This window comes from Lipophrys pholis (assembly GCF_963383615.2).
Source record: "Lipophrys pholis genome assembly, chromosome: 17".
Lineage (NCBI taxonomy): Eukaryota > Metazoa > Chordata > Actinopteri > Blenniiformes > Blenniidae > Lipophrys > Lipophrys pholis.
The window spans coordinates 19,202,225-19,274,088 of record NC_137643.1 but is presented as its reverse complement, the minus strand read 5'-3'; the positions used below and the strand labels follow the sequence as shown (position 1 = coordinate 19,274,088).

Sequence of the window (71,864 nt, the reverse complement as noted above, 5' to 3'; positions counted from 1 at the left end):
CGTGCAATGACAAAATTATTTACTTCCCGACTAAGATGTACAATCTGCGGCAGAAATGCCTAAATCCATCGAAAACCTCAAATCATCTAAGATAAGGTCACGTTGCATTTCAACCCATACGTCAGACTTATGATCCGTTTCCATGATGTTTGAAGTGAAAGTGCATCGTTTTCGTGTTTTCCTTTCAGAAAAGTTTCACATGGACATGTTTTGAAAACGAGGTCCGTTTACACAGAAATAGCAGGAATACTGAAAACATTGTAGTTGCATGTCAGACCCTCAATTGGCGCCGTTGTTCGTTACCTTTGCCAACGAAAGTCGGGCGACCAACGAAGTTGACCGAAAAAGCCAACTTTCCTCTGCATGTATTTTTCTATTTGTTTCAGGGATGATTGGTCATCATTGAAGGACCAATCGATTACATTTTGGGACGTTAATGGCTAACCGTTTCCAAATAAACACCCAAAAAACTTACTCATACAAAGGGAATCAGAGAGGCACTTCATGGAAGAACGGAAGTAGGGCCGAGAAGGTTTTGTTTTTGGCTGCGTGTATTTAATTTGATTTGATTTGATTTGATTTGATTTGATTTGATTTGATTTGATTTGATTTGATTTGATTTGATTTGATTTGATTTGATTTGATCAGAGAGGCACGTCACAGGAGATCAAAGATCAGCGTCTGTTGCCATGGAGACACTCCCTGCTCAGTGATGTAGCTACCTGACCTACTTAGTTAGCATCGAGATGAGCTTACGGCGAACAGGCTAGCGATGCTAACTCGATTCCAAAAACAAATGTGGCGTTGACGAAGGTCAGCGCTCAACTGAGTGTAGCTCTAGTTTTAGTAATGAAACCACACACACATACAGCAGTCATGTGGAACCGTATCGCAGTGCTAGGTACCTCAACAGAGGAGTGAGCAAAAATGGTAACAGTTGGGTACGTTACTTTCAGTACTATCTACAACTTTTGTCAGTGGTAACACACGAAAACACGAACCAGACTGCACTGTGGGACTGAGGCATTAGAATCATATGAATAAATAAAACAACACACAACTACCTTGTCTTTCATCATTAGGGGAATTTTTTTATGAAATGCCAGCTAACTGACTCTGCGAATGCTAATAGCTATTTGTAAGGGAAATATTTTATCAAATTGTAAAGGAATCCAATGGCGAGTTTGTCATAAGCTATTTGACAGAACTGTGTTAGTATTGGTCAAATGCTACCAACTAAAATTGGATTTAGGCTTATTATCGCAATATTACAGCCATTAATTGAGTTTCAATTCCCACGTCTGAACGGTTCATCGGACGACTTTCAGAAGGTATGAGGCACTGTACCTGGCCCTGAATTTACATGCTCTAAGTTGAAGATCTGACGTTTCTTGCTTGACAATATATTCCATTGTACCAGTGGCACATAGGTACTTCTAAAGTACATTCAAGAAGATAAAAGCAAGCTATGATCAAAGCATTCGATCGGTAATTATTGTTCTGATTGTGGTGTATGGAAGTAATGTCTTTGTACTTGGGTTACTCTGCTTACACGACGTTGCATCATTTCTACCCACTGCTGCTGTGAAGAGACAACAAAAGACTGAAGACCCATGGATTTTTTTTTTTTAAACTCTCTGGGGGAGTAGTTACCACAAAAAAAAAAGACAGAAAAGGATTTTAAAGAAGTCAAAATTGCTTATGAGGCACTGCCAAAGGGTCGTCAGTCGTGGCATAGAATAATATGAGCAGAGCGTTGATGAAGCCTCTCAAGTTTCATTTTCTTAAAGGCTCAGACTCAATTCTTCACACTTCTACTCAAAGCTTATAATCAGTAGCCTCATGCTCTCCTGTTCAGACCCCGGTTCAGGTAGATCGTAGGTGGTAATATGGGACGAACAGCTCTGATATGATGGATCCTGGCTGTTAAGAGTGGACTCCCACCTTCGTGACCCTAACAAGGATGTAATAATCTTTCAGCCTTTATCAGTTATGGTTTTGAACCAGGTGGTTCTATGAGGGTTTTTCTTTTTTTTTTGTTATGGACTAACAAATCAATAGAAGAGTGATGAAGAGACAAAGCGGTTGTTAGTGAAATAGGTTTTGTTCAACACAAAGTTTTACGACAATACACAAGTGTCCTAAATCACAAGCGTGGATAGAGCGGCTGTGCCACAAGAGTAAAAATAATCTGACAAAACAAGGAGGAGCTTATCGACATTAAGAAAACGAAGCACAAAACCAAAAAATCCCCAACACATTTGTGATTTCAACAGAAGGAAACAAGCGAGTGCAAAATGTAAAGGGAACTCCAGACTTGCCCCAGCCCGTCTTGAGCTACTTTTCCAAGAAGCTGAACATTTTCCCAAGAAACTCCCCGACTCAGGATCCTCAGGTGCATGAAATGTATTTGGGTACTTAATTTGTGAATCTCAAAACAATACAAACCAAACACTGTTTTACTGTCTTAAGTCTTTAAGAAATTCGTAGTAATCAAAGATATTGCCTTTGTATGGGGGATGGCAACTAAAAGAGCTGGATTCAGGTTAAAAACACTTTTAACCTGAAAGTGGCTGCAAACATAGGCATCAGACACATGGCTCAGGCCTACTTCCGGTTTTGAGCCACCACTTCCGGGTTTTACAGGTCACTTCCGGGTTTAAACCAGTACTTCCGGTTTACGCAATCACTTCCTGTGGGGTGTGCGCACTTCAGATATAAACAAAATATAAACCTTGGTGAGAAAAAAACACACAGAAAACTTTTTGATAGAAATGTGGCGAAGAAGAACACAAAAGATTAGCCTCCTGGACATCTGCTGATATATGATTGGCTGGCTCCGATCGGTGATAACCAATAGGTAAAGCTTCCTGGGATCCTTGGAAAGAGTGAAAACACACCCACGTCTTATGGAACAGGATCAGTTTTGTATTTTCAAGAAAAGTTGAGGACAATATCCTTACAGTACACATACGATGGCAGTAAACTCTCTGCAATGTCCGTTAATCAGTTTTACAAGATGAATTCTACCCCATTGTGTGACCATCAATACTGTTTATCTGACAAAATCCAGTAAAAAAAACAACAACAAAAAAATAAAACATTTAAAAGAGGATTGATTGTTGGACGTGCAAATCACTTATTTTAGAGCCCTACATGTGGCTCCGCCCACTAAATCACTTGGACAGTTCGTTGGCATGAATGTGCTTTGGCAACATTTTCCGAGACGTTCGTGACTTGTGCTGCTCCAGACTTGAAGAGTTCTCTTGACATGCGCAGCGTCACTGAGCTACAGAAGAATTGGAGTTGGCTGCTGATGAATGAGTTGCATAATGGGTTTTGTTGTTGCAGGAGATGCGCTAATATTAGCGCGGGTCAAGTTTGAAACTTTAAGGGCGCCTGAACAAAGAGTGGCTGGCAGCGGGCCACTTCAAATATTCAACATTATTCAGATGTTGAGAGTCAGATGGAGACAGAGAGCGAGGGCGAGCGAGGCGAGGCGAGGGAGCAGAGGCTGCACATGTCAGGGGAAAAGTGCAGCGACAGGCCCGAAACAAAAACCAGTTCAGCTTCTGCATAGAGCCGAAGCGACAGCGACGCCGACATCAGCACTTGTCACAGCAGAACACTGATCGGGCGGCACGCTGCCTCAGCTACAAGCCCCCGGTCTCCCTGGCTGCTGGCTGGAGCCGACAGCCGTCCTGACAGCACCCGCCCTCTGGGGGGAGCCGTCGAGTCGGGTGGGAAGATGAGACGGAAGGGCGGGTGTCAGACGCGTCGGCTGTTTCTGAGTAAACCTGCTCAACCCGACGCCTGTTTGCGTTTAAATATAAATTTAAATGCGGAGCAGCGACGGGTTTTGGTCACAACTTTGTTTTGACTTTCTCTTTTCTGGAACCACCTTTATCGCCTTGGTTTTTTCAAGACACAAAAATGCCTGAAAATACATAAATAATTGGTAGGGATGCAATGATACCACTTTTTAAAGTACGAATGCTAACCTTTAGCGACTTGCTGATATGAGTACCTATTAAACACCATTAATCCATTGAATTTATTCTGCATTTGCTGCGAACCACCTCCACACAGCCCCTGCCTTAAAGCTACACTGCAGGTAATGGTATCGGCGCATCTGGAATAACTGGCCTGGAATAACTTTCATTTATTTTCTTTGTTGCCTAACTATTGTAAGAATTCATTACAAATGCCATTTGGGTCGCTCACTTGGTATTTGCATGAATGATGCACAATTCTAATTAAAGGTTCGCCAACATTTGAAAGATAAAATTTGCTATTTTTAGGGTCTGAGCACTGAAAGTGCAGGAGGACCCTATTGGATTTCCTCGTATTATTATTATTATTTATTTATTTTTCATTTCATAATAGAGCGAAATGGCTCAATGGCGCCACCTACAAAATTGAAAAAAGGTAGCCTCAGAATCCCGTTTCATTTGTATTCGCGATGTCTCAAGTTGTCCTGATTAGATTGGCAGAATCAAGCCCAAATTTTAGTCTTTTGTAAATGATTGGCTATGTTATGTTGACTATATTAATCTGAGGAGATCAGACGATTAATTTCATGACAGCTACAATAAACTGAGCAATAATCTCCGGTTTAAAAATAGTATTTAAAATTAAAAAAAATCAAGAACAGTCCAAAGATATATTATTTTTTTTTGTAATTTCAGCAATCCTGCTGTTTCAAGACGTGTTGTCATCAGATCTTCATTGATAAATCACATTTGACATTTTGATGTGGATCATTGTCGTGGTTTTGGGGGGAAATGTCAGAAAAATGACCGTTGTTTCGGGGGGAATTGATAGTGAAGCGTAAAGGCCAATATTTAGACATGAACTCCCCATAAGCCGTTTGTTACGGCGGCCCAGAGGATCAACACATCAGCAAACTGAGCTGTGGCCTTTGGACGTTCGTCAGATTGGTTTGATGCGTTGATGACTGAGTTTATTCAACCTCAGCTGATCAATTTGTCTTGTGCATCTTGTTAAAAAATAAATAAATAAAAAAAATCCAAGCGATATGTGAGGAAACTGCAAACCTCCCCAAATGTTTTCAAGATAATTTGCGAACTCCTCCGCGAGTTCTGCTGGAAATTTGTCGCGGCTCGGCGGGACATCCAGCTCCAGGCCACGCTGCCACGAGAGCAGACGGGTAAGAGGCGCGTCTGAGCGCTTTGAAAACTTCCACGTGAAAAGGATTCAAAATGTCAGATGCTCACCTCAATCATCGGCAGACGCAGGATTAAACAGCTTAAAAACCCTTCATCCCCGAGGAGACGGCTGACTTTCAGTCCTGCATGGGGCCCCGGCTGGGCTCGGCGGGAGGCGGCGAGGCGTCGAGGCGGCGGCCTTTTACCTGCACCTTCTTTACGTCCTCCTCCCCTTCCTGCGCCACCTCGGGTGTAAACGAGGTGGCTGCTCTCCTCAGCGCTCAGCAATTACACGTGCCCCCGAGGAGCGCCGATAAAAACACACGTCCAGAATGAAGTCGGCGGGAGGAAGGCGACGGCGGGTCCATGTTAAACAGCGGCTTGGCGGTGGGGGGGAAGGGGAGGGGTCCCGAGCAGCGGCACTGGATTTTGTCAGCGAGCGATTTCGGCGAGCCGGTAGCACGACTGAAATGATCAGTCCCTCGTGAAATGTGAGTGTGGAGGGAGGCCGCCATCTTGGAAAAACTTCTTCCTCTTCTCACCAGTAATAGAAACTCAGACGGAAACGGACACATTTGGACCGTCTGAATCACTGTGTGGCCGTTCTGAGACGTTTTTTCCAGTGTTTTTAGTGTCTTCTTGTACATTATCAGTGAGTTTCGGCTCATTTTATTTACAAAATGGAAAATGTGGCCCAGAGCTACTTAACAACGCCACTTTTCTTAAAGGTGGAACTTTTTAAAAACACGCCAACTCTGTCGGCGTAAACAAAACGTTGCCTTGTAACCGTGAAACTTTTCTGAAATGAAAACGCAAAAGTGATGTGTTTTCATTTCAAACCTTTCACACGAGGCCTCAGTGTCACCGTTCTGCCTTCGGCACCATGTGATCTCTTTTTATAGTCTTTCAACTCTTTCATCTATAACCTTTTGTTGTTTTCTGTCTTTTTCAATGCAGTTTATGTCTGTTTAATGAGAAAATGGAACATTTTGTAGTCGTTTCATGTCTCAGTGTTCCATCCTTTTGTGGTTATTGTGTGTCTTTGTTGTTATTTAAAGTCAAATCAATTCAGCCTGAATTTTAATCGGTGCAATGTGATCTGGGTGGCAGTGCTCAGACTGCCACCCCGGTGACCCGGAAAAGTATCAGCGGGAGAAAATGGATGGATGGATGGAATTCAGCCTGAGAAGGAAGTTACTTCTCGTTCTCTCTGTTTGCCTTCCGATAACTATCGTACTGATAACTATTCTACCGATAACGATCGTACTGATAACTATTCTACCGATAACTATCGTACCGATAACTATTCTACCGATAACTATCGTACCGATAACTATTCTACCGATAACTATTCTATCGATAACGATCGTACTGATAACTATTCTACTGATAACTATTCTACCGATAACTATCGTATCGATAACTATTCTACCGATAACTATCGTACCGATAACTATTCTACCGATAACTATCGTACCGATAACTATTCTACCGATAACGATCGTACTGATAACTATTCTACTGATAACTATTCTCCCGATAACTATCGTACTGATTACTATTCTACCGATAACTATCGTATTGATAACTATTCTACCAATAACTATCGTACCGATAACCATTCTACCGATAACGATCGTACTGATAACTATTCTACCAATAACTATCGTACCGATAAATATTCTACCGATAACTATTCTACCGATAACGATCGTACTGATAACTATTCTACCAATAACTATCGTACCGATAACTATTCTACCGATAACTATTCTACCGATAACTATTCTATCGATAACGATCGTACTGATAACTATTCTACTGATAACTATCGTACCGATGACTATTCTACCGATAACTATCGTACTGATAACTATTCTACCGATAACTATTCTACCGATAACGATCCTACAGATAAGTCTAATAATGATTTTCTTTTGCTGACAGCTAGATGAATACCCTACATCTCCTTGATTTCTCTCATTGTCAGTCTGTTTGTTTGTCCTGTGACCCTCCTGTCGTGTGCATGATGCCATATTGATGCGCCACTTCCAATGTAAACATGGCGCCGCCATCACCGGTGTGGGTATTGCGTCTTAAGAGGCGGTAAAAAAGTCCATTAAGTTTCCACATATCTTTGCCTTTATTTGCCTCAGGTGTGTATATAAAATATAAAAACTGTTATTGGTACTAAGTGATCAGTTATCGGTGGGGAACGGAAGCCTATTGATTATGATCGATTGGCACTAGTTCCTCAGTTCTGGTCGTCTGGGCTTTGAACTCTGCAGCGGGTAGTTAGAACTTTGTTTTAACTTTCAATCTGTGACATGTTGTGGGAGAAGAAAGTTCCTCCCGGCGAAAAACAAACCACCCAGGTTCCGCCAGATTAACATCGACTGGGTTTTTCTGAATCGGATCCAGCGGTGTGATCTACAGCCGTCAAAGGAGTCAGGTGATAAATCTTGTCTGTTCCACTTGCAAACGCCTCATCATCATTTCACACCTGTCCTCTTCGCCGAACAACCGTCGGGTTTTGATGAACGCAGCTGCTCTGTAACGTCTCGACATTTTCGGAAAACATGTTCCGGTGGAGGAACGTGAAACAGAAACAGTTTCTCCTAAAATCCCGAAAGACTCGAAGAGGAGAACAGATGCACTTTTTAAGAGGTTCTGGGGGGATTTTTGTCGTTCTTCACGATTCCGGGAACAATCCGACTCTGACCTTTAACTCCATCTTGAAGACTCAACGGGTTGAATTCATGAACAGGCTGGGATGAAAGAAGAAACGCCGGGGTTCCTGTTGAAAGGTTTTACATGAGAGAATCCTTCTTTTTCAAGACAGACACGGTGATAATCGATTCAGAAACAGGTTTCATCAAGCAACCTGGAGGGTGGCGTCATCTATTTTCCAAAACGTTTAACTTGTTTTTTTCATGTGTGGACTGTCTCTCCCTCAAACAACTAGAGATGCTCTGGGATTTATTCATTTTTTGCATAATGAAAATGATTATGAATGAATGAATGGTTTATTTTGGTTACAGTGCAAAAATTAGAATTTTGTGTATCCAGGGTATAGTGTTTAAAAGTTCACACACACATTATTTATTTATTTTTTTTTTTACAATCTCAGTAGCGGAAATGGTTCTCGGCTGAAGCCAAGGATTTATTTTGCCTTTCCCTTAAAAATCCATAAAGTTACCCTGAACACCAGTGATACAAGAGAAAAAACAAAACATAACAGAAGTAATGCTAAAGAGGAGAAAAACTAAAACTCAGTGGCGGCTGGTCAATAGAGGGCCCCCACTCCCGGTGGAAGCAAAAGGAATTTGAATTTTTTTTAAATACAGTATATAGAATATATGAATAAACTGTAATATTGTTGAAAAAACAATTTTGCCAACAAGCTAACACTGGGCCCTGAACTGTGTTTACTTCAGTTTCTGATTATTAACTCTGTCACATCTCTTCTAATTTACCAGTTTCAAAGAAGAAATTTGGCTGAAAAGCCGCAGGTTCAACTTTCTCCATCATAGTTATTTTTAAATGCACAACAAACAGAGATGGGTTCAGAATTTATCAAATGTGCCGAGGTTTGTTAATGCTTATAAATGTTTGGATATGCTCATATTTGTTAATGACTGAAAATGTAAGCGCTTAAAAAAGCACAGTTCATTTTGCAATTTTTTTTCTAAAATGCTAATTCCAAAATGCTTTGAAAGATGAATTGATGCGTTGTTTGAAAATAAACCTGATATTCATTTTGTTTTCCCTAAACTCAGACTGGCTGTCATTTCCAGTAAACCAGCCCCAAAACACATTCATTTTCTAAAAGAGACTAATGAAGCGTCTGTTAACATAGCATGTATTTTAATAAAAGTCTTAATAAGTGCTCTCTGGTCACTAGCTCTTATAATGTTTCACCACTAGGGGGCTCTGTCAATCTAAAAGAAGCAAGATTGATGTAATGTGGTTTATAAACTCACTGTATTTAAATTAAGTTAACATTGGCTGAAATCGAATACTAATGAAGAGCCCCACCTAAGACATGTATCCCCAGCCCCCACTGCTAAAACTTACTCTAAGTTAGTTTTTTTTCCTTTTCTTTTTTAAATTTGGTGGGTGTGGCTTATATTCCCTTTGCACTCATTAGTCCGGAAATTACGGTTCTTCAATTTTTAACGTTTATAGCGTATTGTTCCCCGCCGCATGTGTGTGTGGTGTCATTCCAAAAACAAACGACAGCGCCCACTAGTGGCCTTGGATGCTGGCATTTCTCTCTCTACACCTGGAACCTGTACGACTCGGTGCATCTGCAGCGCTTCAACTCCTGAAATACAGTATTCTGAACAATCCACTGCTTCTGGGGAGAATCAATATAGCTCCTCCTTACGCTTTTGAAAGAGAGGTCAAATTGATTTGTTTTTTGTTTCTTTTTGCTGAGGTTTAGTAGTTTTGGAGAAGACGACGCACAACGCGAGGCTGAAGTTTCTTTTTAAACGGCAGGCAGAATAACAGCGCCTGTAATCCGTCAGTGATTTGACGGCATGCTGTGTTTCTGTGCTCCGGCGGTTTTGTAAGGACTGAGCGGAGCTTGTTAAACACATAAACGCACACACACATGCACACACACACACACACACACACGCACACACGCACTCACACACAGTCATACAGGCAGAAATCAAGCTATTTAAAGCTCCTCTCTTCGAGGCCACAACAGCACAACTCTATAACTCTGCCTCCACACTCTTTGCTTGTCCTTTGCTTTCCATCTCCTGTATTCTCATCTTCGTGAAACCAACACTACACACACACACACACACACTACACGCACACACACACGCACACACACACGCAGTAACCTTTAGCTACCTGCCAATACCGAGTACCGATAGCAGTACTTAATAAATGCCTAAAACTAACTGCGGTTAATTAAAGTAGTTCATATCCATGCGGGTAGCTTTGGAAACTAAATCATTAACAGAAGAGCAAAACTTGATGAAAGTGGTGAATTTACCTGATGTTTTCTTCCAGCAGAGGGCGCCTGGGGTCAAATCTGTCATTAAAGCGAGAAGGCGCCGACCCCTTTGTTTCCTCCAGTTCTTCAGACGTCTTGAAAATGCCGTTTTTTTTTTTTTTTTGTTTATTTTATTTTTTTTTATCTTTTATTTAGTATTTTATCAGTTTCCACACTTCAGTGCTTCGCGGCGGCGTGTCAGGTCGGCTTCAGCTCGGATAGCTTGTGGAAGTTCAGGTGGGAGCAGGACGTTCGTCGACAGACAAGAACGGCGCAGTATTGGAAGGTGTGAAGGGAAAAGAAAAATAGTATGAAAGGCAACAATGGCGTGCGGGGGAGGGGTGGGGGTGGGAGGGGGGGTGATTTATGAGGGAGTGATGCTGCAGGTCTCTCTAGAGGCGTCGCCGCCGCCTCGCGGCGTGATAAGAGGAGGCAGATCGGCCGTTTCGCTGACAGACAAGGTGACAATCTGGCAACAGTGTGTGTAAACAAGAACGCCACTATCTCTGGAGGTGAGCGTCTCTGTCCGTCAGCCGGCGGCCGTCGTCACTCATGAGGTCCTCGAGCCCCTCCCACCCTGTCGACTTCACGGAGGAACGGACGTGTCGCCGTCTGCTGCGGGTGTGAAACATGGCGGGAAGGACAGCGAGCGAGAAAGTCAGAGGGTTTTTAAAGAGCCTTTCACTTTGGATAGTCCGGGACTCGGTTCACCAGGGAGGAGGCGGAGCCGAGAATTCTCACCCCTTCATTTGGTTTGGTGGCGTTCACATTCACTTTAGAGACCGGATCAAACGTCCTGGAAAATGTCGGGCAATTACAACAGCTGCTGGTTTTGGGGGCGCTGTGGCCTGAAACAAACACCGAGCAGAGAGGAAGTAAAGAAGAAGCACGGCTCATTGATTGGTCCGGACCAAAAGAGGAAGTCCCGCCCCTTTAGCCCGTGGTGGCTATGCTCGTTAGCTCATGGCTAATGGGTAGCTACAAACAATTCCCTGTCCTCTGATGTGACACGTGAATGACCACAAGTGAAATGAAAGTGAAAATCCCAAACTTGCACCAACCTGCATGGAGACTTCAACATAAATTAAATAAAAGGTTTAACTGATTGATGAAGTATACTTTTTTGGCAGCAACCTTTTGAAACAGACCTTTCAAAAAAAACAAAAAACTCTGAGAAACTTTACTCATCAGAGCTGTTTCATTATCATAAATTTCACTTTCCCATTCTTCACTTTCTTTGTAATGAATATTGATGATTCTACAGAATCCGAGAAACTACCCTTTAACATTTACCTTCAGAGCAACGAGTCGAAAAACCTCTCAGAACTGCAAATTCCACAGTTTGCTTTGTTCCCCCCATTGTTGAATGCAGAGTGGAAGCTACACTTGGTGCTCCCGGGGCCAGAGGCTCGCTGTCAAACTCTCGTTTCTCCACTCTGGAGGATCCAGAGACGCCTGCCGCTGCCTCCCCCTTCGGCTTGTGCGACCAGGAGAAAAGTCCTGTCAGGTTATTTTTAAGAATCTACTTGTTCCTTCTTAAAGACTCTCAGCAACAATGTAAGATTCCTGTTTTTCCCAACCGGAGACTCGTTTTCGTTAATTCTTCATATGGTGCTCGAAAACTCCCACTGGAGAAAAATGAATTGTGGTTAATTACATCAGGACAAATTAACAAGATGAAGTACTGGCAAAACTACCTGCACGGATTATTGATGGCGTTCTACCAATGGTCAGTCAAATACTGTGTCAGATGAATTATAGAGTCACACGTTGGTCGGCTGAAAAGTACTTGATTCATTGACTCGTTGACTTGTAATGTCTGGTGAGATAAATTTGCTGTGGTTTTAGGATGTTAATCATGTGATTGGCTGATTATGCAAAACAACACCGCTTCCAAATAAATGCCAAAAAGCTCCCCAAAGAATTTCCCATACAAAGCGGATGAGAAAGGTACCGAATGGAAGCAGGGCTGAATGAATGTTTATTTATTTTGTTATTTATTTGCTTGTTTGTTATGGCTTTGTAAATATGTAAAAACTATTAACTAACCAGAATTGCATGAAATCTTCAGGGATGATTTATCATCATCCAAGGACCAATCAAATAGATTTTGGTGACGTTAACGGCTAACCGTTGCTGGATAAATCCCATAAAACCGCGAAATATTTTCCCATACAAAGCGGACGAGAGAGGCATCTCAGGGAGGAGATCAGAGGAGATCAGCGTCTGTTGCCACGGAGACGCTCCCTGCTCAGTGTTTCACACAGGGATGTTGCTACCTGACAGGCGAGTTAGCATCGATAAGCGCTAACAGCGAACGTGCGAGCGATGCTACCTCACCTCGCCAACGTGTCATTGTCGAGGGTCTGCGCTCTACCGAGTGTAGCTCTAGCTGATCAATGACGTCATATCAATCTTAAACTGAATACTGCAACACTGGTTGATTAAATGACACCATTGGTCAGCTGGATGTCATTTACCTGTCAAACTAATCAATACCACTAATACAGAATAAACTCATCGGAATGTTGCGCCGGTTTTTACGCACCAAGATGGGACCCGATTCATTTCAGTGGATCAATCCCATGATGCTTTGCGGATTGTGCAAATATAATCAGATTGAAGTGTTTACATGGTGCAAATTTAATCGGGTCAGCATTTAATCGGATTTCGGTCAGCGTAACTACAACTACCGTTCGATGGGATTACACTACTGGTCAACTTAAGTTAAACCATTGGTCAACAGTGGCCAAAAGACAGAGAATTCTCATAATATTTATTTATTTTTGTTATTAGTTATATCGATCACTGTTGGAATCCCTTAAAGCAATAATAGTATATAATTTGTAAATAGAAACAAGACATTGGAAAAAGAAAAACAAAGTCATTGTTGTTCAGGCAGAAAAGAGGGAAGCAAGGCTGCTTTTTCAGCTTGTTCTGCTTCAATAAATACCTGAAAAGTAAATCAAAGCAGTCTAAACTCTATGGTTAATGATCAAAAGTGAGTAATGTTTGCCATTAAATAATTAATTACTTTCGAGGTTCTTCCAGAGGCATAAACTCATCATGGTGGAGTCCCGGAGAAAACAAGCCCTCCTTATAGTTCCACCACCCATGTGTGTTCAGTCTCCTGGAATATGATAATGGCGTTTATTTCTGAGTTTGTTGTTCTCCCCGTTAAGCTGCAGATGGATCCAAGACGCCTCCAGACTCCCACACGTCAGGCGCAGGATCTATTCCCGCCTCGACCCGCTGCAGCAGCGGAGGTGATGCCGACAACCCGCCGGCCGTGTCGGCCTCCTTTAACAGCCTCCCCGCCGGCCAGACGTTTCACACATGCTTTCTTTTGTTTTGTGCACAACATGAGAGGAAATCCAATCTGCAGGCTGTGGAACTGCAAATTGCGCCGGACATTGTGTCTTCTTCCTGTGGCTCACAAATAAGCTGCGTCGTTGTTTAAGCAGGAGGGTTCAAAGTGTGAAAAAAGTAGTGGCTTATAGTCTGGAAATTACGGTATATAACTTCTTGAAGGACCTCTAGTTTGGAATTGATCCAGTTTTGAGAATCTTTTACGACCTAAATTGTGAAGTATGATTTGGTTCAGCTGAGTTTTGACATATTTGGTTTTTGTGTGTGTTTCCATTTTCTTTTTATTTTATAAAGTCTGACAGTAACAATCACATATGGAGGTCACAGTAAGTATTGAAATATGATTCAAGTGTGGTCATATCCTGCTGTAGGCCAAGGGGTTGCAAACTTATTTTAGTTCAGGTTTTACATACAGATCGGTTCGGTAAAATAATGCCATAATAATATAGTTTTACAGCGGCCTGTTATGGTCCACTGAGTATATGTTTGGCACTCCCGCTGTAAGCTTCACCCTGTTGGATAAGGCCACTGCAGATCAGAGTCCTTGTTGTGTTTCTATAGCTTAAGTTACATTACAAGTTACTTTTAACTACTTTCTGCAACTGCTGACAACACCCCCCATTACATCTCAACATATAAATGACAACTGGTTTTGCCCCCCAAAAGGGGCGGGGCTTCCTGCCAATATAGCTTATTACTCAGAAAAATGATAAAAACAGTGTAACATCTCTGCAATTGTGTTTTTGTTGGAATGCTATGGTTTACTGGTGATGTTTGGTAGTTCAGATTCTTTTGTCACCTGAACGCACTGTGAGAACGAGTTGGACTGTGATTGGCTGAGAGTGGAGTAGGGGGCGGGTCAGGTGGGCATGGAGAGCCTGCCTGTGTGTGCATGTTTGTGTCCTGTTGGAGGAAGGAGCCACTTGATTCTGTTTAGTAATAAACAAAGAACTTACAATTGTAACGCACAGTGACATGGATAAGTAACTTTAAAGTGGCCATATGAGAGTGACGAGTTACTAATTAAAGTGTTACCAGCATCACTGGTGGCTACCAATTAGCCACGAGCTAACTAGCACGACAGAATGATAAGGGGGCGCAACAACGCAGCCGTCTGCTGATTGGTCAGTGACGGCCGTGATGATCGTCACTCCAGACAAGCAGCAATATTTAAATACCTCCTCGCCGTATGAACCCTCCCGTTGTTGGTTTGTGCTCACTGGTCCTTTAGTGAACTGGTTTATTGAACTGTGGGCGCTACACTGCCCCCTGGTGTTCTGGCGAGGTGCAGACTTCTCCTCTCAGTAACAGGAGCTTCAGCAGGAGCTGGACGCTGCTGTTCACATTGAGAAAATTTCCACTGTGTCAGAGAACGGAGGCTGTTGCGTAATGACATCACGTACCGACATTTTCACGTACTCTCTGTGGTGGGACTGTACCGCTCCGCGGGATCGACGCCAAACGTCCGCTGACCCCAACAACACATCTCGTCCCAGAGAACTGAAGCTCAACGGATCATTTCTCTCGACATGATTTTGTATGAAAATCCCCAGAGATCAACAATTTGTGAAATACGCCAAACAACTTACTACTCAGAACTGCAGCACATCTTCTTCATGAAAACACTGAGCCGCAGCCTTGTGATTGACTGTTTATATAGTAGATCAACAGGGAGCAAAGTGGCAGGTGAGTTTCTGAGTCCATCTCAGCCCCCGCCGTGTAAACACCGGGGTTTTGTTTTGTGCGTGTACATCTTCTGCCTCTCTGAGCATCAGGTTCCACAAGAAGAGATGAAATGTAATAAACCTGTGACTGTTTCCACCTTCTACTCATACAGCCTCTCTCTGCCAGGCCGTCGAGCAGCGAGCACACAGCGCCCTCCAGTGGAGAAACTACGCAACAACCATGCATGTTTTTATTTTTTCAAGTTTTAATCTGATATTAAAACACATTACAAAGTCAGTATACAAATACCCTCATCGGTTTAAATTAAATTACTGAAAAAGCACAAGTCTTCAACAGGTCGTTTGGAGCTGGAACCCCCCAAAAAAGCTTAAATTAATGTGTTTGCACCTGCAGCAGAGAAAACCTCTGCTTAAAAAAACTAATAAATAACAAGCTACTTTACAAATGTAAAATACAGGCAAGTTTTACATTAAGGATATATATATATTTGTTTTGTACACATCCTGACTTGAAATAGCCACCCAGTAGTTCATCATCGTCATCAGTGGCACAGAGAAATACAAAACAAAAAGTTTGCAATAAAAAGGCAAAATGGAGGAACAGCAGAGAGGAAGCATCAATGTTGGCGGACCTGCGAGGACGCCACACAGTGCAAAACAAAAAGCCACACGACCACACCACCAACAGTGCAATTCATCCCACCTCTGGTCAAAATACTGTTTCCTGGTAAAACGAGCCCGACGGATTCTCTTCCTGGGATTAGACGCTCAACCAATCAGCTGCACCCAAATCGCCCCACTGTTCAGTTATAGTAACACTGCCTTTGTCCTAGTCGGAGCGGTTTATGACATCGCTGCTGGTATTTCCTGTGTTTTGGTCATTATGTGGATCAGTGGAGGCCAAAACAAATTTGGGATGATTATTCCACAAATCAATTTTAACCAGAACTTCAACACATTGTGAAGTGACTCCCAACTGTTTCCCTGAAAGAATAAAGAACGCCGCAACAAAAAAACTAAACGGCTTTTCCGTGATTCAATATATTATGGGATTACTTTTTGGTGTATATATGAAGTGAACACGTGGAGAGACGTCCAAGGTGATTCTTGGGAACCGACGTTGTAAAAGACCCGCCGTTCCCTGACCTTTTGTTTCAGTAATAACCAACCAGCTAGTGGTGTTGCCTAAAACAGGTTTGTGACGAATGCTTTATGTCTCAGACTTTTAGAAACATGTCTTACAACATGCAGACTTAAATATCTGTCGAACTTCATTGTCATGTCTGCGTTCAGTTTCGCGTCATGATTCCTTGAGTCGGTCAGAAGCAGCAAGTTGTTTGGGAGGCTCACAGATTGGAGAGATTAGAGAGGTACCTGGCTGCTGCAGGTGGAGCTAATGGAAGAGTGTAGAAGTCGAAGAGGTGGAGATAAACTCGTTTCTCGACTAACCTGTGACCTTCCAACAGAGGCGCTTCGTCGTCGTCTCGTCAAAAAGGAAACACACTGCCAGGTGAAACTGCCAAACAGGGGCCGGAATAAGTTGGATTTTAATACTTGAGCATGAACTTGTGAGTGGATTCCTAAACCCTGGGGTTGCACAAGCAGACCCAGAGGTTCCAGGGTTCAGTTTGAAGGCAGCCTCACACTCAGGACCTCTGAAGGTGCCCCGTCGTATCTGAGATCAAAGTGGTCGTGGATCGGACCTGTTCCAGCAGATCCCTTCGTTTCTTCTCCAGCAACCAAACTGTCTGGTGACACTTGTCCTTCGGGGGATTTTGCAACAGCATATCTAAAATAACCAACGTTCTACCTCAAGGAATCCGTCTCTGGTTTTTTTTCCCCAAATGAATTCTGACCAACCTGATGGTCTGCTATTCAGAGTCAGTTTGCTTCCAAGTTGACCTCAATGGAGTTTGACTGGAGTCTAAAGTCGAAGGTTATTGCTTTCTCAGGGTTCTTCATTTGGAGAAGTCAGAAAACGGTCTTCCAGCATCAGGCAAACAAACCAAGACCTTCCATCAGGAGAGGTCGGATTACTTCCAAACCAACTTTAACCATTTAGACTTTAGTCGAGCTGAAAAAGGGTTTAATGTGACTGGGTTGTGTCGTACCGGACACCAGAATGCGTTAGTCTCTGTTGAAACAGTGTGAATGTTGTTGTGTCCTGTGTGAAGCTGCTGTGACTTAAACTCCATCAATTCTAATTAGAAAGAACAGAAAACTATTTCAGGTTCGAGAAACAGAAAACTTGCATGCGGGTCAATAACAGTTTGTAAACTGTGATGGATGTTTGGGTTTGTGTCCCTGGCAGGTTTGTTTACGAGTCTCTGCTGTGATCTTTTTTCATCCATGTCACTTTGTCCCTGGGTTTAAGGCTTCAACAGAAATAATGACCAAAACAATAAATAAATACAAAGTTGTCATAAACCAGCTATAACCAAGACACACTGGACTTTTCCACGCTTCTTTTTGATTCCCTGTCAATGAACCTGTGAACAGAAGCATGTACACACACACTCCAGGTTTGGACTTAGGCCCAAGCGATTTGGAAATTCTGTGTATTTACACTTTGACAAGTCCGTGATGGCCGGATCGGCGCGTCCATACCTGCCGCGCCTCATTTGACCTCGCCATGTTCCTGAGTACTGTCCTCGATCACCACTATCTGCACGTTGGACAGCTGACCGTTGGCGTCCAGCTGCAGCCCCTGAACCCCCTCGGTCTGCACCTCCTGTACGTGGCACTGCGTCTCCTCCGTCACCTCCATCCCGCCCTCCGTCACCATGCCGTCCCTGTCTGAGTCCCTGGTCAGCTGCAGCTCCATCATCCCCAGCGCCTGCTCCACCGGCGCCGGGTTGATCTCGATGACCGTGTGCTCCTGGCCGCCCTCCACCTCACCCTGCAGCACCTCCTGCTGCACCAGCATGGTGCCGTCCACCATGTGGCCCTCGATGGGGACCATCTCGGCGGTGCCGGCCTGCTGGCTCAGGTGCACCAGCTCCACGGGGCTCATCACCGCCCCCAGCTGGCTGGAGTCCTGCATGGCGGCCGTGCCCACGAGCGTGAGGCCCGACGACGGGTGCAGTGTGATGGTGTCTGCCTTCCCGTCGCCGGTCACCATGTAGCGGGTGAAGAGCTGCGATCCGGCCGGCAGCAGCGTGACCGTGTTGGACGACTGCGCCAGCGAGGCGATGGGCAGGCCGGCCACCGTGAACGGCTGCCCCACGGAGGAGAGCGAGATGGGCGAGAGGACGGTGAACTGCTGCGGCTGCAGCGCCGCCTGCTGGCTGACGGGCGAGGCGAGGAGCGTGGTGGTGGAGGCAGGCCTCTGCAGACGCGGCCGTTTGGTGGGACGCTTGGTGGGGGTCTTGCTCTTGGCCGGCTGCGGGCAGGAGAGGAAGGCTCGAACCTGCTGCTGCTTCTTCTGCTCCTCCAGCTGCACCTCCAGATCTACAGAGACAAAATCACGGCCCGGCCAATCAGCAAACCATCACCCAGCAGCACACGCTCTTTTTACTCCGGGCCAGATCGGAGTCTGCGCGGCTGATATCGATCTCTTCCTGTCAATATTCATCAGACCCAGTGGGTGCGACGGAGCCGGCAAATGTCAAACCCAATACCACAACATAAACACCGACTCAATAAAAAATGTCATCCGTCTTTTAAATATTTAGTATTCAAACGCTGCGGCCACGCGATGAATTTGCAAGCGTAAACACATTGATTCACATTCTTGATTCTTAAGTTTGGAACTGGAATCCATTACAGGATGAAAAGTACAAAAGTCACAAGAAAATGAGCAAAAGCTAATTTATCATTGGGTAGTCTTCTGGGAAAAACAAACTTGTTTGACTGAATCTCTTGATGTCGTGTGACAGTTTCAAGTTAAAAGCCCTAGTATGATATTAAAGGACACCTCCAGTTTCACCAGAATGAATCGTTTGCTCTTTTTGGGTTGGCATATAAAATAAATCATTATTTTACTTTCACACTATTTAGACTCCAAAAAAATTTTATGTTCGAGATCCCAACACTCAAATTCATGTCCAAATGAGAGAGAGAGAGAGAGAGAGAGAGAGAGAGAGAGAGAGAGAGAGAGAGAGAGAGAGAGAGAGAGAGAGAGAGAGAGAGAGAGAGAGAGAGAGAGAGAAAGCGAGCAAGTAAATTACAGCAAAAATACACAAACAGAGGGTTTTATCTCTGTTGATATAGTATTAAAGTATTTTATCGAATATTTGATGATTGTGATTCTCAGGAGGACGATTGGTCGGCCAGCAGGTCGGAGTTAAGTGATGCACCTGAACTCATCACCCGGGGGGCCATTTACACAGGAAGCGCAGAACGACTGATCTGAGGAATTCAGTGTGAGTGTTTGATTTACCGGTAATTGAAGCGAACAAATGAAAAACAATTTCATTGGTCTGATGTGACGAGGCCAAAAGTATCGGCGGTATGAAGCCCGTTAACCCGTGAAAATCCATAAATTAGTCACGTCATTGATTAAGCAGCAGGGTTCAAAGCGTGTGAAGAAAGCAGCTGATTATAGTCTGGAAATGATGGTTAAAATGAATTTTTTGCTATTTTCCACCAAAAAAAACGAAACTAAAATATTGACTATTTGCCCTTGCTCGGTAAACTGCGTCCCCAATAAATGTAAATTTATTTTCCAACATTGACTTGCAACACTTCAGTGACCAAATGAGCTGATCTGAGAACACAATCCCAATCTGCCCGTGGTGTATTTTACTGTACAGACGAGTTTCTGTCAATTTCTGTGTAAAAACACAATGACCCCGGGACTGACCGGGGTCATTGTGTTTTTACACAATGACCCCGGGACTGACTGGGGTCAAGAACACTTTGGAAGTTAGAAAAGTTTTGTTGGATAATAAACATCCCGAAAACCTCCAGAGCCTCAGGAAATGTCGAGAGTGAGGAAAAGGTCTTAACGGGGGGAAACTAAGCTGATGCATGACCGGTAGGAGATTCGGCTCCATTTAAGAAAGAAGCATTTAAGGTGATTCATTCCAGGGAACTGAAGCAGAGCCTCAACTTAGAAAAACAGGAGTTTGGGGGCCGTCGTGAAAAACAACCTGTGGTCACGTTTCGCCGACGCATCACTCCTCCTCTGGAATGCAAACAGTGAAACTGAGGCGGGTTGTTGAGGCGTTGCGGCTCCGCCATTGATTCTCCATCAGTGTTTGGCGTAAACAAACTTTCCATTTGCCTTCACGCTGGGTTAAATAAGAGCTGCGAGGTTAATCGGAATACGATTCTTGTCACCGCGCAGACCTCCGAGCGGTTTTGATTTTTATGCGACTTTGATTCTTTGACGAGTTTATGAAGGTAGTAGAAATCCAAAGTCATCCGGAGCACAGTGAAGGGAGGGAACATGAATACTCTGTCTGCACAGACGTCAAGCTCGGATCAATCAGGATCACATGACACTGTGTTCTGTTTGTTACTCAGCAATAAGCTTCAGTTTTATCCACTGTGTGCATGAAACACTTTAGTTTCTTCTGTGTGAAAGATAAATTCTCTTGACGCGAGTTGCACTACTTTGGTTTGAAGTGTTTGTGGCGCCGGAGCTGAAGTTAAACTCTTCACTTGCTCCTTTTTACTTTATTATTCCAGATCATGTCAAAAGCAACCATTTCTGAGCGCTATTCTTTATAGCGGGGTGTAACTGGCGTGATTGTGAGGACCACTAAAGTTTCAGACTGTCAGAGGGCCACATTATGCCTCAGCATGTTTTCTAGAAGGACGAACGTGAATTCTGGCTTCGCTGCTTTACTCACTTGAATAGAGACGAGAATGTTTTTGAACAATTTTGAATTTCAACCAAAAATCAATCTATTCTATCTGTTTCTCCAACTGAATTTGAGTGACGAGTCTGAGCCAGAGGAACAATTTTACACCAACGTTGCTTCCATTTGAAGCATCAGTAAATAATTCAAGTCAATTTTACTCCCTTTGCAGAATGAAATCATACTGTTTCCACTCTTGTTTGTTCCGATTTTTCTTACTCGCAGGCGAACAAAAGCCAGAGTGTTAATTCCTGCTGTTTCTATTCCAGCCGTGCGTCACGCCCATGTGGTAACGGCTCCCCAAGTAACAATTAAAATGACCAACTGTGAACAGAAGGAGCTCCATTCTCTGGATCTTCCGTTGCGATGAGTTTTATCGCAGCGCCGGGTGGAATTAAAAACTACGCGAGGAGTTTTGCTGTCGGGAGGCGAGAAGCTGTACTCACTGCTGAGCGCGCTGAGGACGTGCTCCTGGCTGGGATCCGTCTCCTGCCGCCGCCGCTGCACGATCTTCTTGACCGAGTCGAGCAGGCCGAAGACTTGGGCGAGGTTACTGAGCACCGCCACCTCTACCAGACAGGAATCTGGGATCAGTGCGGCAATCGATCAAAAGGGTCACTCAGGTCAGTCAGAAAGGGAGGAACAAATTCGGCTGTCGTGCACAGGAAGTCCCTCCCTTGCCGCCGCGACGCAAGCCGGCGGCTGAGTTTGTTCTTTCTTTCCCTAGCTCTCGCATGGGTTGTGCGTACCTGAGTCTTGCAGCGCGGCGGGATCCCGGCGCTGCTGCACGCCGTTCAGCAGCTGCAGCAGCTCCGTGTTGATATTGGTCACGACCTCGCCCAGTAAGCCCACGTCAGCGATGCCTTTCCAGAAGTTCAGCGTGTCCTCTGGGGGGAGGAGTCAGAGTCACGATCTGCTCGTGATCCGTGTGTGTGTGTGTGTGTGTGTGTGTGTGTGATCTCGCTCACCAGAGATCTCACTGGAGCTCTTCTTGTCTGCAGCCTCCAGTGAGTTCGAGCTCCAGTCCGTCTTCACGCTCAGGGCCTCGGCTTTGTCCTCGCCGGCTGCCCCGCCGTTACCCAGAACCACCTGGGCTGAAATGGAAACCACAAATTATGGCATGTAACTTGCAGCCTGAATGTAATGTACAAGTTGTGTAGTATGGAATAGTATACTAGGTCAGTAGAATCAAAACCTGTGTTGCTGAGCTAACTAATGCCACCATTCTCTAGGTATATCTCTTCATCCCCCTCTAGTGGCTGGTAATAGAATAAGTTAGAGATGTTGAATTAAATTAATTAAATTATTTAACTTTTATTTAACTTATTTGCCTTTATTTTCAGTATATTCCCTGTGATTGTTCGTCCACTTTATTTCCATAACTATTAATTCCTGTGTTGTCAGATCAGTTGCTTGTTTTATATCTTTCAGTATATTTCAAGTATTAGTTTATCAGTTCCTTATTTTAACGTTAAGCCACTGGATTACTATGGAATCACAGGAGTGCCGAAATTAATAGGAAATATAAAGAGAATCAATAATACAAAAAATATACAAAGGTAGTCATAGTCTTTTACTATCCTGTCTTTGCTTATTCCATTTTGTCAATGCTTCTCCTGTTTTGTCTTTGTCTTTTCCATTTGCTTTTTGTCATTGCATTTACTGGATGAGTCAAGCCGTCGTACTACTGGAACGAAATATATTTACTCTGAAAGATTCTGAATTTTGACTGTTAAATTTCCTTTTCACTTTGTTGTTGATCCTGTTTAAAAATGAACACACACACAAAAAAAAAAGTAAATACTGTACCATGATTATTATGATAGTAGCAGTTTTTTCCTGAAACAATACTTATCAGGAATTCTTTAAATATGCAAGGAGAGGCAACTGGGAAATTTTTGAAAACGCTCACAACTCCGTATCCACGGAAACGGGGGAAAACACGCGTAAACGGGGCCTCGGTGTGTGACCGTCCGTCTTGGTATGATTTCGGTCCATTAAAAGCCTGGACACTTGTGTATCCTATATTCTCTCTCACCTTGGGAGGATGTGGGCGTGGTCAGCCCGCTGCCGTCCGGAGGGAAGCGCGTGTTGCTGATGAGAAGGTCGAACTTGGTGCTGCGACACGTGTTGGTGCACAGCGTGCTGTGCTGGTAGAAGTCCAGCTGCCCAGAATCCATCATTTTTCTGCAGAAACAAGCAGGAGACACAATTTATTTTTTTTTTTTAAATCCTTTTTTATTCTCCTGATGCCGGCTGACGTGTTTTGATTCGTGACTTTCTGCAAGTCTGAGGTGGGAAGTGCGACTTCAGTTCGCTTCTCCTGCTTGTTTGGGAGTCGTAATGCGTGAAGCGTAACGGCTGATTCATGCCCCAAATATCTGGAGCAGTGCAGCGGCTGCAGGAAAATGTCGGTATGTTTTCGAAATCTGGACGTGTTTGCTGTTTGCTGATGAGCCAAAAGAGGCCAAAAAAAGTAAAAACAAACCTCTTCGGAGGCGAAGGGATCTTTGGAAAGTCCAATTTTCCACCACAAGAAGCATCCCGCGGAATACGTTGTCATTTCATACACTTTTAATAGTGACGGCTGGAGCTATCCTCATAGAGGAATCTATTTCCAGCCATCGAGGAGATGGAAAGTTTAAAACAGGAGCTATTATAAAGTCACTTAAAGCTCAGTAGGGAGGGAGGAGCCTGTGGAGTGCGGTTCACCTCCTCACCTGAGCATGACTCCTCCCATCCGGATGGCTCTCTTCCAGTCCTTCAGGGTGGCCTTTCCAGAGATGTGCACAAACTGCTTGGGGCTGATCAGCTGGTCTTCATACTGGGGAGGAAGAGAGAGCAGGTGAGGTGTAACGGCAGGAAACGCTTCCATCCTTCAATCGGTTTCTGTTGCATTTCTATCGAGAGGTCACTTTTTGTTCTGCCCTATATTCAAAAACATCTCTTGTTTAAGAAAAGTCACTACTGTTTCTCATTTATTTAAACTGGATCGCACCGGTTGAGCGACAAAATCAGATCCAACAATAAGGCCTCCTTTACGTGAGGTTTGTTTGACCATTTTTTAGCCCCTTTTCTTTGAGAAATTCTAGTCATTTCAGGGTTTTAAAGCAGTTTTAGCTATTTTCCCCCATTTTAGCACTTTTAGTTGTGCGTTTTAATAAAAGCCCTTTTTAGCCAAGAATTAAACATCGTTTTGAAAATTTGTGTGCAGAAATAATAAATACAAATAAATAAATACATATAAATTCTTTTATAAAAAATTTAATAAAATAATAAATAAAATAAATAAAAATACTCATGTGGCTCCAGAGCATTGGGCTGCTGACCCCTGCTACAGATTGTAGCCTGTAGATCGTGGGAATTAAATTTGAGCCCATAAACATGCTTCCATGCTGTTCTTCCATCAAAACACGTCACGGGTTTGTTGTGAACAACTACTTGCCACAAAGAGCATATGAACAAACTAAAGGCACAATGAACTCAACTCAACAGCACAAACCTTCACACACTTCACGTTGATTCCCGGACACACAAACTTCTTCAGCAGCAGCATGGCTTTACTGTCGCCGCATGTGATGGGACATCCGATTTCCACGTCTTCTCCTTCCATTTGTTCTGCCGGGACGAAGAGACGATGATCCGTTGACACTTTCCGAAGCGATTTTGTACAAAATAACAAAACAAAAGAAACCAGCGTGTCTCAAACGTGTCGTACCTGGATGGTGTTCGACAGCCATGACGGCGGCGTTCGTCTCGGCAGATTCGTCTCTGGAACAAAGAACACGGTCAAACACGTAGTCGATGTCAAGAGACGGAGGGCAGCGGCCTCGTTTCGGGACGTACCCTGTGGCGATCTGCTGGAGCTGGAGGATGACCTGAGTCTTGCTGGTGTTGTTGGGGTCTCCGTCGTCTTCGTCCTCGGCCTTCACCATCACCACCTCGCCCATGGACACGGTGACCTCTTCGGCGGTCGCCATCACACTCACGAGAGGAGACTAGAGCAACAGCGGTCCTGGGCTTTGTTCATCTAGAAGGCGAATGAGATTTAATGGTGACGTGAATATCTGCAACTTCTCTCCTCATCCAGTGGTACTATTTGTTCGGGCTGATATTCTTTTAATGGATCGTTACTTTTCAGGATTATGACTGCAATACGTCCACATTGCGGGCAAATTAGAGAAATCAGTTTGTTTTGTCAAATAGGGAGTTACTTTCATCTTCATATGGATCTTTAAATTGAAATATTAATTCACGACTGTGTCGTCTTAAAGCTATCAGCCATTTGGAAAACAGTAAAGAATGGATGCGTGTGAACAATGACGATGATGGTCAATGGGATGATCTGGAAAAGTGTGAAAATAACAAAGTAAGGTTTACTTTATTAGTCCCGAACAGAGCCAACACTTTGTTGTTGTGATTTTTTTTCTTCCCCCCATCAATATTTAATTCCCAGAAATTTCCCCAAGTAATTTTACGATTGCTTGTTGAGCAATTTAACTAGGCATTAAACAGCATGTTGAATAAACCCCAAGAAACCTACATGAATGTGAGTCTTTGGTTATAAAGTTTTGTTTAATTAAAAAAACAAAAACTATATATATATATATATATATATATATATATATATATATATAGATATAGATATAGATATAGATAGATATATAGATATATACACACAGAATAGGTCAACATTGAATATATTAATATTATTAAACTTAAAAGTATCAGTCAAGTACTTTGAAGCTGGAAATCAAAATATGACCAACCTACTAATGTTTTTTATGTTTTGATTTAGTTTTTGATGTATTTTACACCAGGAAGCGTACTTAAAAATGACATAATGATGAAATGCTTGTTGAGGTTTCGTGAAAAGAAATCAAACTAAATGTAAACCTTTTCATAATGTGTTCATACTTTTTTTTTTAATGATTGTTATTAATTCATTCCAGGCATTTGATATTTCAATCTTATGAGCAATCACATGTGTACACCAACGTAGCTATATCAATACATTATATACACACACACACACACACACACACACACACACACACACACACACACACACATGCATATATATTTCCAAATATAAAACCCCTGATTAGAATAGGAATAAAAACATTTAAATCATTTTAAAACATTTGTAGTTGTCGGAAATGTTATTCATGCTACTATTTTGCAACTTAGAATCAAAATGCGCAACTTCTTAAAACGTCATGTTCATTTTGTCGGGGGACGACTTTTGGGAGTGATTGGTGGCATTTTTCTATTTCTTATCTATTAGTCCTTCTTAATCTGTTTGTAGAGGTTTTGTGACAAGATATCAAACAAAAACTAAACTTTTTTATAATGTATACTAAATATATTAATAAATATGATTTGCAGTAAAACAGTTAACATTTGGAGTTGTCCCAGCAAATGTAATTTATGGAACTATTTTGCTGATTCGGCTGACTGTCGAATTGTCGGTCAAATTGGGCAACTGTCCATTTTTCATGTCCTTTTCATGACATTTTTAGAGTTATTTGGTGCATTTAAAAGAAGTATCCATTGTTGTTGTACTTTGATTTTCAATCAAAAAGATGCTATATTTCCATCATCATTTCTTTACCTATGGATTTTCAGGTTTGTTTTTAAACCAGTGATTCTTTGAGTGTTGTTTTAAAGATATTTAGGTATAAAAATCATATTCTTTCAATTAATACAGCAAGACTTCAAAAGGAGAATTAATATTTTGTGAATTGTACTTTGATTTTCGATTGAAAATATGCTATACTTTATTCCTAGAGAGTTTTAGGTTTTTCTTTTATACCTGATGAAAGCTTATTTCAGGCATTTCTGAGTCATTTAATGTTGTTTTAGAGAAATTTAGTAATAAATAATGATCTTTATATTCATAGAGGAGGCACGGTTGGAAAATATGAGTATTTTAATACTAAATTACATGTTTTGTGTACTTTTAAATGTATTTTGCAGCTGGTAACAGCATAAATATGACATTTTAAAATCATCACGCTAAATGTTTATTAATTTATGATGTGTGGCCCAGTGACGTTACAGAAGTTTAACTTCTTGAGTGGAACAATATTAACTTAGCATTAAAGTTAGCAGGGTTAAACTAAACACGAGACAAGATGTATAGACTGTTTTAAGTCCATTTTTGTTTTATTGGTGAAAATTTGAGCCAACATGGCACTTTAGAATGGTTTAAGTTGTTTCACAATGTTATTTATTCGACAATTCTCCTGTTTCAGCCCACTTAAGATCAAATTGGGCAATTGTATCCATTTTTCCATGTCCTGTAATGGAAAAGTTTAAGGTTATTTGGGGGCATTTTTCCTTCCATTACACTTCTGAGAATGAAAAAGAGAACAAATATTTTGTTGTTAAATTTTTATCATTATTTCTTTCCTAGGGATTTGTAGATCTTTGAGTGTAGGTTTTGAGATATTTAGTTATAAAATCATATTCTGTCAATTAGTACAGCAAGACTTCAAAAGAGATTTCATATATTGTAAATTGTACTTTCATTTTCTATTGAAAAAATGCTATATTTCTATGATTATTTAATTCCTAAATAATTTTAGATTTGTCTTTTATACCACAGATCGCTGACAAAAGCTTATTTGATCATATTTGTGTCATTTAATGTTGTTATAGAGATATTTAGTCATAAAATAAAGAGGAATAGTTGAAAAATATCTGGATTTTTTAAACATATTAATGCTAAATGATCTGTTCTATGGATTTTTAAATTGTATTTTGCAGCTGATAACAGTATAAATGACATATTTTAAACACATCAGGCCAAATGTGAAGTTATTTATGGTAGGTCCAGTGACTTTATAGAAGTTTAACTTCCTGAGTCGAACAAAATTAACTTAGCATTAAAGTTAGCAGGGTTAAACTAAACACGAGACAGGATGTATGGGCTGCTAACAGGGTAGATACCGTTTTATTTCTGTTTTATTGGCGGTAACTTGAGCCAACAAGGCGCTTTAAAACGGGCAAAGTTGTTTTAAACAGTCAGGTTTGGGCGCAGATGCTAACGCTACACGAGCCGCGCTTTATTTTACGTCAATTTGACGCTAAACATCCCGATGCTAACGTGTTTAGCTCAACATCCGCCCCCCCCGCCTTTCAGCCAAGTTCCCCCGCTTTTTGACGACTTTCCAGCGGCTCGTCTTCAAGCCGCAGTCGGCGGCTCGGACTCGGCAGCCATTAAAAGCTAACCAGGGCGTAACTTGTCGCGTGGCTGCGCGGTTGTAAACGTTTTCGGGCGCGAGGGAGGAAAAACGCGGGGATACGCGGTGCGGGACGGTCGTTGCGGCGGCGGCGGCGACGTGCCGCTCGTCTGTGAACCGTACGTCCCTTCGTAACTGCATTTTAACTCTCCGCTCCCCCTCAAAATGACGTCTCCCTGTGCGGCGGCACGTACGGCAAACAACGGCACGGCGGCGGCGGCGGCGTTGCCCCTCCATTCGGTGCGAGCCCTCCCTCCTCTTCCCCTCCGCTCCTCCGCCGCCCTGGTGCGGCCGCCAAACCCGCCTCGGAACGTCGTGCGAGCCGCGGCGGCCGGCCGCCGTTCGGCTACGTTTATTAAAGCGAGATGGTGAATAAAGTAAGGATGTCCTTACCGTTTTATGAAGACATCGATAGATACTAGTGGGGAGCCGGCGCGCATGCGCACTGCGCCCATGCAAGATGGACTTCCTGCAGAACAGCGCTTCTGCTGTTTTCACGCTCCTGTAAACTCCGAAAAAAGCAGGGAAAAACTTCACTGCGGCCGCTCCGCACACTCAAACTAACTGCACCAAACCCTCAATAACTGCCTTAGATACTTAGTGACTGCACCAAACACTCTCTAACTGCACCAAATACTTAATAACCACACCAAACACTTAATAACCGCACCAAACTGTCTAACTGCACTAAATACTCACCCGCTGCACCAAATACATAATAAATGCACCAAATACTTAATACCTGCACCAGATACTTTATAACTGCACTAAATACTTAATAACTGCACCAAACTCTCTCTAACTGCACCAAATACTTAATACCTGCACCAGATACTTTATAACTGCACCAAATACTTAATACCTGCACCAGACACTTAATACCTGCACCAAATTCCTAATAAATGCACCAAATACTTAATACCTGCACCAGATACTTTATAACTGCACTAAATACTTAATAACTGCACCAAACTCTCTCTAACTGCACCAAATACTTAATACTTGCACCAGCTACTTAATAACTTCACCAAATACTTAATACATCCAGCAAATACTTAATAGCTGCACCCCAATACTTAATAACTGCACCAAACTTTCTCTAACTGCACAAAACACACACACACACACACACACTCACACCTTGGAGCAATTTGGTGTCACCAATTCATGGAGAACATACTAACGCCACACTGAAAGGCCTCGCCCAGTAATTGAACCTGCAATTTTCTTGATGTGTTCCTAATTGTAATTATTGAAATTTAAAAAAGGAACAAAAAGCACACTTTCTGTAAATAAAGCAAAAATAACAGAATGGGCTTACTAGTAAACGATGAGTTCCAGGCAATTTTGTTTTGCGGAAAGTTTTTCGGAGAAAAAAAATGCAAATTAGTCATAAAGATGTCCGATCTCTGGCTCTGGACAGATTTCACATTCGGCAGAAGGGGGCATATTGTCGGCCATCTTAAATGCCACATCGGCATCTCTTGCAAATCTGTTGGAACATGTGTAACAGTAACCTATCCCAACAACCATACGTAGAACAGTAGAGAGAAATAAGAATCGTCAGTAATGTGAGGGGAAGGAGGAGCACACTTGTTTCTAAAGTCACAGATATTGTAGTTTGCATCAAACAACTCTTGAATTTAAAGCGACAAACAAATCACCTCCAACCTGCCAATTCATACTACGTCAGAGTGAAGTTCAAGCAACTGACTCAAAACTACTGTGGACAATTCATTTTCACAGCTGAAGCTGTGATTGCCGACTCCTGGGTTCCAGGAGGGTCAAAAGATGAGAAACTTCTGCGTTCCTTCAGACTTTGTATCTATGTTTTGGGGGGTCAAATTGATAGGAGTATCGCTTTTTGAACTTGTCAGCACTCTGTTTCATGTTGACTACATAAAGTCTGATGACAAAAAGCCACTAACTTTACACATTTATTAATATTATCAGTGAACACAGGCTAAAGAACGGACTCAAGCTGAGTCTAAAAAGCCAACTTGAAGAAGAATTTATTGTAAGGAAAGCCCCTTGAGATGCAACATCTCGTTTACAAGGCGGACCTAAGGAACACAGAACATGCAGACACAGAACATAAAACAGTTGACATGCAGTTTCACTAGCCAGCACAATACATAATAAGAGTAACTCTGGACAACAATAAGACAGACATAAAACACCGGACAATCTCGCTCACACAACCCACTCCCTCAATCATATCAGTGAACCTTTATATACAGTCAGTAAGAATAAAAATACCGCAAATTACATGTCACATGGAATCAAAAAATAGATAAATAAATGAATAAATAATAATAATAATAATAATAATAATAATAATAATAGTAATAAAAATCAATCAATCAATCAATCAATAAAAATAAATTTTAAAAATAGCAAAACAAAACTTGCTTAACTTAGCTGAGATGAAAGAACCAACTTGTTTTAGTGGGTCAAACCATAATAACTAGTGGTGGGCAGATCCATCCAAATATCAATACATACATTGGTATCGATATTGAACGATACCAGTGCAATGAGATCAATATTTAGTTTAGTTTCTATTCAGCATTGCTCCATGCTGCTCCAGCCTGAACTCTGCCTGAGATGTTTGCTTCTTATTCATTGCAGTGATAGTTTTGTACACTTTATTCAAGAAAAGAATTCCAGATATCGCAATGTATGGGAGAACATTGTTTTATTATTGTTGGAACAAACGTTTTTATTATGATAAAAAAAAAAAAAAATTTCTGTTTATCTATAAACTATTCCCAAATTCTGTTTTAGGTCTCAACTAATTAATAAACCAAATGAAAAATCATAAAACACACAATTCATCCAGCTTTGCAATTTTACGGTGGCTCAGAAGGGCCAACAGCACAATACACAACACGACAACAAAAAGTCACAACACAACAGCAAAAGCCACAACACAGCAGCAAAAAGACACAACACGACAACAAAAAAGTCACAACACAACAGCAAAAAGACACAACACAACAAAAAGTCACAACACAGCAGCAAAAAGCCACAACACGACAACAAAAACTCACAACACAAAAGCCAAAAGACACAACACAACTAAAAGACACAATACAACTACAAAAAGTCACAACACAACAGCAGACAGTCACAACAAAAAGACACAACACAAATGCAAAAAATCACAACACAACAAAAATCCAAAAAGTATCCCTGATGCAAGCCTGTAATTACTTGATATTGCTCTGTGGGTGTCACACCACTAAATACTGATACTCTGTTGTTACTGACCAGAGACCAAACAAGTCTTGCTTTCCTCACATAAGTATGTCTAGTTATTATGATCAACTCACATTTTGTAATATATTCCTCTTTAAGTTCTGAAGTCATGGGAAGCTTTTATTCAACATTGATAGATGGGGCGCCGGGACAAAAGATCACCAGCTTCCCCGTTTTTAAAAATTGTGCTTCCGAAATCTCTTGATAGCGATTCCGCAGCAGCGATGGACAACCCCACCGCTCCTGTGCCAAGCATGGCAGAAGCCCTTTTTAACGGTACCATTGAACGCCCCACTATATGTTTAGAAGTGACGTGTATCACACTCACGGGTGAATCAATTCATAAAACTACCGTAATATGCACCTAAACGATAGTATAAAGAATATCAACTATGGCTCATTATATTTATCTGTACAATTTGAAGGTTTTAGCTGACTATTTTACCATTTTGTGTGCACAGTCGTTTACCGAACTGCATGACGGGTATTAAAAAAGGCGGGACATTGAAACGTTCGTGGCTGTGATTGGCTGTTCCGGCGCGGTGCTGCGTTCATGTCAAATCGGGTCAAATCTCCTCATATCTGCATTAATAACCACATATTACATATAAAAAAGCATTTTAAATAAATCAGAGAACTGAATCTATCTTGTTTAGCATAATCTAAAGTGTTTATTTTTTGTTCTATTGTTTTGGTAACTAGATAAACTGCGAGACCGGCCATTCTTGTAGCTTGTCCGTCCTTTATTATTCTTCCCTGAACACCCCCGTATATAGTTCCTACCACAGGTAGTGAGCTACCGCTACATTTTTGACTCGTGTGTATCATAACAAGAATAATAACAAGAAACACATAATTTCCTCACTATCTTGCTGTGCATTCACTATAATTAGTTCATGCTTTTCGTCAATCTTCCAGAAGAGGACGCCAAAAAACAAAAAAAAAAACATCCAGACGCAACAATTTTAATTCAACATCTATTTATTTATTTCCTTAATCAATCAGTGAAATCACATCAAATAAAAGGCAAATTCTTTATACATAATATATATATATAAAATAAATAACATTTATTTAATCAATAGGGTGGCATGTGACCAATTGCTGGACTCCTTTGTATGATCCTTGAAGGCATCAAGACCACACTCATGATTTGTATTTATTGATCGTCAACAAAGGGAAACACAGGTTGACAGTTTGAAGTCACTCAAGAATTCTTTCTTTCAATCAGAGCAACAATTCAACAACATAATGAAACTTGTACCGTTGCAAGTCACGCAATTGAATGTTGTTCAGTGAAAGCTTGGTGGAAGGTTAAGAATTCACATAGGGCATGTTGAGTTTTGGATAATACTATATTTGTCATAAATTCGAAGGATGGCGTTCGCATACAAGGATCTTGGGTTTTTATAAAACAATAACTTTGAGCAGTTTGCCTGCTGTACATACAGTAACAAGCTGCAATCAGATTGTATAAACCAGGAGTGTCAAACTCATTTTGATTGGGTTGGAGCATTAAAATTGAGCATAATTCCAAAGTTTTACTGTTTGTATGTAATAAAGGTCTACATTTATTACACAATGTTTTTGACAATTTTGACAAAACAGAGTGAATAGCCCCCCCCCAAAAAAACATGTCCTTCAATTTTGCAGCCTTTTTCAATCACATTGTTTTTACAGTTTGTTTACAATGCTAATGATTCTTCTCGATGAATACGGCAGCTTTCTCTTATTCAAAATTTCTTGTAACAGTATCCCAGTGAGTACATTTTAAAGAGTGGTTACTTTTTGGGGGAAAAAATAGATTTATTGTTTTTTTTGTTGTTGTAATATTTACACTTTGCGATGTCTTGAACGTTGGACACTCGTGGTTCACACATTATGACAAACACAAACACAAGCTTTTTGTAGTTTCCCCGCCCTGACTTCACAGCACATTTACAAAATAATCTGGAAGAAAGAGCAGTAAATAACAAGCTAGCTGTTTCTCTGGATTGCCCAGCCTTATGCTAAGCTAGGCTAATCGCTGCCAGGCGCTAATTCCGGTTCCTGCCAGGAGTGAGGCGTCGATCTTCTCGTCTCGGGCTTGGAAGGATTGTTTCAACAAATGCTTGTCTCGTGAGAACACGGTTTTGTCGTCGTTACTCAGAATGCACACACCTAATGTATCTCAGAAGAAAATATTGTCTCCTACATATTTAGCTATTTTTCACAGATGGATATAGAGTTGTTATTTTCTCCTCATCCCGTTGCTTCAGTCTTTTCAGAATTGTACTTTTTCCTTCACGTCTTTCCGGCGTTTGTCCATTTTGAGAAACCCTCTTGTCTCCATGTGCACTTCTGAAGAAAGGGAGTCATCCTGACTGGAGAACTAACAGCAATGTATTAACATACGATATTATACAATTCAACCCTGTTTTAGATGAGAGGTAAAAGTGAGGAAGGTCGTCCCACATGGACATGGACTTTTTGTCAGATGGTGGTTTCATTCAGTGAACAGCAGGATTTCAAAGCAAAGCATCCCGACGATGACGTTCTCTCTGAGATCATGAAGTCATCTGATTGCCAGACGAAAAACAACAACAACAAAAACACAGAGAGTACAGTGCAGATGAATCCAGATAATAGACTGGTGCCAATGCATGTGAATACATTCCTGAACCGAAGGCTGAAACCACAATAGCCGGATCCCGCAAAAGACTCCCACAAAGTCAGGTCAGCCACATGACCGCAGCGTAAAAACCGTAGAATGGAGGGTTTGTGGTGAGATGCGGGTGAAAGGTGAGCGAGTGTGTGTGTGTGTGTGTGTGTGTGTGTGCGTGGGGGTGCGTGGGGGTGGGGGTCTATCTGGGCTCATGAGCAGCAGATTATTTCAGCTGTGAAGTTTAAAGCCTCTGCAGACCTCAAAGAATGCTTGATCCTCTGCTGAAGGTAGTCGCCGCTTTAGTGTGCCCAGACGTCGCTCACATTGACAAAATAAACCAACCGAGAACAAGCTAGGAAAACATTAACTACTCTTAGAAAGGTAAAAACAAAACACAACCAAAAAAAAATCATCAAAAGTGCCACTTCACACTTCAGGATTAACATTTTCCCTTAAACGTCATCTTTTGGGCTAAGTTTTAATAAAAAGTTTGCTCTTTTGTGAAACGAAGAAAGATACGCGTACGAAGTGTAAGAGCAAAGCTTCTTGCTTAGCTTAGCTTAGCATAAAGACTGAACGGACGGCGGAATTATTAGCCTAGCTAACGTAGCGGTATCGGTAAGAGTTACGGCAAAAGTCAGTGACAGCAGGTCAAACATAAATCTTTGAATACACTGATAAACTGCCTTGTAACCATTACTTTCTAATTTGTTGTGAAATTCAAGTGTGAGAAGAATTCGTTGGAAGTTGAAAAGGAATACATGTTCATGCTAGGCTACACAATTTAGTTAGCCTGGGAAAGCTAGGTAGGCAATGACTTGCTAAAAATGGCCTTTCAGCGGTTTTCGTACAGCGGACGCAACGACCCATATTGGGACATTAGACAGTCTGATTTATTAAATACTAAAGCTCTGTGAACTGTTGTGGGCCTTAATGCTAAGCTAAGCTAAGCTAAGCTAAACTAAGCTAAAAGTATCCTGATTCGCGTCTTCATATTTTACAAACAAGATGTAACGATGTCAAACAACCCGTTCTCACAACGTGTGATCAAAGTCTGACCATGTCTAGAATCTCTACAAAAAATTATATGGAAATTGAAATTCTACGGGCGAAATACAATTTGAGTTTCACAAAATGATGGAATTAGCGACTAAATATGCCGAAAGTAATCGCAGCTGCGTGGATGATGAATCAGCGTGGCAAACATTTTCCAAAGCTGAATCCAAAATTCTGATTCCTGAAAATTAAAATTAAAATGAAAAATGACAATAACAATAAAACGGAATCATTCTTCCATGTTTCTATTAAAGGTCTGATGATTTTGAGATCAACCACTGGATGCCTCGCTGCTATCAATACCTCAATGAGCTCGCCTACCTTAATCACAATGATCTATCGTTTATGTATACACCTGAACTACAAATAATCTCTTATCTTTTTACAAAAACGTCACTCGCCTAGTCACAGGATGACGAAAAGGTTTAAATCAGTTTGGCGTGAGTGCACACAGCTTACAGTAGCAGGAGGAGCACATTGATTTAATAAGGTGACACTGAATACAGAGTGCGTTGTGTCCGTGGAATAGCTCTTCGGTGACCGTTTAGCGCTCGTCCCTATAGATATCACTATTATTTACAATGGCACAGTCACAACAGATCGCAGGCAAAAGCATTGCACAAACTTGGACTGGTAGAAACCCACAATAGTGCCGTATGGAATGGAAGGTGAAGCCAGACCAATAAGAGTCCGTCGGTTCTTTCTCACACTTGGGTAGTCCATCAACTCCCTTTTCAATAAAAAAGGACTGGCGACCCGAATAGCCCCGACTCATGCTACACCATGGATTTTAACAAACGACTCGCCTAAAAGATAAACATGGGAACGTACACAAGCCCCCTCGGGTTAGGAAACATGCCCCGTTTTCTACAGAACTCGACATAGAGGAGGTGCATGAAGGTGAGGAAGTGGCAGATGGAGGAACCACGTGGTGCCGAGGCCTGACTGAGCTTCGATGGACGGCTGTGAGACGAGGTGAGCGTCTTGGCGTGGTGTTTTTTTTTTTTGGGGGGGGGGGGGGGGGGGGGGGGGGGGCGTTTCCGAGTCAGCAGTGGCAGCCCTTCTCAGCAGACGCCGTGGCCAGCTCCTCCTCGTCGTCGGCTGGGTAGAGGACCTTGGCGGTGAGGCCGCTCTTCACGCCGTCCCAGCCGTCGCGGGTGACGATCTCCCCCATCTTCATCAGCTCGTAGATGTCCTTGGTCAGCAGCTCGAAGGCCCGGTCCACGTTGCTGTTGCACTTGGCGGACGTCTCCACGTAGCGGATGCCCAGCTCTGCCGCCAGCTGCTCGGCCTCGTCCCGGGTCACCTTGCGGTCCTTGTTGAGGTCGCTCTTGTGGCCGATGAGGATGTAGACCATGTGGTGAGGCAGGATGTGCTCACTCACCTCCTTGTGCCACTCTCTCACATGCTCGAAGGTCTTGCGGTTGGTGAGGTCGAAGACCAGCAGGCCTCCGACGGAGTTGCGGTAATAAGATGTTGTGATGGACCTGGTGAACGGAAACATTGACTGTACGTTAGTGATGGACAGCGGAAATATTTAAAAGCCTCACTTCATAACACCCAGATGGATGGATGGAGGGAGGGAGGGAGGGAGGGAGGGAGGGATGAGTCTATGCACGTCCCAAGTCAGTTCTCAAGACCTAACAAAGGGTGTATCATCAAGTAATTCACAATAATCTTGTTTCTAGTAAATCATCCTTGAAACCAAATCTCAGGCCTTTATTATGAAAGAAAGTGTTGGTTTTCCATTTCCTTTAAAGGGGTCATATTATCCAGCTTTTCAACACTTTCACATGGGTCTCATTGGTCCAAAATCATTTTATTCATAGTTTATTGCCCCAAATCCAGATTTTCATCCATTTGAATATTGGATCATAGGAGCTGCATTCAGAATCTGCTGTGTCATGTGTGAGCTGAACTGGCTCCGCCCACACATGACCATCTTGGGAAGAGGAGGAAGTACTTCCTCTCGTGGTGCCATGTGCCAGAGCAGAGCTGCCTATTTGTGGGAGGAGTCAAAGGGAGGGCCTACCTTGATTGTGATTGGCTAAACCCCCGATGACACTATATAGGGTTTGATTTCTGATTGGCTGGTTGGAGCAACACACTTTTTAAAAAATGAAACAAGCCAGAGAGAGAGAGGACAGACTTTCTTCACTTCTGGGGCGTCAGTTCAGGTGTGGGGACGATTATTACTGTTGGAAAAAAACCATTAGAAAGTCAATTTTGCATAATATGACTACTTTAACTGGGACGTTAAGAGTCATGATTTTGTATTGTCCTTTAAAGTCAACATCCAGTAAAGCTATAATGTGAGAAAGTGAAGAAATTCAGTATTCAATTCCCCAGCTGTCACTTGGTGTGAGACCTGGTGTTTGAACTGGGCAATTTGAGGACCCCTGCATTCATTTATACTGTGATAATATCCAGTTCTGGTCCAAGTTCCCAGTTCACAGCGTCCTGCATTACTACTGTCTCCAGGTTGAAGTCGATATGGAAGCTTCCAGTTGGACCACATTCAGACGCACCTTTCCAACTTCCCAGCCTGTGTATTAACGTAGAGAGGCACAAATCAGCCGTGCAACCAAATTCAGGCCAAGTCATTTAAAAAAAAAAAAATTTTTTTAAACCGATTATCAATTTACACATCAGGTCAGTTCACGCAAGCTTGAATCCACACTCGCGTCTTATGAAAACAAGTCTGGGAAAGTCACAAGGTTCCATATGCAACTCGCCAGTAAATCTGCAAGTCGTTAAGCTTTCTGAAAGCCAGCCGCTAATACAACACTCCGAGTTGAACCATTTCTCTTCAGAGCTCTGTGGATTCTGTTTAACTGTGACATTACTGAAAAAAAAAAAAAACAACGTAGATCCCCCTCCCATTCAGATGAAATTAATGAAAAACATACTGGAACGGCACTTTTAGGACTGCAATACTGATAAGATACCGATACGGTAGTGAGTTGATATTAGGATGTTACTGATAGGATACTGATATGATAATGATACTGTAATAAACTAGATATCGACATAATACCAATACTTTGTAATTAAAAAAAAAAAAAAATGAGGGTAACCCTGCACTTATGTGTTAAATGTGTTTTCAAAGCAGATTGTATATTTTTCCTATTTCTATCCCAGCTTCAGACAAAACACTGCAGTCGGCTGTCACCTGGACACAGCTGAGCTTCTGACTTGAGGCTCCAGCATCTGTGGGGGGATTTTTATAAAACTCTATCAGCATCATTAAAGTCATGTGGAAGATGAATTATCCTTATTGTTATAATGGTACCGGTAACCAGTTCAAAGTAGAAGGTAGATGGTGTAACACCTTACGACTTTAATGAAAAAAGACACGTTTACCCAATAATAATAACTAAATGTAAAGGTTGATATTTTAACATGAGAATCGTTAAAAATAAATATATATATTTACACGGTGTGGGAAGTATTGTTGTAGGTTGAATGTGTGCGTTTCTTCCTTGACACAATTTTAATAAATCCATAGGCTATGCCTTTTCGCTATTATGAAATGTTGAAATAATTGAGTGAAAAATAAGTAAAATATCAAGACAATCTAATTCAGTGGGTCTTCTTTTGATTGGTCCAACATGTTGACTTGCAGAGCATTAATCCATCTTGCATGAACACTTAACATTTATTGCACAGCATGTTTTAGCTGATAGCACCCCCACCGCTACATTTTGTTGTTTGGCGACATTCTATATGATGTGATTGATATTTTATTTGACAAACTACTGACTCATCCTTTAATTTAATAGTCGGCGTTAGATGATAGCAATATTATAATCCAATTTAAAAAAAAAAAAAGAAGGTTATTGGTCACCTTGGGCTGCAGGATATTTGCATTAAAAACAAAGGGGGTCCCAGACAGGGACCCTGCAGAATTCCTTTCAAAATGCAAGTGTGTCTGGGAGGTTCTTAAAAACCAGCTGTCTAGTTTTCCTCAAACAACGAATCTCTCTCTCTCTCTCTCTCTCAGGGAGGAAAACACCCTCTGAAGCCTGAGCTTCAAACAGGGGAAGGCAGATCTGAGGAGCACAGAAGTGCTTGAAAAAGGAGACGATTCTCCGTGACAGCAGGAGAAAGCACAGCAAACACAAAGCAAACGGTCTGATGAATGAAGGGAAAACACCAGTGAAAGGATGGAGGTTTGAGATTGTGAGGGACCCAGACCAGGGCCTTCGGTCTGAGCAGCAGAATAAAAATGGTCGAGGCTGAATGATGCAACTCCGTGTTATTTCAGAGGATCGGGGCATCGTTTTGCCCCCCCCCCCCCCCCCCCCAAACACACTTCATTTCGCCCCAAACAGACAGTAAGCAGCCCTGATTTTAACTGGATGGATGGAGCCTCGACACAAGGCCTCTCGTTTTTTTTAAATTTAATTAAATTTTTTATTTTTAACCCCCTTAAGCTTCGATACTCGATGTAACGTTGATCTGGGGGTTGGTTTTCTTTCTCGTCTTTTCCCCCCTGCCGGTACACGTCGTACCTGAACCGCTCCTGTCCCGCCGTGTCCCACAGCTGCAGCTTGATCTTCACCCCGGGCTCGATGTCCAGGGAGCGGGCGTAGAAATCCACGCCGACCGTCGGGTCCGCCACGTCGCTGTAGATTCCGTCCGTGAAGCGCTTCAGCAGCGACGACTTGCCGACCGTGGAGTCCCCGAGCAGGATGATTCGGAACTGGTATTGCCAGAGAATATCCATGGCATGACTCTTGGAGGAGAGAGGAGGAAGAGGAGCAGAGCACCGCGAGAGCCGTGCGCGTGAGACAAAAGCCCGGTGCGCGGCGCCGCGAGCACGGAGACTCCCGCTACCGAGCCGCTGCAACAATCATGTGATGGACTCACCTATCGCCCCCTATGAACCTGCGGGAACCAGCTGACTGCGTTATTGCCTCTCACGGGGTTTTAAAAGGCTCCAGTTGCCCTCCACATTTCCCTCCCTCGTGAGGTTATTGTCTCAAACCGCGCGCTTCTGCTCGCCGCTGTTGCTGTCCGTGGTTCTGAAGTTACTTCACGTTTACTTGCACCGGTCATTCATCTTTCCCCCTCCCGCAACGTGTATAAACGCCCTCCTCTTTGAATAAACAAACAATTAGTGGTTTATGTGTCACAAACAAGTGCGTCTGTGTTGACTTTATGGCGTTAAAACGGACTGAAACGCGAATACGTAGACGCGCCGCCATATTGGATGGGTCTCAGTGGAACACCAGAGTCCAGAGAAAGGATGTTTACTGCAGCCCCTTGTTGTCATAGTTTAAAATAGATCACAAAGATTTACATTTAATTTTATTTATGTAGTGCCAAATATAATACAGTCATCCCAAAGCACTTTTATAGAGAGATAAAACTCCTTTTCAACAGGAAAAACCTTCAGAAAGAGACCCAGAGGAGGAGACTTTCTGCAGTTCTGGTTGGGATCAGGGGATTCAACTCAATTCAGTATAAATCTATTTGTATAGTGCCAAATACAACACAATTCAAATAACTTTCATAGAAAAAAACCCCCAATAAATCCACACGACCAAGTATAAGTGACGGTGGAAAGCAAACACTTTCCACTGGCCTGGGCGATTTCAAAATCTTACATATTATCTTTAAAGCTTTGATTGGTTTGGGGCATAAATACATGTCACATATTATACTAGCTGAATATGAAACACCCAGACCCCTGAGGTCCTCAGGAAGAGGTTTACTCAGTGTTCCCAGAGTGAGAAGAAACAACACATCTTTTAATTCCTAAATGCTCCTCACTCTTTAAAGATTCCACAGGCACTTCCAACTGGTAGGAGGAGAAAATATGTTTTTTCTTTCCAGAAGACCTTTCAGGAGTGTTGTCATCCGCAAAGGGATGTATGAGCTTATTTTCACTTCATACGGCCTTTGCAACTTCATGTGAAGCATATGTTGAAACAATTAAGATGGATGGATGAGGTTAGAATGTCAAGTTACTTCTGTGTTTCAGATTAACTGACTATAGCACAGATATAAACATTTCGATTCTGTCAATTATTTGGCATTCTCACATATATTGGCATTTTCGTTGTTCTTTTGTCATCACTATATTGGTATGTCATTACGTAACTGCAAAGTGAGTAAAGTTGTCATCTTCTTCAGAATAGTACATACTCTGCTTTGATCTGAGTTGGCGAATATTATTGAATGAAATGAGACCGCATGCCCGGTCCAATATGGCTACCGCATTGACGTGTCGCCTCAAAAAGAACATAGCTGTCAGTCTGGTCAATGTTGCCCGGTCCAATATGTCTCTGACACAATTTGTCACGTGATGCCAGCAGACCAATCACAGTGATGAACCGGAGGAGGGCGGCTGTATATATAAAGGCAGCGAGCCGCTACTTTCTCTCTCTTCCTTCCTGCGATTCGTCTGAGGAAACGCCTGAAGTTCCCGGTGAGTGGCTTCCTACTCTCATTAAAGCGGTTTGTGTGGAACTACGACGCTCATTAGTTACACTTTACCGTCAATACTTGGTGATCGTAGTTTGCAAACTGCAGGTTTAAAGCTACACGTTTAAAGGACGTATTAAAAATCGCGCGTGCTGCTAGGCTAAGCTAACTGCTAAGTGAAGTGTACCACGTGGTGGAGTATTCCCCAATTTAAACCCTTTAATTTCCTTCCATCCGTTACTGTCCCGCTTGATTAGATATATTCTGTCAGTATTGTATTCTCTTTTCTTTAAATTAGCCGATACGCTTCTGATATTGGAGCAGGACTGTTGAATAGGCCCCGTTTAAGGCCACGTGAGCTCCATGCTACAGTTAATTCACTGTTATCATGATGTTCGGCAATCTGTTAAATCTATAGCTTCAAATGTACATTTCACTGACGATTTACTATGTGGTGGCAGCGTTTATTGAACACTTTATCCATTCTTTCCTCGACAGGATTTCTCCAAACATGGCGGCTCCACGTCTCCTCTCCCACCACGAACGCCTACCTGTAGCTGCAGGTGAGTTATTCCCTTCCCAAGCTGCGTCTTTCCAAAGGCTCCGATCGAAGCCCGTCATGTTCCCACGTAGCAGGGACGGGTCAACAGGTAGCCAAGAGCCACTCTTTCACCGACGGTCGCTGCTCAGTTTGAAAGTAGCTGCTGCAGCAACATTAAGGGGAAGGACACTGGAATGAAATCACTTGATCTGTTGTAACACCACTTTGTTTTCCATTTTTAACAGATGTTGGATGATCTACAAAGAGCAGAGTGATGGAAGAAGACCTCACCAGCAGGTACTTTTGATGAGAATCTTCATTGTTGCTGGATTCTGGCTGTGATGACAAACTTGCCCTCACTGAGTTTACGCCTGATTGACTCTTATTTACTGAGCCACGTTTTCTGCAGCTCTGATACTCTGACCAGATAGTGCAAACTTTCTAACGACATACTTCTTGTAGGTGATCATGACGGATGAGATGACGAGGAGTAGATGACGCTTTGACACGTCAAGGTAATTTTTAGTGTGTTTAGTGTGCTGCATGCAATGCAAAAGGACCCGAGCTTGTCTGTAGCTCCCGGTTCTCAAACTGTGTGCTAGAAAATGGGGTGGTCTTTGACTGCTGTGGCCTCTCTGTGCCATCAGCAGCCACTCAACTGTCCTACAGGCGCCCCATTACAATCACAGATGTGAAAGACGGACCTGCATCCTCTGATCGTTTCTTTCTTTGTAGGGATTGATCGATCGGGTCGTGAGCCGCGATCGGACATCCAGCAGCGCATCGGCTCGCTTCAGTCTGAGGTGAGTTTATTTGAAATGACGCACGTGTACCCGATGTGATCTGTGATGACCATTTTAACAAGGTGACTGCTCGGATGAAACTAGCGGATATGGGACTGAGATCTAAACGACAATTAACGTGAATGTAGACTCTTGCTGTGTCAAACTGAACAAGTTCTTTTAATTTCAGCTCCGGTGTCGGGAGGAGACTGCAGGACTTGAAGCAACATGCATGGAAGTGATTGTAAATGGTGGAAAAATGCAATAAAAAAACTGAAGTTAATTGTTGGGAGTTCTTTTATTAGGATGTAACATGATGGATGCAAAAAAGGTTGTAACGGCACGTATTTACAGTAAGGCCACCACAGCGTGCAGACCTGGAGAGGGTTTTCATGCCTGAAGGTTTTTGCACGTTTGTCCAACGCAGAATTCAGTCGCTGAAGGATCCAGAGTCCGACTGAAGAGGGAAACATCAGTTTAACCACAGGCAGGGAAATGACACAATGGACAACATGAGATAAATGGCTTGGTGCAGGGATCTGCAACTTTTAATGATCCCAAGATGTGGGATTTATTCTTTTGGAGCATCTCATTATGATCTAAAATGAAATTTCCATCCTGACTTAATGGAGTTCTAAAAGTTTTAACTTTGCTGCTGTGCCTCGTATCCAGATTAGAACATTTTGGGGTTAAAACTGGTCTGAAAAAGCTTTACATTTCAGAGCTGCAGGACTATTGTACATATATAATACTTCAAATATTGACAAGTTCATATAAATACTGTGGCCACCTGCATTTTCAGTATTTTAGCTGTTACCATTTCCAGCTCCATTAATTTGTCCAGATAAAATACTTGGATTAAGTGAGGTATGGACATTTTTACATAAACTTCCATTGAGAAGCAATGAGGCTCGACAGTTCCTAAAAGTGTTTACACTGGAAGGTGCATCATGTTTACAAAATGATTCGTAGCACCAGAGACTTAAGCTTTGAAGGGGTTTAAAGATTCTTGGATTTGAGACTTTTGCAAAAATAATCCCAGCATGACCAGACTCGAAGTGTTCAGTATTGAAAATGAGCCAATAAGTGATCATTTGCCCTTTATACATGTAATCCATGACTTAAAATCACTTTCATCAAGCAGAAATGGGACGGTAGCTTCCATCAGGGGTATCAAATGTAAAGCCCATAATGCAAAAGTTGAACATTTCACTTTATTTTGTATCAGAATCCACCTTTTGTTGCATTTGACCTTTTCAGTCCCTCAAGATGAACTAATGAGCTGCACATCACTGATCCAGATGGTTCTCAGTCTTAAAATGGCATCTAAGGCACTCGAGTCAAATATATTCCTCCTATATTACAGTAACTTAAAAGCCATGAATGAAAACCTTCTCGCCTCTGTACTTGAGTCATTCATTCGAGATGGATGGTAGCTTGAGTTCTGAGATCTCAGAGTCTGGTGTGCTGCTGCCGCTCCGGTCGCTGTACGTGTCTCTGTAGAGGAGAAGAAAAAAATAAAAACTCAGTCTGCAAATATACGAGTAAACTGAGAACCTGAAATGAAACTGCCAGGTTCAGTTGTGGCTCTCGGCACAAGGAACTGCAGCTTTTCTTTTCACACTTTCATGTGTTATTATTACATCCTGTCTAATTAATAAGAACCTTGAAATTTGAAGACATGAGCCTCTTTATATAGTTTTCTTTCTACAAAAGAATTGCCATCACTGACCCGTTTAAGCTCCTTGGCGCCCCCCAGAGGCCTGTATCACACAAAACCGCTGGTCTTCTCTCTCTTAACCTCTTAAGTTCACAGCTACGGTTCATTCCTGTTTTCACGCCATTACCACAACTTGAAAACAACGGGAGCGTGTACGAGTCGCTCACCGTGGCGACAGCCGACAGCCCTTCTGTAAGTAGCTCTGCAGCTTCCCGGCGGCGGCCAGCAGCAGGCCGAGGTAGGGGGGCGACGGCTTGATGGGGCGGGAGGTGAACTCGGGGTGGTACTGCACTCCCACGAAGTACGGGTGGTCTGGAAGAGGACGGCAAGAATCAAACGCGAGGCCTCAAACCGAATTCAGGAGCCGAGAAAAGTCCCGGGATTCCTCACCGTCCAGCTCGATGACCTCCATCCTCTCTCCCTCCACATCCTGACCGACGAAGCGGAACCCCTTCGCCTCGAAGTGGCCTTTCAGCTCCGGGTTCACCTGACCACCAAGACACAAGAGTTAATAAGGGCAGAAAAACAAAGGCAGAGAAATACTCAAACTGTTTACGGTTCTCGGGGCTGGGTCGTAAGACTCACCTCAAAACGATGTCTGTGTCTCTCCTCCACGTACTCGGCGTCTCCGTAAAGCTTTCCTGGAAAACGGGGAGGGAAGGTGAGCGTGGATCTACGAGAACGCGGATGAGTCGGCCGTTTGAACGGCTTTAAGTGACCGATGAGAACCGTCTCGCCGTTGTGAGCAAATTGAGTCGGAGTTACCGTCTAACCGCATTTCTAAAAAGTGGCTTTGACGCGCTGGAGTGTCATTTTGACTGCTGCTGTCGCTTGCAGCAGCGACGGACACGAAGGAAAGCAGGGTCACCAGTTAACAGGGAGACCAGTTAATCCAAAACACCACATTTGCTGCTTTATCAGGACATATTAGCGACGGAAAAAAAAAAGAGGCAAAAAATGAGTCAAAGGAAACGTATGTGTCATTTGCAACCGAGCGACCCGCTCCTCGCTCCTCGACCAGACTCACTCAGCACGCTGCTGCTGCTCTTGAAGATGGTCCGCCTCTTCCCCAGCCGCATGGTGCCGCCCATCTGACCCGGGTTGTGCTCCGGCATGTCGATCACCTGGCCATCGAAAAAGCAAAGCTTTGGAATTACCGACTCTTCTGGAGCCTCACGGAGGAGCGAGGTGAACCGTGGAGGAGTCTTACCACGGGATGCTTCGAGTCGGGGTCGAACTCGGTCGAGTTTGCATCTGACGGGAGAAACGGAAAACACGTGTTGGGATAAACTGCCACCAGCTCTGTGACTTACAGCGTGTTAAACATGGTACGTATAAACAGTTGGGAGTAACACGTTACTTAAAAAAAAATTCCTCCAGGTAAACTTGATTTGGTCACAAAAATGTCTCCTTTGGTCATAAATGTTGCAGACCCCTGGTATAGACTTTAAATATATATAAATAACTAGTAATATCTATTACATTTAAACTTGCACAACACTGCTTGTAAATGGAAAAAGGAATTATTGAAAGCCATTTTAGGAGTACTGCCTTCTAGTGGCTGGAGATGGTATTAAACATATAGTTCTTTCAGAAACCATTAATGCTTGTTAACTTGACAGAGGACCAAGACATTTACACATCTTCTGGATTCCTCTTGAGACCTAAACAAGCGGTCTGTCGTGGCGTTACCTGTCCATCCCAGCGTGTTCCTGGCGAACTCGCACACCGCCAGCTGCATCCCCAGACACACACCTGAAGACACAGCGACGCCGTTAAAACATGCAGATCCAGGACGGATCAGAGAATCCAGATCCCCAAACCTACCGAGGAATGGCTTCTTCTGTTTTCGCGCCCAGTTGATGGCGTGAATCTTTCCTTCGGTTCCTCGGACGCCGAAGCCTCCTGGAACCAGGATGCCGCTGAGGAGACGGTGGAAAAGAGGAAATCAAACTCAATATGCAGGCGAGATCTCCGCTCTGTGCCGACAGGAAATTAGCTCGTGAGCCGGGAGTCGAAGGGATGATCGACCCGTCGGTTGGTTTTCTCTTGATCCGATACAAAAAGCAGGAACTCTCTGCCGTTTCGTTTCAGAAAACTTTCGTATTTACATGGCAACGTTTTGAAAACGACGTCACAGAAATGGCAAAAATACCGAAAACAATCCAGTTAGCATATTGGGTGTAGTTTTAGTACTGAAAGCACACACACATGCAGCAGAGAACAACGGGGTCCAAACATTAACAATGAGAGAACACGGACATTCTAGTGGACAGACCACCAAGTTGGGTTGTTATTATGGTGACTGTCAAAATAAAAAGTCCCAAGTCCCAGGAGAATATGGACTGGGAGTCATGACAATACAGAGGAAACTTTGTTCTGATTGGCTCCACTGAGCATGTGCAGAACTATTGGAAGACCGGTTTACTACAGCCATGTGCAGTAGCCGCATTTCTAAAATGTTTCCATGGACACAGAATTGGAGTGTTTTCAAAAAGTTGCATTTCCCCCGTCTCCACGGTGACGTAGTTGCAGTGTTTTTCAAAAAGTGTGTTTCCCCCCCGTTTCCATGGAGACAGAATTGGAGCATTTTGAAAAAGTTGTGTTTACCCCGGTTTCAGGGAGATCGAGAGTTTTCAAAAAGTTACGCTTTCCACGTCTCCAAGGAGACATATAATTTTCAAAAAAGTTGCATTTTTGCCTGTTTCTACACGGCTTCCAGACGAGTTAACATCTGAAATCTCAGCTTATGGGCAGATTGACCTCTAACAAACCGTGAAATTTATTTATCACAGAAGAAAGATGCCAAAACCTCCTGAACAATCCAACGTATCAGACTCTACTATCAGCAGGTCTCGTTGGGTTACGACAAGACGAGCGGAATAATGCTGAGGCTGTACCAACGTTACAGCACGACATGTGATTTTGTTGCGTGGAACTCACTCTGCGCTGCACAGTTTCTGCCAGGCTTCGTGGTATTTCACCGGCTCCTCGTGGAGGGTACTCGGCTCCAAAGAGGCCGAGTCGATGTACTGGAAGGAAGACATGGACGGAGCATAGATGGTGCATTCAGGAATCAGTATTCAAGCTGGGAAAATACATGCTATATGTTTAGCATTAGCTGGTGGCTGCATGTTTCGCGTAAGCTGGTAGCTACATGTTTAGCATTAGCTGGTAGCTACATGATTAGCGTTAGTTGGTGGCGGCATGGTTAGCGTTAGCTGGTGGCTACACGTTTGGAGTGAGCTGGTGGCTACACATGTAGCAGTAGTTGGTGGCTACAAATGTAGCATTAGCTGGTGGCTACATGTTTATCATTAGTTGGTGGCTTCTCTGGGCGTCCACACTGATTGGTAGATTCCAGGAACACGTTAGTACCTTAACTTCTAACTTGTGGCTGATGGCGAGTGCCGAGTGCTCCAGAGCTTTGATGACCGAGGCGTAGGAGTCGGAGAACTTTGTGTATTTCCCCACCAGAGCGATGGAGCAGTGCTCCAGCAGCCTGTCCGACCTGCGCGAAAGGGAAACCACCACGTTTAGCGTCAGCAGCTGACCGGGTTGCGTCTTTGCGGCTCCCGCCGCCGACTCACCGGTCGGACATCTCCTTCCACTTGGTCAGCATTTTCCTGGGCCGGGCCTCGATGGGCATGTTAAGCCTCTTACTGAGGTAGCCCACCACACCCTGGTCCTCCAGCAGCAGAGGCACTCTGTAGATGGACGACACGTCGTGGACGCAGATGACCTGCGGGCGGAGCAGGAGTTTAAAAGCAAATATCTCACAAGACGAGAGCCTGCGCTCCGGAAGCTGCTCCCCGTGAAGGTCACAGGTAAAGTAATGGTGGCTCCTCACCTGTTGAGGTTCCACGTGGCAGAACATGGAGATCTTTTCTTTGACCGAGTTCTCCAGAGTGGTGGCGCAGCGGCACATGATCTGTCGGGAGAGACGAGAAGCTGACGCTTTAATGAGCTCCCCTGGCATAGGAAATGCACCGCATCTGAAAATACTCTTGGGAGTTCAAATGGACCAACATGGCGGCGCCGTGACAAACTCTGTTGTCTCGGTTCCACTACAGCCAGTTTAGACTTTTTAAAAATGTTTTGCGATGCGTTGGGACTCAGCTCCCTGTGCCTCATTTGCATAAATTTGAATGGACTCAACTTTATTCAAATAAGGAACGGGCAGTTCCGTGGTGAGGTGCCGCGGCTCCCAGCATGCACCTCGGTGCGTTCCACATGAGACGATGAATGGGGGGCCTGAATTGGTTGAAGATAACGATGGTGGAAGTGAAGCGTTCGACTCACCAGGTCAGGAGACAAGCCCAACCCCCGCAGCTCCCGGACGCTGTTCTGCGTGGGCTTGGTCTTCTGCTCCCCCGTCGCACTGGGCTGAGGAATCGGGCGACACGAGACCTGGTCTTAGCCGTCAGTCGGGAGAACGTTCCGGCTCAAAACCAAACCGCGGCGGCGTCTTACCTGCGGGATCAGACTGACGTGGATGTTGCAGAAGTTCTCTCTCTTCACCTTGAACTGGAACTGCCTGAAGGCCTCGATGAAGGGCATACTCTCGATGTCGCCCACCGTGCCTCCCAGCTACACACACGCACGCACACACACACAAAATACGACATTAATGATTCTTGACAATCACTGCAGCGAGCGTGAGATACTAATCTATGAGTTGCCGTTGATCATCAGGGTACCCCGAGACTTTGCCTGATCTGAGGTGGTAAAAACAATAAAAACTTCACTTCATTAACCCCCTTTTTTCAATTCCTTTTACCACATTTGCCCAATGTATTTCCATGTGGTGGGAAGCCACATTGGAGGAGCAGAAAAACAATCAGTGTTTTCTCAATATTTATGTAGGAGTGGCAGCCGCTCCTTCAAAAATTCCTTTTTTTTTTATATAACTGTTGCACCTGCCCTGGGTCGGTTACGCGCAACTACTAAGGTAAACTACAGATAACTATCCAGAGTGGACTCCTTGTACTGAGCGAACCAATCTGCACAGACTGGTTTTAACTCTTAACACACCTTGATGAACGGACAACGGACCGGTTTTCCTGGCTGAGCGACACTAAACGGGCCACAATACTATGGGTGGACTCAAATATCTGAATAGTCAGTTGTTGTGGTGGTCTCCGGATATTAATTTTGAGATCCAAATATACACGGTGCTCTGTACGAACAAGCTGCCATTTCTTACAGTGGAAAAGTTTTTTTGAAATACGTTTTGCATAAATGTTCTTAGAACGTCGTTTTATATTTTTCTTTTGAAGTGTGTTTATTCTGTCGAAATGTACCTGGTATTTGAGTGTGTTCAGAAACTCATTTTGAGATGTATATACACACACATACACAGTAGAATAGAATATATTGCGATATATATATATATATATATATATATATATAGTTTTGTGACATAATTGAATTCAATGCTGACTCAGCTAGTTTTAACACATTCAAAAAAACAAAGTTGATACCCTTCAAAACGACCCTCCAATGAATCTTTGGTGACCCCCAGATCCAGTGAACTGTTCCGTACTTTATTTTGAAGGTTGTTGTTGGTGAGCGAGTTCAGGGTCGAACGACTGGTTGAGCGTTCGTAGCGTTGAGCCGTGACAGGAAGTCGTTATACATTTAATGCCCCGAGTAGTTGTGTGTGTGTACGGAATTTCTGCCTGTCACGTACTTGAAAGGCAGGTTTTTCCACTGAAAGTATTGTGAACAATGCTGACGTCCACAATTCCTCCAAGAAAACATTTCTTATCTGATTAGCAACCTTTTGTGTTTGAACCGTCAATATTTCTCATAGAGATGTTGACTTGCTAAAGAAAATCATTAATCGGAGTCTTTATCAGTGAAGTGAACACTTGCAGGCTGAGCTCTGCTCCGAAGACGCTCCATAACATTTTCCGTCTCTTTGTAAAACGAGAGAACAGAACCTTTCTGAAATTTTGAGCATTGCACAGGATGACACACTCCGGCTGTTTGCGTGTAAATAGACAAAGTGAATATAGTTCTTAAATCTATTTCAGTCTATGTTTTTGTTTCGTTCTTACTAATACGTTTTTAACTTGCTTTTAACTGCTATTTTAACAGAACGTAAAGTGACTTTGGGTCTATGAAAGGTGCTAAAAAAATCAAGGTTTTTTTTTTAAAAATAGTTTTCAAACATCGCTGTCTAAACGCGAAACTTTTCTAAAACGAAAATGCAAAAAACGAGCCGTTTTTCATTCCAAACGTTGTTTTGTAAACAAGGCCTGAAACAAAAATGGAAAAAAAAAAAAAAGAAGACAACCAAACACTGTCCTGTAAACTGGTGACATCACATTCCCACCACCGTCTGTGATTTATAGTTTGCTGAAGGCAAATAACCCACAAGAACCACCGGGACCAAACGGGTTGGATCGCGGCTAAACGGGGCTTCAACCACTGGAGCTTTAGAGTCTCCAGCGCCTGCTGAGCTTCGGGCCTGTGACTTTTACCAGGAAGCAGATTCAATCTGCGGCAAAACCAATGAGAGGAATCTCACGCAGAAGCGGGGAAAAACAAGCTCGAAGCGAACTTACCTCGATTACGCAGACCTGAGGCTCGACGCCGTCGTCATCCACGGGCACCCGGGCCTGTTTCACGACCCACTCCTGGATGGCGTCCGTGATGTGCGGCACCACTGAAAGAGAAGGACGCCGACGGCTCCACGTTAAGCCGTCACCCTTGTTGGGAGAGCGTCTGATGAGAAAAAGAAAAAAGGTGACTTACCCTGCACCGTCTTGCCCAGGTAGTCGCCCCTCCTCTCCTTGTTGATGACCGACTGGTAGATCTTGCCCGTGGTCAGGTTGTTGTCCCTCGTCAGCCGGATGTCCAGGAAGCGCTCGTAGTTCCCCAGGTCCAGGTCCACCTCGCCGCCGTCGTCCAGCACGAACACCTCGCCTGGGCGGAGAGACGATTCAGTGGCTGCCCCGCTTCCCCATGTTGCTCACCGGCGAGCGGCGGCTCCCGCAGACCTACCGTGCTCATAGGGCGAGAAGGTGCCGGCGTCGATGTTGATGTACGGGTCGATCTTGATGGCCGTCACATGCAGGCCGCAGGACTTGAGGATCGTTCCCATGCTGCTGGCGATGATGCCTTTGCCGATGCCGGAGATGACGCCACCGGTGACCAGGATGTATTTCATCATTTTGCTCCTTTTCCACTGGAGATAAATTACGCGTCAGACTGAGCGTCTCGTGAAAAAACTATTTGGTTTCAACACCAAAATAAACTAAATCCTTCAAATGTCACAAATTTGAAGGAGTTTGTTTGAAACTGCGACGTGTTCCACCTCGCCGTTTTTGTTTTATTCATATATGACCTTTGAAACACTCTTTTCAAGCCGTCAAGTGTGACCTTCCCATTGTGTCAACACAACTCATCACACAACAATAGTGTCTTTATGTTTTAACCACACGACAAATCCTCACAGAACAGGAAACTCCATATTGATTTAACCTGAAAACTCAGAGTACAGCAGATTAACCGAGCGAAGTCGACCAAACACCATCTCGTCTGATCCTGAAGACGCCTATTTCTTCGTGGAATCTTCAACAGTTCCGTTTGTTTTATCTTAACTTCTTTAAACTCACCTTATTCAATACATTTGCTGATACCAGCTTGTGCCTTTGTTGACGTAAAACACTGTTTTCTCACTGAGATTAGCTTCACAAAGAAAGTCGCCTTGTGAACCTGCGTTGGAATGTTTTACTGCCCTTTGAGGAATTTACAATAACTATTTGTACGTATTTGTAGTATCTGCATTGCTTGGGTGTTCATAATGTATGTTGTTTGTCCTTTTGGCATGATTTATGCTATGTAATGGTAATTTTATATTTATTTCGAATCTGGAAGAACTAAATTTGGCATCTTTTTTGTTGTCCTGTGTTAACTGTGTACGTACAGTATTAATACCAACATTAAAGATCAAATGAGAATACGTTGGGAGAGAAAATACACTTATTCACCAAAACTGTGAATAAACAACAAACCGCTATAATAAACAGTGTTATTAACATGTAGCTTGCTAAAACACCCTGCCCTTCGTGTTTATTTCCTCCAATGACTTCGCCGTTTCAAAAATAAAAGGAAGACAAATAAATCAACTTTTACAATCTGAAAACAACTGTTTAAAAAACATTCTAAGTCGTCGTGAGTAGTTCTAAACGTTTTAATCTCCCCAGACAAGCATGGTAAATTAAACTAGCTCGGTTTCTTGCATAGCTCGCACCGAGCGGGCGGAGACTAACGAGCTTCACGTAAAAGAGAAGCGTTTACCCGGTTTGCTCCGCCCGTCCGGGATACCGCTGGGAGCAAAGTCAATGAGAAGAGCTAGCCGAAACCCTAGCCTTGAGCTCGAGGTTACCGCATTGGATCTTATCGCCACATACACAAAACTAACTAATTCAACAGCGCATCTATAGCCGAGAAAAGACAAATTAACACTTTGAAGCTCGATTCTTTATTTGTTTACGTTGAGAAGCTAGCGCGCGTTTTATGCACGTTAGCGGCAACATGAAGGGTCTGCATCCGGAAAGAATTTCAAAACAAAAAAGGAATGAATATTGGCCGACATGAACAGTGGAGACAACTGTCTACATGAGCTTCTTTCACAAATTCAACAACACTACTGTATATCACATAACTACCATCAGTCCCAAAAGATGACAATCCGTATTTTCAGTGTAGTGCGTCATATGTCCCGTTTTCATTAGTTTTATTTTTGGACGTCATATCCCGGATGTTACTGCTCTTACTCGATGCAGCTTTCCCGTGTTTTCTCGTGTTAGCCGAAAGCGTCTCCTTTCAAACGGAATCAGATTTCACTCACCTAAACGTCCTTGGGGGCAGAGCAAACGGTCACCAGAGAGGAAGACTCGAAGCCACTCGCTGTATTTACCTCTAATAAACACCGTTTTTTTGTTGTGTTATTGCGCTGCCCCTGCAAACGATCCTCACACTGACTCACCACGTGTTTGCAGCTCCGCGACGTCACTCGCGCTGCCTTCACCGACAGCTGGGAAATCACCGGTACGATTCAAAGGTTAAAAAGGTTAAAGAGGTTTCAAACTACTCCACGGTCCAGCATACAGAGACTATAAAGATATTTATTCATTTATTGGTTAATAGAATTAAACTACACGTTTAAACGAGGCGTCTTAATGGAAATCAGATTATTGGGTGCTTTGTTTCTGCAGCACTTAAACGCCTCATAGTCTCCAACACTCATTGATAAATAGTAATAAATCCAATGTAAATTTCAGTTACGAAAAAAAAACAACCTTTTTGGGTATGTATGTATGTATGTATGTATGTATGTATGTATGTATGTATGTATGTATGTATGTATGTATGTATGTATTTTACCAACTTCACAAAAACTCATAACCTGAATTACATGAAATTTTCAGGGATGATTTAGGGAGGAACTTGACATCTTTGTGGAGATGGTGTCTTTTGGGATTATTCTTCATGTCATTAGGTGTGTGTGTGTGTGTGTGTGTGTGTGTGTGTGTGTGTGTGTGTGTGTGTGTGTGTGTGTGTGTGTGTGTGTGTGTGTGTGTGTGTGTGTGTGTGTGTGTGTGTGAAAAAACAGCAAAGGCTATCCATAACATCCCAAAATACGATACTATCTCTACAAAGATGTCAATTTCCTCCCTTAATCATACAGAAATACAGAGATAATAAATTATTGGCCAACATGACAAGAAAATGTGACGAAAGAGAAGAACGACAACACCCTATAACACATCAAAACATACACCGGGACAAACACACAATTCCAAAGGATCATAAAGAGACTTTCAAATTGCACAACTCAATCCTAACAGAGAGGAAATAACCCAAAACATCCTCAAAAGACAGCAAAACAGACACAAAACTAGTCTAAAGTTACACAAAACATTGTAAGTGATGTTGAAAATGTAAAAAAACAGACATGATCCCAAAAGACTAACTAATCAGCAGAAAGTTGCACAAATCAATCGTAAATAGCACAGACTAAACAGAAAAGGATGCAATACAAGTACAAACAACACAAATAATCCTAACATTCCATGAAAAAATTCCAAACAGACGCAATTATTTGCCCAAAATATCATAATCCGAAGAGAGAATATATCACGATGACAACACAAAGAAAGAACTTCCTTCACGACATTGTCAGTAAAAAAGAAATTATTATCATAAAGTTTTTACGCATTCAAAACTATGACAAAGGAGGGAAAAAAATCACTGAAGCCGTGCTCACAAAAACACTAACAATCCACTTATATCAGTGTAAAAACACAGAAACAGCAAATCCTCAAAAATGCAAACCACATTTGTTTTTGCAATGATTTGTGTTCCAAAGAGGTCAATGATAGTTGCTGTAGGAAAGGTACCGTTACTCAAAGAGAATATTTAACGCCACTGAAAAGCAAAAACGCATGACACAATCTCAAGAATCCCCAAACCCATCCCAAAGGTCAGTCAAAAACTAGTTCAGAAAAACACAATATTACAAACAACACCCATGTATTAAGACTGAAACAGGATTGTTGTGTATTATTCATAAAATATAGACATTCACTTTATGTGTGTGCATGATAGAGAGAGCGCATGCTCCGTTCCGCTGTCACACCAGCAGGGGGCGCTCACATCTCATGTTGAAATGCTTATGATGCGTTCAGATGTTTCAAAAAAAAGAAAGAAAAATGACCTTTCCTCTCCCTCTCTTGTACAGAAGCTTAGCTCCAGCTGATGAAGGAGGGCTGGGTGTTTGCTCGAAGCTTCACAGATCGCAGCGGGCTTCGATCTGCATTAAATCCCTTTGCTCCGAGGCCCCTCGCATTGTTCACGTCTTAAGTGGCAGAGAATCCCGACGTCTTGCGCAATCTATCTGTGTGCAAATTAATTTATTCACATCTCCCCTTTGTTTCTTCCCTTCAGCGGGAGGAAGAATAACTGCGGCGCATTCATGCGTGCCTCCATGAATAGAGCAAACCATTGTGTCGCCACAATGGACGCCACAATGTGTCAGTGTGACTCCGGCGATGATGGAAGCCTCAGACGCCGCAGAGCGAGGCTGAATTGGTCGCCGCCGCAGAAACGCATAAGTGGCTGGAGGCTCGGGGACGTTTTCCCGCGGCGTTACAGCAAGCAGGTTCTTCCTTCAAAACAAAAACATAAGCTATAGATTTCATTATCGTCCACGACTAATTATTTCAGCATTATTCATTTGAAGGATTTCAAAGTATATTTGACACATTTTGAAGGGTTATCAAGCATATTTGACACAAAAACATGCTAGTGTATTAAGGTCGACGGTATCGTGTGTTTTTAGCGTCTCTGATAGGACAAACAGGATTTGTTGGAGCATCATGGTCAGCTTGAGATATGAGTCTAATGGACTTCTTCTGAAGTAAAACAAATAGGATCAGTGTTTGTTTTGTAATTATTTCCCCATATTTCTACACCATAACTCAGATATGGAAAAATGAGGGAGGCATCAGGATATTTCTACGCGGCTTCCAACTGAGCTTTTCATCAAAAGTAATTCCTAAAAATGTATTTACATGCATTTGTTCAATTTGTTTACCATTAAGAGAAGGGTAAACAAAGAGAAACAAAGCCATATGATACTAAATAGAGTGTACGGACATATACTAGATATATAAAAAAAATTTAAGATATCAATTAGAAAATAACATTATGTAAAAGTACATTGTACGGGATTACTTTTCTCAGAAAAACTGTGAAATCTCACCCGCGGGTGACTTGTCCAAGGTTGCAGTTTTGTGGACGAGTTGTCCTCCAATCATACAAAACAACACTTTATGCTGCCCGGCTCTCCGTAGAATAAATGGCCACAGTCCTAAGTGATTAGTTCCAAGGCGCCGTGGAAAGGTCGTGGATCTCGCAGCATTAGCCTTGCTGTGTTCGGTGAAATATGAAGTCCGGCGAAGGGCCGTCAATTCCGCCCGACTGTGATTCGCTCAGGTTGAAGGAAATGTTCCGAGGGCCGACAGTTTTGGATCCTGACCGTCATGCTGCCATCAGTCATGTTGAGAAGACGACGGACGGCAGCGCCGGGCGAGCGGAATAGTGAGGTTCTGACCCTCACAAAATATTATCAAAATGTGAGATTTTTTCACGGGATATATCACGTCCGAAAAGCTGGAAGTAAGAAGGATTTGTGATCGACGACAAAACACAGAAAAGTCGGTGTCACGTCCATCAAGAGCTGATTTGATAATAAAGCTTCATGACTGGTTGCGAATGAGCAGATCGAACCTTCAGCGCTGAGGTATGGAAATATTATCCGTGAAAAAGGTTTGAGCGCTTTTAATTATGAAGTTGTGAAAGTGTAAGTGTGGTGCTGTATTTGTGGAGGGAAAAATAAATTCTACAGATACACAAATTCACTGTATACAACTACAAATTCACGGTACATAACTAGAAATTCACGGTCACAACTACAAATTCACGGTACAAAACTACAAATATGCGGTACACAACTACAAATTCACGGTACACAACTACAAATTCAAGATATATAACTATAAATTCAAGGTACACAACTACAAATTCATGGTACACAACTACAAATTTGCGGTACACAACTACAAATTCAAGATATACAACTACAAATTCACGGTACACAACTACAAATTCAAGATATACAACTACAAATTCACGGTACATAACTACAAATTTGCTGTATACAACTACAAATTCACGGTACACAACTACAAATTCAAGATATACAACTACAAATTCACAGTACACAACTACAAATTCAAGATATACAACTACAAATTCACGGTACACAACTACAAATTCACGGTACACAACAAATTCAAGATATACAACTACAAATCCACGGTATACAACTACAAATTCATGGTACACAACTACAAATTTGCGGTACACAACTACAAATTTATGGTACACAACAAAAAATCCATGGTATACAACTACAAATCCACGGTATACAACTACAAATTCGAGATACACAACTACAAATCCACGGTATACAACTACAAATTTGCGATACACAACTACAAATTCATGGTACACAACTACAAATGCACAGTACATAACTACAAATTCATGGTACACAACTACAATTTCACGGTATACAACTACAAATTCATGGTATACAACTACAAATTCATGGTACACAACTACAAATTCACGGTATACAACTACAAATTTCACTTTTACAAGTTCTCAAACCTTTTTCACCAATAATACCTCCATACTGATGAACTTGGATTCGTTTCGGGTAAAATTTGGTGGCAGTAAAAAACACCTTGGAGTAGGAATGGGAATTGATAGTTTGATTCTTAAAAAATATTATCCCCCAGAAACAAAGCCCGTTGGTTCCATAGAGGTTGGATCTCAAACTGAAAGTACTTGAAAGAAATATTGTCCCCCAGAAACAAAGCCTCTTTCCCACATAGACATTATAAAGACACATTATAAGACATTATAAAGATATCACATATATTATGTCTATAGTTCTCTGGCTGCAAGTCCGTCAGAAAATATTGTCCCCTGGAAACAAAACCTGTCCTCTGACCGCTGTGCACTTTTGTGCCTTTTTGCTGGTGAGTTGTGGCTTTTTGTTGACGTGTTGAGGCACTTGCTGTTGCATTGTGCTGTTGGCTCTTCTGGGCCACCGTAGAATGACGAGCTTTAAATGGTGTTTGCGTTGTGGAAGGTGTAGACTCCACACGGCATCCACACGGTGCGGTGCTTTAGTGACAATGCACTGCTACTGTTACAGAAGTTACTGGCACAAATGTTTTTAAGATTGAATTAATAACGTCCCGTTTTATTCATCATAAAGCAGGGTATACGTTTTATGATATCTGTGTTAGCTGTACCTTATAGCTGTGGCAATACCATTTCTCTGTATCCTCCTGGTTTAATCTCCTTTACAGTTTTCTATGATAATGAAAATATAAAACCCTACTTGAATGTGTAGCACCGTCAAAGTGACAGATTCAGATTTCCAAAGCAGGTTGACTGGCCGTGTCGTGTGTGGGTGAAGCACAAGCAGTGTGAATTAAAATGACAAAAAGTGATGGCGTTCAGTGACTGACGGCTGACTCATAGACTGATGCCTCCGTGTAAACGCCCCAATCTCGCCAGCTCAGGCTCTGGAACACAGGACAGGGGGCTTAATGAGAGTTTTAATTCATTTTTGGCCCGAGCTGTGATTGAATTAGACTCCCACAGAAGGGCTGGATCCTCTCCTCAACACACGCCATTTCCTTCTATTAGATGTGGAAAAGAAGCAGCAGGCGGGCGGCAGGTTCAGTCCGTGACGACCGCTCGTTTGTCGCCCTCCTTGTTTTAAGGAAACATTGAGTCCGACAGGGTCTTCTGCAGGTACGCCGTGTGATCCACCAGCTAACGTTGGGTGGGGGGGGGGGGGGGGGGGGTTTCAACGTTTCCACCCGTTGAAAAGTTCACATATTTGTTTTCTTTTTGGGAGACGGAGGAGAGAATCGATTCTGATTTGAGTCTAAATGTACTGACGTGGAGCCTTGAGCCGTGGAGAGTCTGGATACGGCGAGTGTGGGTCTGTCTGGAATCACAAAATACTCCCACTGTGTTGTTTACTTAGCCTTAAAATATCCTGCTGGATTACAGCACTTTGGGCCCCATTGAGATTTCACATTGTTTAAACAAAAACTGAAAGCTGCCAAAAGTTGCAATTGTCCAAAACTGAAACCATTAATACATTATTGATCATGACAGCCTATTTTTCCCGTTTTCTTTTTAAGGCATTTGAGCCATTTAGCTGATTTGCTTTGAGATCTTTCACCTTTTCACCATTTTTAATGTTTATATTTATAGTTTATTCATAGCTTGTTTTTTCCCCCTAATTTTAGCAATTTTAGCTGTTTTAGCAATTTTAGATCAGTCTTATAACGTTTTTAACTGTTCTTGGCCATGTTAGTGTTTTTTTTTAAGAAACCACTCTTGCAATTGTTTTATAGTCACTTTCGCTGTTGTTGCCATTTTAGCTCTACTGGTCGTTTTAGCTGCTGTTATAACAGTTTTAGCTGTTGTGGCCATTTAAGCAATTATTAGATAGCCATATTAGCTCTCACTGAATCTGTTTAAACAGTTTGACTTCAATTCATTCATTCATTCATACGTTTGTTCGTTCGTTCGTTCGTTCGTTCGTTCGTTCGTTCGTTCGTTCATTCATTTTTTGGAGGTGATTTTGGAGGCGTTTTGAGCAGTTTTCACCATCCAAATGGGACAAAACAGCCTTTTAGCATCTTCACCATCACATTCAATGGTTTATTGACATGTTAGGATGTGATACATTTTTCAGCGAACAAATTACTGTCAAGTTTGTCACCTTAAAGTATGAGATATGAGATAAACGCAATAATATAAAATCTGATAAAAATGTATTATTAACCAGAACCTGGCAGAAGCACCTTGATGGCTTTTTAATAACTGACAGGACGATGGGATGTCTTATGTTTGCATTATTTTATGCTTGAATAGTGACAATTCCTGGAGAAAAGTGATCACAACACCCCTGGATCACTTCTACCGTCTCCTTTTATTCCTCTCCAAGCAGGAAAAGTCATTTATCCTCTAATATATCGACATATAACTGAGCGTGCCAGAGGGCTAGTGTCCGAACACACAGTCCTCCAGTTTCACATCAGCTCTGTTTCAAGATTAATTGCTCTGCGAGTTTGTCAACACTGTTGGGCTTTCACAATGAGAAGACCTCCAAGGTTTCTCAAGGTTCCAGTGGCAAAATGCATATTCGTATCTGTAGTTACATGTTGCTGCTGTCTGTGAATCCTCCTCCGTCCTTGGATATGAAATAAGTTCAACAAAGGAGGGAAAAAACCGTCATAAATCTGCTCGACCTGATGTTTAAATTCATCCAGCACCACAAAACATTTATTCAACAAATGCCCAATAGTCTGAGCCAGTGTTTTATCTCAAAGTGTGACACATCCAAATGTTTTAGTCAGAGTAAACGCAGAACATTTAATGGTAATCGCAGGTATGAAACCACCAGAACAGTCAGTAAATCATCTGTCAGATGCCTGTCGCGGCTCCATGAAGCTTTCAGAATATTATTTGTCAATAAATACTGGGTTTTCATTTGAATATTATTTGCGTTTCACAATGATTTTCAAAAATGGTCGAATCTCCAGGACAAAAACAGTTAAAGAAGGCAAAACAGCTAAAACAGCCAGGAAAGCTGGAATTGATAAAAAATGACAAGAAATTGCTAAAATGACTCCCCAAAAAATAGATACAGGAAAAACAGTTTAAAATTTATAAAAAAAAAAGAAAAGGGAAAAAAATACAAATAACGCAAAGGGAAATATAAGAAAAAAGAAACAATAAAGATAAAGGAAAAAAAGGAAAAACAAAACAAAAGCAGAGGCGAAAAAGGCAAATAAGTGAAAAGGGAAAAGTGAGAAAAGACAAAATAAAGGAAAAGAAAAGAAATGTAAGGGGGAAGAAGAGAAACAGGAGTTAAAAAAAAAAGAAGCAACTATGCCTAAAAGTGCTGTAATAATTAGGAAACACAGAGCGGTTATCAACAACTTCAGATCAAACAAACTTCCCCTTCTAATAGTTTTCCATGAGACAATTCACGTTACATTGGCATATACTGTAAATATCCTCCTCCCCTAACCTCACCGAGACACATAAACCTTGTTTGCACAGTTTTTACCTTGTTTGTGCTACTGAGTTGCACCAACGTCGTCAAAACAAATTCCTCGCATTGTGTAAATTATTGGCAATAAAGCCAATTCTGATAACAGATAACAAATTGTGCATCTCTGAGCATGAACTCTTCCCACACACCCTTTATTCTATATTGGAAACATGCTAAATCCATCGAATAAATCCCTAGCGTGTGTTTTTGGATCATCCTCCACGTGTGTGTCCAGAAACCTGTTTATGTTCATGTAAATATAATTGAATAGATCTTTGTCTTCACTGCAGACCAGTAGAGCCTCAGAATCTCAGAGAAAGGTTTCTAATTCATACCAGAGTTGGCTAAAGCACTTTATTTCTCATTTATAATGAATTTCTCTTGATATGCGGTAGCGGTAAAAGTTTTTATTTTTTTGGCGAATTCCAGGCTCCTGAAAATACTTTTTTTTTTTTTTTTAAATGATGGTTTGATTGAACACTGCTGGAAGTCAAGAAAACAACTGTAATCAAGTTTGAAGTCGATGGTTTTTTGCTCCACTGTGTACAAATCGCCTGGTTGAACCGTCGTGGTAACCACTTATCTGCTTGTGCGTGTCACCTGTGAAGGTTCACTTTTTCTAAAACCGAGTCCTCACACCAGTTCATTTCTGAAGGGGGAGCAGAGCAGAAACACTCCCGCCGCTCGCTTGTCGACAAACCTCGGAGGAAAAGAGTGATTTTATTGTGGAGACTCTGAGAGAGAGAGAGAGAGAGAGAGGCAACATCGATCTTTCTGTCTTTCACTGAGCGATAGCGGAATGAAACGGATGAAAGAACGAACAGACGTATGGTTCTTTAGCGCTGATACACACCGCTGAGTTTTCCTCACGCTGCTCATATCCAAGATTGTTCTTGCAGGTGCAATGAAAACATCAGTCATTTCAGAAAAGGCCCCCGGAGCCAGAAAGCCTCGCGTAGCGCCACAGTAATTCTTAACTTCTCTCTTTTAGAGCAAAGACAGAGGAGATTTTTTATTAGCAGTGAGTCGAGAGAGGGAGGAGGTCGGGGTGGATGGATGGCTCGACCAAACCTGAGATCTCGCCATCGTTGAGCTTTTTAATCAAACCACGTCATGTTTGATCCGGAGGTTATTCTGCCAGCATGATTAGAAATGTCAGTTTGAGCTTTAGTTTCTGTCCAAACATAATCCGAACGTCGACTCTACAAACGACCACGGAAGAAATCTCTTCCTGTAAGCAGAAACACAAGGCCTGTGGACCAAAACCGGCCCATAAGAGGCTCTGATCCGCCAAACCTCCAAGGAAATAGAACCAACAGTTCTAAGAAGACATAGATTTTATTGCGGACACAAAACAACACTGAGATCCGAACTGAGATATCAGTGGAACTGCCATGAAGGATATCTAACTGGCATTAGCCTCAAAGACACACAGTCAGGGTAGGTTTGTAAAAACACCCACAATGCAACAGTTATAGGAAAAGTTCATTGGACATGCCACTGTCTTTTGCAGCACAAGGTTTGTGTAAAATTGATTTGATGTTGAGATTGTGGTTCCACAATAATTGTTTGGACAATACAGCCATTTTAGTGAAGTTTAGTTGGATTTATTCATTGTAAAAAAAAAAAAAACAATGATGATGTCATGGCCCCGCCTCTCAACCCGATAACCCCACGAACCTCTCCGCGACGTGACTTAACAACAACATGGCGGATGACCTGGTCCAGGCGGAGCTGCAGAAGCTAAAGTCACTTTAATAAGGCAACATGTTGGATTTCTCGAGTTTTCTTCTCCGTTTTTTGGGGGGTATTTCTGTGGCAGAGTTACAGCGCCACCTATAGGCCTGACATATGTAAGAACTCATGTAGACAGGGCTTCAGAGCTTTTGTACCAACATCGATAAAAAAAAAAGAAAAGGTGACAAAACCCGAAGGTCTAATGAAAAAGAAACCCTGTTTAACATTTGTAAGCGTTTCTCCATGAAGCCGGACTCGGAGGCCTCTTCTATTTGCTGTGAGATTAGTGAGATCAGTGGGAGACGGAGTCTGAAAGAGCGTGTCTCACGCCGAAAGCGTGAGAGTGGGCAACCCGGGATAATAATGGAGCTTAAGCCTTATCCTCCTCATCTACTTCGGAAAATGTGGATGTTCCTTGCTGCGGCGTCGGTAATGATATGGGGGGTTAAAACCACACCGAAACCCGTTTGGCTTGTGTGTGAGCAAGCTGACAGCAGAGAGGAGCTGTGAAGGGGGAAGGGCCCAGGACTTTGTCTCACACCCAGGTGACGAAGCTGGTTCCTTCTCTCTTCACCGCCTTCAGTCTCTCTCCATTGAGAACCACCGAATAGCAGGAAACGATCCACCGGGCAATATTATGATAACTCTAAACATTCTGTGAATATGTTGAACATAAGCATATCCTTCATTTTAATAAACGTACACTTTTAAGTTCTATATATGCGTCACTTCAAATTGTTATTCTTTAGATTCTTCTTTGTTCAAGTTTCTAAAAGTTCCTTTTATAAACAAGGAACACCCCTTTGTGACCGTCCTCCTGGATCGGGGAGGTTTGTATTGTATCTTTGCTAAACCCAGTATTCCAGAAGTTTTCTTATTTTCCCCTATATGCATATTATACCCTGTTTGAAGGTTTGGTTTCTCTACAAAATGAACATTATATTCATTCTATTATAAAACAAAACTAAAAAAAACCCAACCCCTGAAGTAATCAGCAATCAGTAATCTAAAATTTTCCTATCTTTTGTCTGTTTTTGTCCAGTAAAATTCCAATGCGAGGCTTTTTGTGCACATTCTTGTTTGTAATAATCCACCAAGTAAGAATATGGCAACACATTGTCCACCCGTGTCACTGATTTGGGTGTGCATAATCGGAAAATCAACTTAAAATAGAGGGTAAAAGGAAGAAACCTTCGCAGAACCAGGCTTTTAGGATTTTAATGTTGATATATGTCATTATTATTTAACCTTTTACATCATTTCGTTACTCCACCTTTATTTTACCCATCATGTGAAAAATGTAAAGCATGTTTACCCAAAAAGAGCTGCTCATTGACCAAAAGACTTTCTCCTCCACTTGGCTTTAAGGGTTAAAATCGTTGCCTGGGCCCAGGTCTGTCCACTCCCCGCTGGGATTGTGGCGTTGTGCACAAAACCCCAACACGCTCGCCAATTTAGTGCGATAATGTCCACTCCAGGCTGAGCAGCATGGCGGCTCAGCGTTAATTACTTGACATCATTAACCACTTAATGTGCTGCGATGCACCAAGGCTTCAGTTGGAAGACGCACCGGCAAAAAGGAAAAAAAAAAGAAAGAAAGCAAAAGGCCGTCAAGCTGTGCTGGTCAGTTTGTTCACAATGCTGATCAAAGCAGCTCCACTTTGGTGGTGGAGGCTTTTTTTCTTCTTCTTTTTGCCAATTACATTGTGCAGTTTAACTGCGTTTGACAATTCCTGCCAACGCCCCCCCAGGCTCTTGTAGGCCGATACAGAGATACCACGTTTTAACAGATAAATTGGCAGTTGTCACCAGGTTTTAAAGCAGAAATAATTTGAGTCATTAGGCTCTGTAATTTTGTTGTATTTCATTTTGTGGAGTTGTTTTGGAACATTTACCAGCTTTTTTCCTCACACAGTGTGACACTTTCGAAAACCTAACAGGCAATAAACACAACATACTTCGGGACGAGTTTTAAAGGGTGAGTTCCAGTTTGTCTATTTAAAGCGTTGGCACCTCGGCCTGACGGTTCACTTCACATACATTAAGCCTAATTATGCTTTCAGTGCTCAATTATTATAAACGTCATTATCTGTACTGACATTGCGCGGTTATACACCCCTGATGCATAATTTCTGTAAATGGAAGCCTCGTTATGTACTGGCGTCCTCTTCTGCTAGAACATTGACCTTTGCCAAACATTTTCTTAAATAGTTTACCTCCTCATAGAAACTGGGTGAAGTGTGTGTAGAGCAGAGGTGTAAATAACAAAGATTTTAAATTGGAGCTTAGTTTTGGTGCTGTACACTAAGTAAGATGTACACATACCTTCTGAAATTTCCTTTTTAATTCCGGAAAAAAGTTTTCCCTTTTCCAGTTGCATGATTTTCGTGGACTTGGTGAACATGGTTTTCACGCTAATGGTATTTTACAGTAACAAGGCAGCTCGCTTTCATGCATGTTTTACAGGCATTGCTTCTACTGCTGTGTGTTTTATGTTATTACTTCCCCATCGTCAGTGAAAAAAAAAACTTCTTTATTTGAAAAATTGAAGGAAATATGGATCTATTCATCTTCTATACTGCTTTATCCAAGTCTTATCAAAGACTTGATCAGTGTTTAGCTTTCCAATGGAGGCCAGATTATAGAAATTATTACAGAGCAACACCTCACATGATTAAGCTTCGAGACGGAACCATTTTTATGAGAGATTTCATTGAGTTACTGAAGCCAGTGGAACCAAGGCTGGCCTGAAAAGGAGCATGCGGTACATCATGAGGCTCTCAGGGGTAAATTCAACGCTAACCTTCACAGCTCTTTTACTGTTTCACAAAGCTGCTTTATGAAGCTCTAAATGCCGCCGCTCCTCCTTACATCACAGACTTTATGTCATGTTATGTTTCAGGCGGATCGCTTTCCTATAAATAAATGTTACTCCCGCCACAATAAGAAGGCTGCCTGGAGTTTTACGCACTTCAGCACGGCAACACACTGTCAGAGAGATCTCTGTATTTCTGTAGGACTCCAGCATGTAACGCCAACTTACGTCTGTCTTTCCCAACTTTGTCTATACCGGATTTACTTAACTTTTTCTTGTCTTTTTTCCCCAGATTTAAATCAGATGCTTCACAGGAGACCATCAGCAGCGAAGATGGCGGCGCAGTAAAGATGGCGGCTTGACTGTCTCCTCTTCTTTGTTTTTGTCTTCTTGTTAGTGGCTTGTTTAGCGTAGTAGCAGACTTTAGCACATACACTTGAGCCCAACTACTTTCCACTTCAAATAACTTCTCAGTTGGGTTTTGACACTGCCATACCCTCAGCGATCCTACACGCCCCCGAGACCATCGGACTCATCAGTCGGGTTGGTGAGCCTGCCAGCGGGCTCGGCGACAAGCTAACCCAACCAGACAGTAGTGAAAAAGGCGCTTATTGATATCTGGTCTGAAGACTGTATATTGTTGTTGTTTGTGGCTACCCATTTGCCACGAGCTAACTAGCCTAGCCACCACGGACTCAAGCGGCGCGACTTCCGGTTTCGATCCGGACCAATCAATGAGCCGTGTTTCTTCTTCACTTCCTCTCTGGTCAGTGTTTGTTTCGGGTGACAGCGACCCCAAACCAGCAGCTGGTGTAATTGCGTGACATTTTCCAGGTGGTTTGAGCCGGTCTCTAGAGTGAATGTGAACGCCACTGAACCAAATGAAAGGGTGAAAATTCAGATTGTGTTCGAGGTGTTGTTGTTCAGCGGAGGTTTAACTCTCCGTGCTGCACAGAAACACGAGCCGATGCCACAGCGATGCAGTCATCCGCCTTTCAGGCTCGCTGCCCCTTGTTCATCTCATTTAATTACCCCGCGAGGCTGACATCGGAGCTCCGGTACACCGAGATATGACTCGGTCATGTGGGAGCATCACTGTACCCCCTCCCCCCCTCATGCTGACTGATCTCTCCGTCTTCTTCCTCTCATTCATTGGTTAATTACGTTACTCATCTCTCCGCTGGCCTCGGCGGTGTGGATGGAGCAGCTGGGGTTGTTCCTGGAGGAGAGATCCTTGGAAACATAAATCAAAACGGCTGCTGCCACAGAGCGAGACAAAGGGAAAGGAAGGGCAAGCCCGCCTTACCTCATCTCTTTTTCGTTCTCTTGGAAAGACTTTGTTCATGCGAACATCAGTGGATGAAAGAGGTGAGACAATGACCTCAGGTGGATTGTTTCGTCTCGACCTTCTCGGTTTATGTTTTCTTCTTCTTTTATTCCTTCACTCCCACATTTACACTGTTCTGGTCTTATTGTACGTCAAGAGCTGAATCATCTTCCTGTTATTCAAACTGTCGCTAACAACCACTGCCACAACAGATAGAAGTGGACACAGATAAGTTCAGTTCACTCAAATCTGCCTAAATGAACTAGAACAGGCACTCGGCAGAGCGCAGGCCTTCACCAACGCCACATTTGTCACCATGGAAACCAATGGATTACAAGTTTTTTTGATCCACCACACCACTCCTTTCGTCATTTGTCATGGTCGTTTGAATTCCTTCATGGTATCACTGTTTGACACACACATTTTACAATGCTCCCCCCCCCCCCAACTGGAAACTAGAGTAATGATGTCACTGCATCATGTGTCATAGCAGAGGATATGGAATTGAAAGCTCAACGTTTTGCCGTTGATTTGACATCAATTAAATTAAAACTGACCGCATTATGATGAAAATACCTTTTTTTTTAAAAACCTTTTCCTGACCTTGACCTTTGACCCAATTGCTCTTAATTGCTCTTATTTAATGGAACCATATCTGAATAAAGACAAATCATCCCTGCAAATCAATAGTTTTTTGTGAAAAGTTGCTAAAATACGCACATACAAGCCGATAAATAAATACCACCATGGGGTCAAGGTGGAAGGATGTTTAGCCATACGTGCGGTTGTGAACCTTAGATTTACACATGTCAAAGAAAACTGTCCAACTTGGTCAATCAGAGGTCAGAGAGGGAGTTTGGCTGCTTTTTTTATTGTGCTGTAAACTGCAAAAATAGTGTTGGAGTCATTCTGTGTGTCTTGTAGGTAAACATGTTTTATATAAGTTGGCCAGCAAACCAAACGACGTTGGTTATTTTAATGTCACTTTCCAATCAGATGGAGCGGTACGTAACGTCTCTGCGGCTGTTAGCAAGTGAGTATTATTACCACCATTGGAAAAAGCGGTACTGGGCATTTAGAAGTAGAAAGAAAACAATAATTAACAGCGGTGTTGCCATTTATTAGTGGGGAAGGCTGCAGAGGAAATCAATGTGGCTCAATGTTTCTTCCAGGCTGCTAATGCTAATGTATAACGGTACCGGCAGCCTTAAACGGCATCGTATTCATTGCAGAAGTGCCAACATGGCTGGAGTGGATTTCTCTGTCATGGATAAGCGCTCTGTGTGGAGCCAGCGAGCATGTTTGTTATACACTCCAGCTTGCTCTTCGCTTTTCTGTTTACTGGAAGACAAAATGAAAAATACACAAGGACATGTTTCTTCAAGAATTCTTCTGAGCAAATGTAGAAACAAAGATTGAGAAGAATTTACAAATGGGACAGAAACACACTAAAACATTGTCCGTTTATGATTTTAAACGGTTTTGCAATTGTTTTTTGTTTTGTTTTTTTGAATCACTAAAATTGTCATATTAAGGGTATTTGCTAATGAAGAGCAAGCTACCAAAGATGTCAAGGTCCTGAGTGTACTATTGCATTTACAATACGTAAAAAAGTAGTTCACCGCCATAACACTAGGGGGCGTCGAAGGATCGGCCGAAATCGCATGAAACTCATTGGTAGTGTTATTTTTCTGTCATGATGTATAATTTGGCATAAAGATTGGAACTGATGCTAGGAACCTTCGCTTCAGGTGTAAGTCAGCAGACTGTTTGCGTGGTTTGCTGCAACATTTAGCCTTCACGTACCGTTTACTTATATAGTGTAAAGTAGGCTTAACAGGCGGACTGTTGGTATTCATCTAATTTTAACTTTACGCTGCCCCCTCAATACACAAGGTTGCATTACAAGAGGTTTTACATCTAACCCTAACCCAAACGCAGAAAAGAATGGACCTGCTGTGTTGGCTGGGATAAACTCTGAGTTTCGAAGGTGGACAGAATGATGGACCTTGAAACGGCTATAGTAGCTTTTGCTCTTACGGCTAGTTGACAACGCAGGGAAACAATTGGATCCACACCAGACCCAGGCCTCGTTCATACCAATTCGGATATTTTTCCATGTGTGACTGCCTCGTCATTGGAGGAAGTGGCTCCGCCAGAATAAAAGCTGTGCTTTCTTTTTTCCCCATTCTCCTTCTTCTTTCCTCCGTATGTTGTCTAAAGTTTGTCAGCTCATATTTAACAACCATTTGAAAATGGATCTACACCCTGACCAGGGTTGCCAGATATGGCGGGTATCCCCCAGTTAAGGAGTCAAACTCTTTTACCTTTTAACTTTGTTTAATTTGTGCATTTGTGAACGGAGCCTAAGATCCAGCAGTGAGTTTCCTGTCAGTACATCATCAGTGCAATGAGGTAATGCTAATAACAAGACCTGGATTTAATGTGATATACTGTACAACTATCCCAAAAGTGTCTTTTTTCAGTTGAGTAGTTGGTCTTCCAGTGTGGTCCGGAACACGTTAGCATTCAACTGGCCAAAAGAACGGAGCCATTAGGGCCCAAGACCACCGCCCAATGTGGTCTGAACGACTGGATCATGAGAGAGCATTAAAAAACATCGTAGAACCACAGGAACCTCGAGCAGTGACTGAATCCAGCAGAACGCTGTCAGCAGGCCTCCTCGCTGCCTCGCTGGGCCGTTTTCCAGGGAGTGACACTCTGTGGTCACGTGGCTGGGTGGTCTGGGAGGTCAGGGGCAGGTGGGGGGGCGGGGGTGTAGTGGAGGGGAAAATCACATGTTGCCAGGAATGTTAGGCTGTGTTGTGGGTGAGCAGCAGGCGGCTCATGGCTATCAGCATGAAAACAGCGAAGGAGCTCAGTCAACTGAAGATCAGGAGGGAACTGCATGTACCGTTTATAATGAAGCCAGCGAGCAGAGCAGAGATACGGCTGTTTTTAATGTCTGACCTCCAACTGAAAACTCCACAGTAACTCCAGTGAGGTCCTTCAAACATTAGGTTGGGTTATTATTATTTAAGTGAGCAATACATCAGCTCGCCATGAGTATTCCTCTATTTGGGACTCTACAGATGTGCAATGATATTGAAATAAGAAAGGCTGAACGTAGGCTGGAACAGGAGGTCGCTGTAGGACAGGCACAGCAAAAAGTGAGAGTTTAAAAATAAGTGTTTCTAGTTTTCTTTTTCTCAAAATCACTGCATTGGGCCAGTTTCCCCGAGGTACTATTTTGTGAGAGATTCTGCTTTTGGTTTAGACGAGGCCCCGTTCACACAGTGTTTTCAGGTGAAAACTGGCAACTTTTGTTGTGATTTTGGAGTCTGTTTACATGACAACGCTGCTCAGAGGCACTGTCAATACAACTTTTTCAAAATGGCTTGAAGATTTTGAAAAACGCGTCTACTTTGTTTCCATTGAAATGAGTAAAAAAAACACTCCACCTCTGTCACCATGGAAATGTGGGTAAACAAAACTTTTAGAAAATGCTTTGTCTCCATGAAAACGTAGAAATACGCAACTTTTAAAAAATGTTCCCACTCCGTCTCCATGGAAACATTGAATTCTGCCACTTTTCGAAAATGTTCCGACTCCGTCTCCATAGAAATGGGGGGAAAAAGGCAACTAAGTGAAAAACCAGCGCCATCGAAAATGTTTGCTTCCAGAGTCTCGTGACTTCCAGGCCATATTCAAAGTGAAGATGAAAAACTTTTCAGGCATCCGTTCACACGTTAGCAATGCTCAGAGCCACTGAAAACTCAACTTTTTAAAAAATGGCTCCCAAGGTGGATGTTTTCCAAAACGAGTCAATTCATTCTCCATGGAAACGGGGAAAACACAACTTTGTCATCACTTGTTAAAGGATGTTTTTGAAGAAATTCAGGATGTAAACGAAAGGGTTCATACTGAAGACTTCTTGTGTTCCTCAACTTGTCTGGCTCGAGTGCTGGGGTGGCAAACTTAAGGCCCGTGGGCCAAAACCGGCCTGCAGGGGGCTCCAATCCAGCCAAAACTACAGGGAATTTGTAAAAACCTCTAAGAAAATGCTGATTTATTTAAATAAATTCTTTAAGAGCAGCAGACACAATGCAACACTGAGACCTGAGCTGAAATATCTGCAGGGAATCTCGCTACCTCAATGTTAACAAACTTGCCTCAAAGTCATACTGTGAGGGTGAGGTTTTTAAAACATCCACAATAGGAGAATAGGAGAAGTTTTTTGAGACATTTCAGTGTATTTTCCACCTGAAGGTTTCATTACAATTGACATTTTGTTTAGATTATAGTAATTGTCTGTAGTAATTCAATAGTTTTGCAAATATATTGACATTTTTATCGTGCATATGTCACAACAACAAAAAAACAACTTTAAAATTTTAATTTAGAGCTTATTATGACCGTATTTTATCTGTCCAGCCCACTGAAGATGAGATTGGGCTGAAATAAAATGTGTTTAGTTGATCAGACCTGTAACATATGAACATCTTGATTTAACATGTTTTC

General features: G+C 42.5%; 3 protein-coding genes and 1 long non-coding RNA gene across 9 annotated transcripts; 1 reads left to right on the top strand and 3 right to left on the bottom strand.

Annotated features, from left to right (window-relative positions):
- Positions 1-15,478: 15,478 nt before the first annotated feature.
- Positions 15,479-28,746, bottom strand: gmeb1 (glucocorticoid modulatory element binding protein 1). The gene is made up of 10 exons (XM_080485667.1): positions 28,687-28,746; positions 24,893-25,076; positions 24,765-24,817; positions 24,549-24,664; positions 23,767-23,870; positions 23,085-23,233; positions 22,015-22,140; positions 21,796-21,933; positions 21,493-21,630; positions 15,479-18,689 (listed from the first exon to the last, which is right to left on the bottom strand). Exons 2-10 carry the CDS (start codon positions 25,024-25,026, stop codon positions 17,857-17,859), a joined length of 1,791 nt encoding a protein of 596 aa, XP_080341793.1. The 5' UTR covers positions 25,027-25,076; positions 28,687-28,746; the 3' UTR covers positions 15,479-17,856.
- Positions 28,747-36,299: 7,553 nt separating this feature from the next.
- Positions 36,300-39,986, bottom strand: rab42a (RAB42, member RAS oncogene family a; the record flags this gene model as incomplete). The annotated part of the gene is made up of 2 exons (XM_080485319.1): positions 39,769-39,986; positions 36,300-36,741 (listed from the first exon to the last, which is right to left on the bottom strand). Exons 1-2 carry the CDS (start codon positions 39,981-39,983, stop codon positions 36,300-36,302), a joined length of 657 nt encoding a protein of 218 aa, XP_080341445.1. The 5' UTR covers positions 39,984-39,986.
- Positions 39,987-41,643: 1,657 nt separating this feature from the next.
- Positions 41,644-43,292, top strand: LOC308122354. The gene is made up of 6 exons (XR_013936137.1): positions 41,644-41,690; positions 42,185-42,249; positions 42,473-42,524; positions 42,690-42,742; positions 42,963-43,030; positions 43,200-43,292. It is a non-coding gene; the product is annotated as an uncharacterized lncRNA (long non-coding RNA).
- On the bottom strand, positions 43,285-53,764 carry ctps1a (CTP synthase 1a). 6 transcript variants are annotated; one of them, XM_080484118.1, is made up of 19 exons: positions 53,593-53,764; positions 51,741-51,924; positions 51,492-51,662; positions 51,302-51,402; positions 49,203-49,319; positions 49,032-49,115; positions 48,580-48,660; positions 48,320-48,471; positions 48,108-48,240; positions 47,673-47,761; positions 46,557-46,651; positions 46,422-46,484; positions 45,940-45,983; positions 45,757-45,853; positions 45,315-45,370; positions 45,120-45,216; positions 44,897-45,041; positions 44,409-44,506; positions 43,285-43,466 (listed from the first exon to the last, which is right to left on the bottom strand). In XM_080484118.1, the coding sequence occupies exons 2-18, from the start codon at positions 51,907-51,909 to the stop codon at positions 44,422-44,424; spliced, it is 1,779 nt and encodes a 592-aa protein (XP_080340244.1). In that variant the 5' UTR covers positions 51,910-51,924; positions 53,593-53,764; the 3' UTR covers positions 43,285-43,466; positions 44,409-44,421. The 6 variants fall into 6 exon arrangements, with proteins under 6 accessions (XP_080340244.1, XP_080340245.1, XP_080340246.1 ...); XM_080484119.1 differs by having other exon boundaries at positions 53,731-53,758; XM_080484120.1 differs by having other exon boundaries at positions 43,291-43,466; positions 44,401-44,506.
- Positions 53,765-71,864: the final 18,100 nt, after the last annotated feature.

Bases quoted from the DNA above. Each gene is read 5' to 3' on its own strand.
- gmeb1 (XM_080485667.1), bottom strand. From the start codon at position 25,026: ATGGCGACCGCCGAAGAGGTCACCGTGTCCATGGGCGAGGTGGTGATG. The intron at 24,818-24,892 runs GTACGTCCCGAA...TCTTTGTTCCAG, and splicing joins CTCCAGCAGATCGCCACAGG to AGACGAATCTGCCGAGACGA. The intron at 21,631-21,795 runs GTACGCACAACC...CACTGATCCCAG, and splicing joins CGCCGCGCTGCAAGACTCAG to ATTCCTGTCTGGTAGAGGTG.
- ctps1a (XM_080484118.1), bottom strand. From the start codon at position 51,909: ATGATGAAATACATCCTGGTCACCGGTGGCGTCATCTCCGGCATCGGC. The intron at 49,320-51,301 runs GTAAGTTCGCTT...GCGTGTGTGTAG, and splicing joins CTCAGGTCTGCGTAATCGAG to CTGGGAGGCACGGTGGGCGA. The intron at 48,661-49,031 runs GTGAGTCGAACG...CTCTCCCGACAG, and splicing joins TGGGCTTGTCTCCTGACCTG to ATCATGTGCCGCTGCGCCAC.